The 72,089-nt window shown below is 39.2% G+C and overlaps 1 protein-coding gene across 6 annotated transcripts; it reads left to right on the forward strand.

Moving 5' to 3' along the window:
* Positions 1-16,482: 16,482 nt before the first annotated feature.
* Positions 16,483-34,673, forward strand: MLF2 (myeloid leukemia factor 2). 6 transcript variants are annotated; one of them, XM_058171158.1, is made up of 9 exons: positions 16,483-16,843; positions 18,089-18,161; positions 18,591-18,717; positions 23,503-23,538; positions 30,972-31,025; positions 31,991-32,116; positions 32,430-32,589; positions 32,681-32,921; positions 34,086-34,673. In XM_058171158.1, the coding sequence occupies exons 2-8, from the start codon at positions 18,112-18,114 to the stop codon at positions 32,857-32,859; spliced, it is 732 nt and encodes a 243-aa protein (XP_058027141.1). In that variant the 5' UTR covers positions 16,483-16,843; positions 18,089-18,111; the 3' UTR covers positions 32,860-32,921; positions 34,086-34,673. The 6 variants fall into 6 exon arrangements, with proteins under 6 accessions (XP_058027141.1, XP_058027142.1, XP_058027144.1 ...); XM_058171159.1 differs by lacking the exon at positions 16,483-16,843 and adding an exon at positions 16,996-17,034; XM_058171161.1 differs by lacking the exon at positions 16,483-16,843 and adding an exon at positions 17,058-17,082.
* Positions 34,674-72,089: the final 37,416 nt, after the last annotated feature.

The raw sequence follows: 72,089 nt of genomic DNA on the forward strand, positions 1-72,089 counted from the left end.
GAAGAGTACTGGCCCTAAAACAGAATCTTGTGGTACCCTACTGCTTACTTCCCTCCATGAAGACATAGACCCATTAAGGACTACTCACTAGGTAGTTTGTCAGCCAGTTACGAATCCATCTGGTGGTGATGCTATCTATCCCATTTTTTTTCTAGCTTACAAAAAAGTAGATTGTCGAATACCTTGCTGAGGTCTAGGTATATTATGTCCACAGTATTTCGCTGGTCTACTAATTTAATCACTATGTTGAAGAATGAAATAAGATTGGTTTGGCATAATCTGTTTTAACAAACCCATGCTGAATGCTAGTTGTTACTCGTTTCTAGATGTTGGCAGATGTTTTTTAATTATCCTTTCCAATATTTTCCTGGGTATTGATGTTAGGCTGATCGGTGTAGTTTCCTGGGTCTTTTCTTCCCCCCTTTTTTAAGATGGGAACCACATCAGCTCTTTTCTACTCCTCTGGTAGTTCCCCAGTGTTCCAGTATTTTTGAAATATATGGTGCAGTGGTCCTGAGATGACATCTGCCAGCTCCTTTAGAACTCTAAAGGAGATCAGACAGGTGTTCTCTTTTTTTTTTGTTGTTGTTGCTTATTTTAACTTTTAACTTTTATTTCTAGTCTGTCTTTTGCAGGGCTGTTTTTTTTTTTGGTAGGTTGGGCTACTTTCTTTTTGTGTGAAGACCAATGCAAAGAATGAGTTAAGCAGCTTTGGTTTTTCTCTGTTGCCTGTTACTTCCTTGCCATCTTGACTTTTTAGTGGACCAACTGTTTCCTTGATTTTTTTTCTTGTTTTTTATATGTTGGAAGAAACTTTTTAAAAATTATCTTTGAATTTTGTTGCAAGTCTTTGTTCTTTCTTACATTAAGTGCCACAAATCAAACCTTTATTGTCAATGCACAACATGCGTACAATGAAATTGAATAAACTTCAATGGTTCAGCAGCTAGGTGTTACAGTACACTATACCTTTGTAGGAACTCTTGCTATCCTTAGGCCTCCAAAAATTAAATTCATTCAGTAATAGACAAGATTAAATGTTGGGATTACTTGAAGTTACAATAAATATGATTAATACAGACTTAAAGGAGCATATTTCAATGAACTAGTGAATGGCACTGTGGAAATACTATAGAGGGAGGGGAGTGCTACGGTTTTACATACTTGCTCCAGTAGAATGCATATAGTCTTTCTTGTATTCATTCTTTCACTTGAATTTTCCACCATTTACATTCCAGCTAACTATTCACTTGTTTTACCATGGTTAATTCTCATGAAAATTTACTTTGGTCATTTAACAATCCTTTAAATTAAGCCTTTGTCTTTTCATCACAATGATTGACACTACAAGATCTCCAAGGATTCAATTGGTGGGCTTATTCTGGAATTTTTGAAATACGTTGGTGGTGGTCTTACAATATAGTTTCCTGGAATAGTTTATTTCTTATCACGATGCCCTAAGAAACAATAAGAAAGCACTAATTTATCAAAAAGTCACCCTCTAGCTTTTGGGAAAGATGAGGGTACTTGAAATAAGGCACTGGGCTTCAGCACCGTCCATTTTTAATTGCTAACTTTGTATATTGGGCCCACAACCATTCTTCAAAATAAAGATTGTACAGGAGGATACTGCTTTGCTTTGCAGCAAGCTAGGCTCCCCCTTTTAACACTAAGTTATTTTAAAATCTTAGAAGACAGGGCAAGTAATTTGTCACTGAATGAGAAAAGTCTCTGCAGGCACAATGGCACCTTCAGACATCTTATGAAGCCCTAGCCAAACCACAAACTCCTCAGGGACTCACAGCATTCCCTCCAATTCCATTTCCTTCTGCAGTTAAAAATGTTCTTAATAAGCAAGTCCTGCAGAAAAGAAATAGTTGACAGTCTAAATCTCATCACGATTTTGGGAAAGGGGGGGGGAGGTTCTCCACAACAGCATTCAGACCTTGAATCGACCCAGATTGTCCATGCTCAAAATGATCTTGAACTGTGATGTCACACATTGAGATACCGTAAGGAAAAAAAATCTTATTTATCGCGAACGTTTAAAAGAATCAGATCAGCGTTTGCTTAGCGTTATTTTTTCCCATCCTCACTTCGTTTGCTAGAGTGTTCTGGAAAACTTGATAGCCTTGCATACTTCGTGGTCCCCGTAAGTTGCATGAAAGAAAATAACAATATGCATCTTGGGACGTTTTTATGGTTGTCGAACGAACAAAGAAGGCATCGTCGAAATCTCAAGTGCTTGTTTGAGAGGTAAACCAGTTATACACCCAGCGAACAACATGGCGCCACGAGCTGCGTAGAAAAGGTTACAAGCCCGAGAACACAAAGCCTCCATCTTGCGCCTTCTCATCCTTGTAATTTTCCACTCCAGCTGCCTGTCACTCTCTCTCTCGCTCTCTCCGCGCTGCAACGCGCCTCCCTCCACGTTCCGCCCGCTCTCAACGAATTCCCGGCCTCACAGAACCTTCTTCCCAGGGTCCTCCTCTAGCCAAGAAGGCGGAGCTTACTCACTTGGGCGCGCGAGAGTACTGAGTTGGGGGGGAGGGGAAGGGAACACTTTTTCCCGCGCTCTTAACGGGAATCCACGTGGTGTTAGAAGGACGCGCCGCGTTTCATTCCCCTTATAAGGAGAAAGCAGGGACGACATATGATTGGGTTATTTAAATGAGCAGGAGGCTTAGTAACAGGCTTTTTATTGGCCGTTGGGAAAGGAGCTTTACTGTGGAAGAAATGGAGGGAATGGGAATGAGGCCATGGGGGAGGGGAGGGAAAGGAATATTGGGCGACGGTTTCCGTGGTAACCGGGAAGTGGGTTTCCCCTCTCGAAAACGATGGGGTGAGGTATTTCAGGACGGATGTTTAGGGTGGGGAAATTGTTTCAGAATATCTGTTTAAAGCTAGCTGGCCCACGTGTCCACACAATAGGAAAAATAAAGCTTCAAAAAGCATAACAACTAGATGTATTATTTCGTGTATATACAAGATTTATTCTCTTTATTAAACAGCATTTAAAAATACAGTAAGCTGACCCATCAAATTCTGTGCAGGTTAACCCTGTTAAAACCTCTTTATCCTTTGCTAGGTGAAAGTGTCCTATATGTTATTTTTCATGATTTAAACAAAAAAAAATGTGGCAAACATTTGCTCCTATTTAGGCTAGGAAGCTGAACAAGGAAATCCAAATCTCTGGAAAAAAGCAGTGGCAAATCGTGTATGCATTGCACTAGGCATCCATATTCATTCCAAGGAAACTTCATTCTGAAATAGAAGTAGCTTAGCAAGAGTTCCTAGCCCTATACAAAGAGTTTCTGGGATTGTTTGTAAATGTTGACTCCATGTAAATCAGAAGATTTAAGATACTGTAGCACTTCCTTCAAACTAGCAATTTGCGTTGGATACCTCAAAATTATATCAAAGGGCTGGGCAATCAGACCACAAATGGCCTTGAAGGCACAATTTGCCCATCCTTACCACAATCCAGGGTTTACACATCTATGTTAAGCCTGAACAAACAAGCCACATTATGACTTAATGTATGTGAATCCAGTTTTCTATAGTTGGTGAATTGAATTGCAAGAGGTAGGTAACGTGTAGCCATCCAAGCTATTTCTGCATGAAGTTGCCTCCTTGGTATAATTCTTGGTTTATAAGCCACAGTTTGCCCAGCCTTACTACAACCAACGGCTTATTAATCAGTTTATTGAATGTCTCAGTGACTGGGCTCTCACAAAAATTAAGCCAACACATCAGGCCTAGTTCACAGAGTAGCTGAACCATGTTAACGATGTACTTTATTTATTTATTCCATTTCTATAGCCACAGATCTCAAACATGTAACAGTAACAGAATAACAAGAGTTAGAAGGGATCTTAGAGGTCTTCTACACTCCTGGCAGTAAAAAGTATGTCATCTGAATCCAAACCGTGACTAGGTCATGGCAATTAAGTGCTTTCACCAAGCTTGTATCCCTGGTTTGCTTTATGCAAAGCCCAATTCATATCCAAACCATATAATAATAATAATTAATAATATTAATAATTGCATCTGCCTGTAGCAAAGAACTGGTGGGATCATAAGCCTGAAAAAGTGATTGAAAATGAGCATGCAAAACTACTGTGGGATTTCTGAATACAATCTGATAAAGTTTTGGAACACAATACCCCGGATATCACGATTGTGGAAAAGAAAAAAGTGTAGATAGTTGACATTGCTATACCTGGTGGCAGCAGAATCGATGAGAAACAACTTGAAAAAGTCACCAGATATCAAGATTTGAGAATCGAATTGCAGAGACTCTGGTGGTTCCAGTGGTACTCGGCACACTGGGAGCTGTGCTAGGCAAGCACTTAAAAGCAATTGGCGCTGACAAGATCACCATTGGGCAACTGCAGAAGGCCACGTTACTGGGATCTGCTCGCATAATTCGCCGATACCTCAAGCAGTCCTAAACGCTTAGGAAGTGTTCGACAAGTGATCTGTGATACAAAATCCAGCATAGTTATCTCATTTGCTGTGTATACTGTCATTTTGTGTAAATAAAATAATAATAATAATTATAACAACAACAACAACAACAACACCTGCATGGATACTGGCTAAACACCTGACCAGCCTCCATCATCGCATGGCCACTCAATTTGATCAAATGCTTCAAAATGCAACAAGCGAAGAATGGTTAACAACTGGTCAAACATACTTGATAATAAAAGATCCAGAAAAGGGCACAGAGCCAAGCAACTATCGCCCAATTACTTGTCTGCCAACAACATTCAAACTTTTTACAAGAATACTGGCAAATTCAATATTCAATCATCTGATGGAAAACAGTTTGTATCTAGTAGAACAAAAAGAAAATTATAAAAAAATCAAGAGGAACAAAAGATCATCTGCTCATTGACAAAATGGTACTAAAAATGCAAAACAAAAAACAGATTTAAATATGGCATGGATTGATTACAAGAAAGCATTTGACTCATTACCTCACAGCTGGATTAATACCTGTCTGGAAAACTTTGGAATCAGCAAAAATATTTGTACATTTTTGAAAGCAAATATGCAAAAATGGAAAACAGTTCTAACAGCAAATGGGGAGAACATTGGTGAAGTCAACATCAGACAAGGAATCTTCCAGGGGGACTCACTTTCACCACTACATCACCACATTAATTTCATTGACAATAATCCTATGAAACACAAAACTGGGATACCAAATCTCAAGCCAACATTGCAAGATAAACCATCTACTATACGTGGATGACTTAAAAATGTATGCGAAAAGCCCCACTGAACTTAAATCAATACTAAACACAGTTCAACAGTGACATCAAAATGAACTTTGGACTTGAAAAATGTGCTATATTATCCATGCAGCAAGGACAAATGGAAAAAATAGAAGGAATAGAGCTGGGAAATGGAAACATAGTAAAAGCATTAGCAAAGGATGATGGTTACAAATACCTAGGCATATTGGAAGCAGATAACATCTTAAATGGAAAAGTCAAAGAGTCAACGCAAAAGGAATACATCAGGAGGGTCCGCAAAATATTAAAATCAAAGCTGAATGCTGGAAACATAATTAAAGGCATTAATACATGGCCAGCTCCAGTGATACGCTACTCAGCTGGAATAATCAACTGGACTTTGGCTGAACTAGAAAATTTGGACCAGAAAATGCTCAAACTTTTGAATATGTACCACGCTTTACAGCCACAAAGTGACATCGACAGGTTGTACCTGCCAAGAAAAATAGGGGCCAGAGGGCTATTGCAAATCCATCAAACTGTGGAAGAAGAAAAATGAAGTTTGAATGATTATGTGAACCAAAGTACAGAAAAATTGCTGCAGGCTGTAAAAATGGAGAACATTATAAAAACAATAGAAGCAAAAGGCAGAATATAAGGAAAAACAGGTGGATGACAGATTAAATAGATCAAAAACGAAAGCTTTGCATGGACAGCACTTGAAAAACATTGAAGGAAAATGTGATGACAACTTGACACAGGCATGGCTTAAGATGGGAACCATCAAAAAAGAAATGGAAGGTTTAATACTCGCTGCTCAAGAACAAGCACTACAAACTAATGCCATGAAAGCAAAGATACAAAAATACACCGACAATCCAAACTGCTGACTTTGCAACAACAAAATTGAAACTGTTTCACATTTAATATGCGAATGCAGCAAAATCGCGCAAATTGATTACAAAGCTAGACACACCGAGTTGCTAAATTAATCCAGTGGTCATTATGTAAAAAATACGACTTGCCTGTATCCAAAAAGTCATGGGAACATAAAGTGGAAAAAGTTATAGAAAATGAGAAGGTGAAGATCTTGTGGGACTTTCGAATACGGAACGTCACTTGGAACACAACACACCAGATATCACAGTTGTAGAAAACCGAAACGTACAATTTATTGACATTGCGGTACCAGGAGATGCCAGAGTCGAAGAAAAAGAACTGGAAAAAATCATGCAATATCGTGACCTGGCCATTGAAACTACACGGCTATGGAGGAAACATGTAACAGTGATACCCATTGTTATCGGGGCACTTGGTACCATGTTCAAGAATTTTATAAGATACACCAACAAATTGCAGCTTCCTGCAAAAAACTGCACTACTTGGAACATCGTACATCTTAAGAAGGTACTTGGTTGATACCTAGGACACTGACAGCAACCCGTATCAACCATTAACACCAGTGAATGGTATTTGTGATGCCTTTTTGAATGTTCAGTTGAGTGAGATTCATGTTTAATGAATGAATGAATGAATGAATGAATAAATAAATAAATAAATAAATAACAACAACAACAACAACCACCACCACCACCACCACTTTTATTGTCATTGTACATCATGTATACAACAAAATTGATTTAGTCTCTACTGGTGCAATCCATAACAGTTTTATGGCTTTATATCAAGATTAAAGAACTAGATTTGGTCAAAGTTGGCCCCCCACTGACCCGTCAGGCAAATGTCATCAAAGGACCTTCATTTACATCAATCTGTGATATTATTTAACTCAGAAAAATCATTTTTTTCAAGGAGAAGGGCAAGAGAAACATTTTTTCTCAGGATCTTTTCCGTTCAGAACTCTTCATCAAGCTTATAACTTTGAATGGCAGATATGAAAAAGGGAAACCAGCTCAGTCAGGACCGCCTTGATGTCATTCCTGAGCATGGAATGCACTAGACCAGGGGTCTCCAACCTCGGCAACTTTAAGCCTGGCGGACTTAAACTCCCAGAATTCCCCAGCCAGCTTTGCTGGCTGGGGAATTCTGGGAGTTGACATCCGCCAGGCTTAAAGTTGCCAAGGTTGGAGACCCCTGTACTGGACAACTCCTGTCAATTTGGTTTGGTTATTTCCTTTCCCAAATTGTTAAGATATGCACTGAGGGAAATGGTCTAGCCACTTGCTACCTAATATGATATCCAGTTGGAGAATTTATTATGATTGGACTGTGAATCGTTGTGTGTCTTGATGGTTGTTGACTATCTTCTGAATCAAAAGCAACATACTTAAATACCAACTGCTAAGTGGTGGGTAAGAGTAGGCTATTGTTTTCCTGGTAGGGTTTATGACCTTTCTTAATAGCTTTGGTCAGAAACTTGTGACATTGTATGCTGGTCTTTTTGCCTGATCCAGCCAGGTCTTATGTAGATCAGTTTTACTACGTATGTCTTGTATTTCATCTGCTGAGAATGCTGAGGCAAGATAAAGAATAGGTAAAGTAGACTCAATCTTCCTGGCAATCCTGGAAGGACATTAGCAGGGTTGGTGAAATAGGGAACTCTTTGGGCAAAGTGTAGGTCTTGTTGAAGGACCCCAAAATTGAAAAAGCCAGAGGGCTGAGCTGACGGGAAAGAAACTCTCCTTTTCTTCATTTAAAATAGCAGTACATCAATAATACTGAATTCTTCCAATTTGTCCCAAATAATCTGGCAACCATATGTTAAATGTTCTACTATAGTATAGTAGCTACTTCTAAAATATTTTTGAAGAAAATCCAGTAGACTTCGATTAGCATTATCCCAATCAATCAGGTCAAACTCCAGTTAGAGTCTGGAGTTTGGATAGAAAAGAAAGCTTCTAATATCAGAAAATATATTGCATTGAAAAGTTTTTGTAGCAATAGAAATTTATGAAAGTTCAGACAGAATAATAAACTGTTAAAGTACAGAGTTTCAAGTCTGTATCTCAAAAAAAGATAAAGTTGTCCTAGAGTTAAACTCAATTTCACACAGTTAACACTCATGTCTGCCTACTCCATGGAGTTGTCAATTAGGGGGAAAACTGACTGCAAAGGCAGGTAAAAGGATACAGACAGCACAATGTATCTCTTTGACATGAAAGTCCATTAATAGCAGCACTTTTTCTATATGTGCAGAATACTGAAATGATGATGAATTAATACGTTCAATAGAAATGTTTAGAAATTATTTTGGGATAAATAGCTATAATCAATATGGTCATATGGTATGTTTTTAAACAAGAGCAGTACAAACCTATGATGAGAGTTTAAAATATCTTCCTATTAAATTATTTTTGCACCCAGCTTCTTGCTCCCATATTAACCAAAACATTGACAAATGACGAATAAAATAGACAAATTTAGTTCTATATCTGAAAAATAGTATTATTTTCTAAAAAGAAAAAGAAAACTACATGAAGTTAGCAATTCAGTGAGCTTTTTAAATATACCAGGGAGCTGTATTCTACATTTCTGTTATCTAAGCTCTGGATGTTTGAGAGCGAGTATTTATGAAAGAACAGTCTGGATTCATAGCTTAAAGCAGTGGTAGTCAACCTGGTCCCTACTGCCCACTAGTGGGCATTCCAGCTTTCATGGTGGGCGGTAGGGGTTTTGTCTGATACTGAAGCGTTTTTTTTAATTTAATTGACTTTCAACACTGTCAGACTATTTACTGAATCTGCACTACTATTAATCGTTTCATAGTTCCCATCACCAATCTCTTTCCACTTATGACTGTATGACTATAACTTGTTGCTGGCAATCCTTATGATTTATATTGATATATTGATCATCAATTGTGTTGTAAATGTTGTACCTTGATGAACGTATCTTTTCTTTTATGTACACTGAGAGCATATGCACCAAGACAAATTCCTTGTGTGTCCAATCACACTTGGCCAATAAAATCCTATTCTATTCTATTCTTAAAAAAAAAAATTCATAGCATTATTTAAAAACATTTTCATTAGGTTTTCATAAAATTCCCCGTGACAATTTAAATTTCTGAAAATATACTATTTGTATCGCCCACGCATAAGTTTAGTTCACGTTACGTAAGTGAAACTAAACGGCGCTATAGTGCGATAGCAAACAAAACAGCCTCGTCCCAGAATAGCTCGCACATCTCCCCCCACACCACCCAGCTGTAACAAAGAAGCAGAGCTGGTAGCCGGCGCCCCCCCCAAACCCAATCCACGATGTGCGAGAGGCATGCACAGACAACGATACACGGTGCATTACTGTGGAACCGGTGGGCGGTTAGAAAATTTTACTACTAATAGAGATACAAAAGTGGGCGGTAGGTATAAAAAGGTTGACTACCCCTGGCTTAAAGGGATAATGTACTCAACCTTCTCATCTTACCTCACCTCATTCCAAATGAGATAGTCATACGTAAAAGAGAATAGGAAACTTACACTTCTAATAACTATATCATACAAGTTATACCTGCTAAAATTCTGGTTTTTATGAGACTACAGAAGAAACTTAAATTCTTATATCTGGCCACTCGTTCCTTTTGTTCTTATTACTTTTCTTTTTATTTTGTCACTTTAAATTCCATCCCAGAAGTAAGAATCTCAGGTAATTTAGGTGCATGCCATTCTATTTTGGAGAGAGTAAATTTCCTTAAATTTAGTGGCATTTACTCCTGAGTAAAGATGGATTATGCAGTCCATATACTGCTACAGCTAATAAATAATGCATAATCCATTAAATGCACTAAAGTATATTGTTCAGCTAGGATATTTTTAAAAAAAATCTACTGTAAACAGTACTAATGTTAAAATTGAGGCTGTTTCATCCTGCCATATACCGTAAAAAGGAAATTATTAAACATACAGATACTCATCAACTTACAATAGTTCATTTAGTGACTGTTTGAACTGACAATGGCACTGAAAAAAGTGACTTATGACCATATTTCACACTTATGACCCTTGTAGCATCCCTATGATCACAGGATTTAGATTTGGATGCTTGACAACTGACTCACATTTATGACAGTTGCAGTGTCCCAGAGTCATGTGATCCCCCTTTGCGATCTTCTGACAAGCAAAGTCAATGGGGAAACCAGATTCATTTAACAACCATGTTACTAATTTAACAACTGCAGTGATTCACTTAACAAATGTGTCAAAAAGTCATAAAATAGGGCAAAATTCACTTAACAAATTTATCACTTAACAACATAAATTTTGGGCTCAATTGTAGTCGTAAATTGAGGACTACCTGTATTTTAGATGGACTAGAATTATTGTTTCATGAGCCAATATATGTTCCCAGTTATTTCTGGGGATTTCATGAAAGTATTGTTTAGAAATTAGGTTATATGATTACCATAAATTGTACAGACATGGGCAGGGTTTTAACCAGGGGTGAAATGCTCCTGGTTCAGACCGGATCACCCGATCCAGTAGCGATGGCGGGTGGTTTGGAGAACTGGTAGCAAAAAACCCTGCCCCCCCGCCCATGCCCAGCTGAGCCGCGCAATCATCAGAGGTGGTTTTTTTTTACTTTTAAAAACATTTTTTCTTCGGCTGAAAAAATGCTTTTAAAAGTAAAAAAAAAAGCCTCTGATGATCGTGCGGCTCAGCTGGGATCATCAGAATCTTTTAAAAGCAGTTTTTTTACAACCTCTTCTGCTGAAAAGGTTGTAAAAAAATGCTTTTAAAAGGTTCTGGTGATCAGGCAACTCAGCTGGGATTGTCAGAACCCTTTAAAAGCATTTTTTTGGTCGAAGAGGTTGTAGAAAAAATGCTTTTAACAACAAAAAAAAAGTTGGTCAGGCCCACCCAGTCACATTACCCACCACCACCACCACCAAGCCACGCCCACAGAACCGGTAGTAACAAATTTTACATTTCACCCCTGGTTTTAACTGTTTTAGAGTTGTAAGCCACCAGAGTCATTTGGCTGAGATGGGCAGCTATGAAAATGAATGAATATATGAGATTATATCTTAATACTATACAGTACTTTTTTCAAGATAGTTTGGATAATAGTTTGCTTCTGATAAAGCAGCAATAAATTTATTTTTAACATAATGGCTTCTGTTTCATTTTTAGATAAAGTATTGGTATAAGGTATAAAATCTTTAAAGTTTTAAAGCTTAGAACTACATTATGAAGGAATTCTGTTCTATAAGCTACCTTTTTTTGCTCCTCATCCCACTTTTCACACTACTTTTTATTATATACTTTTATTTAAAACGAAAAATGAAGATAAAAATTAATATAACTAATATAGAATAAGAAAAAGAAACAAACAAAAAAATCAAAGAGAAGGCTAAAAGTGCAAGAAAGAAAAAAGAAAAAGGGGGAAAAAAAGTAAATAAAGGCAAGAAAATGCAAAGTGGCTTCCAAACTTCTTTGCAGCAGTTAAAAGCACAATTATAAATTTATTTCCATCCCTTATTTCTGTAATCTATTATATCTAATCCTCAAAATCATAACTCACAAGATTTTTGTTTTCTGTTTTACATAAAAAGTCTATATAGGGGTTTTTCCAGCAATACACATAGATATTGTCTTTTCTTTCATCAAAGAAGTCAATTTAGTGATCTTGCAATTTCCAACATCTTCACCAACCATTCCTCCATTGTGTGTAATGCTAAATCTTTGCATCTTTGTGCATACAATACTCTTGTTGCAATCATCATGTATAAAGTCAAAGTTCCATTATTGTTTTTCTAACTGTCCATCAATCCCAAAAGAAAAACCTCTGGTTTCAATTGTGTATTTATCTTTAAAATCTTCTGAATCACCTTTCTCATATACTCACACTCTGTTCATCATTAGAAACAATGAACTTCATTGATTTTATTGATTGAGGCACCTCCCAGTGCCTTTTCAGCAAAGGCCCCAAAATTATGAATATTCTTCCTTGAAAAAAATCTTTATTTTGGCTTTCAAACAAGTAATGTTCCTATTTCATCAGACATCTGGATTGTCTTAATAAACCTGTTATGGTTTACTTATGACAAAGATGATGGCTGGGGAGAATTTCTTTCAGTATACCCAGCCAAACAGAAAGCTTCCACAAAATGAGCTTTCTAGAAGTGAAATATCATTGGCTTTGTGCAAATATGTTGATTTAATTAATTAAAACTCACTTAATTGATTGAGCACAATGTTTTAATTAGCTGAAGCCCTGAGAAGCTTTTATGATTAGATATGCTACACTGAACGTTTGAGAAGCACTTTCATAATATATTTATTTACAAAGCAGCTGTAGAATCAAATTCAGCTTAGTGTTTAATAGTTGATAGGGAATCACTTCGGTTTATTTTAAATAACAGTTATTGGTATTACTGTTATTTAAATTGAGAAAAAATATGATAATAAATTATCCCAAATAATTTCAATGTACCATTTTTTATATATAGGCTTTAGGGCAGGGATGAAATCCAGCAGGTTCTGACAGGTTCTGGAGAACCGGTAGCCGAAATTTTGAGCAGTTTAGAGAACCGCCGAATATGGGAAATGGAAACGTGGGAATGGAGATTTTGTAGTATCCTTCCTCTGCCGTGCCCACCAAGCCACGCCCACAGAACCGATAATAAAAAAATTGGATTTCACCACTGCTTTAGGCCTATCACTATAATCTCCTTTCTGTGTTCTAATAAACACATTTGGGATTCTGAGAGCAAATTAGAGAAACTATTACAAAATAGCTGCCATAATCCTGCCCATTTACAAAATGATTAGCAGTGAGTATAGCTACCCATTTTCCAAAATATACATTAGTGTGATCGAAAGAAAAGTAATTTTCTTAAGAAAATGGGAAGAGGGAAGAAGACATAATTCTATTACAGACAAAACATTCAAGTACCCTATGTATCTGCTTGAGATAAACATAAAATTAGGCAAAACCATGCAGGTCACCCCAAAATATGTAGCAGATGCAAAGTACCTTCTTCACACTTTCAAGTCCTACCTACAAAGTCAGATTACTCGGTCATCCATCTAGAATCTCAAGGTGATCCTTTTTGTGGCAAGATAAGAATATTTCAGAGCAAAGTTCTGAGTTGCAACCAAGAAGCAAGTATTAACTGAAATGGAGGGTATAAACATATTATGAAATGAATAATAAATGCTTTTACTTGGCTATTTGAGATTACTGATGTTACAATTAGGTATGTGAACTTTACATTAGCTAAAAGGTACATCTTATTTAAAAATCCATGTCTTCCACTTCGTAGCAGTTTTCTCAACATTCAGATACCTCTTCCATTCCAAAGCAGGAGAGAGCTTTCAGCTAACTGGCTGAAATGTTTGGCATCCCCTTATATTCTGTGATCACAGGATGTGCTGCTACCATTTCATAAGCATGCAGAGACCTCTGCTGTTCATATAAGTGTTTTGCAGGTTCAGTGAGTACTGGCAAGTATCCTACCATAATCAGGAACAGGGCATTTTCTGCCCATTTGTGAGAATGAAGGTGAAGCTGGACTGCTGGCAACCATTTCCTTGGAACAAATCTTATGTTCTTTTATTCTGTCTTGCAATATGGTCAGCCTAAAGGGATGGAAACCCCCAGTCTGCAGTCTCAGGATATCTATTAGGCTAGTCCCAATTTTCAGCTTTCAAATGGAAGGGAATTGAGTATCATACAATTTCTATCACCATTAGAATATAAAACACAGCATTGCCACATTGCCAATGTTGTGTTTTATGTTCTAAAGTGATATAAATGTCTAGTGATAGAAATTGTCTAGTCAGAACCTAGTATTATCTTCCAGGGTATTTAAATAATGAAGTTAAGTGATTATTGACATATTAGGTCTACTGCTAACCATAGCAATGTATAGAGTGACCGACAATATTTTATATATGTAGGTATGTGTGTGTGTGTGTGTGTGTGTGTATGCATATGTATATGTATATATGTGTACTTATGTATATATATTACATACATTGTAATATATTAGTATTTGGTATATACACCAATAGTGGTATTCACTTACCTTCACTACCAGTTTGGAAATGTGAGTATGCGCACCACCTCTGTGCATGCGCAGAGCCTTCTGAACATGCGCAGAGCGTCTGTGATTATGTCCGGGTGGGTGGGCGGAGCCTCCTGCGGCTGCTACCGGTTCACCTGAATCGGGTACAACCAGTAGAATCCCACCACTGATATACACTATTCTTGAGAATAGATATCTGAGTTTATTTTGATCAACCTTCCTTTTTTTTTTCTTTCCTGTTTTTAGGCCTATCCTCCAAGAGCAACTATCGCTTCCCACACAATCTGGAAATTTTAGCAGAATTACTATTGTGTAGCCCAAAATAGCTAACAGCATTAACATGACTTAATCTTTCTAAGTAGAATTTAATTCCTGTAGTACTGAACAGTAGCATACAAATTTTTACAGTAAAATTTAAAACTATATCCAAGGAATTTGTAACACTTTTAACACACACATATTTCCTTGGCAATACTTTGTGTTAACAACTGTGGCTGAAGAGTGGTGTTATGTTAGTCCTGACCTCAAGTCTGTTGCTACTGCTGACTGGAAGCTAAAACATATGAAGAACGATTGCAGGAACTGGGTATGTCTAGTTTAATAAAAAGAAGGACTAGGAGAGACATGATAGCAGTGTTCCAATATCTCAGGGGTTGCCACAAAGAAGAGGGAGTCGGGCTATTCTCCAAAGCACCTCAGGGTAGGACAAGAAGCAATGGGTGAAAACTAATCAAGGAGAGAAGCAACTTAGAACTAAGGAGAAATTTCCTGACAGTTAGAACAATTAATAAGTGGAACAACTTGCCTGCAGAAGTTGTGAATGCCCCAACACTGGAAATTTTTAAGAAGATGTTGGATAACCATCTGTCTGAGATGGTATAGGGTTTCCTGCCTGGGCAGGGGGTTGGACTAGAAGGCCTCCAAGGTCCCTTCCAACTCTGTTGTTATTATTATTATATTATTGCTGGAATATGAAGCCGACAAACTGCATCTCTTTTTCTATTTATAAAATATCTGTCAAGCCTTTCCTACAAGAGCTCAAAGTCACGGGTTATATTTCCATTTTTTCCTAAAAAATGAATCAAGGAAGGCTGGTCTGAAAGTGAGTGCCTGGCTGAAAGTCATTCAGTAACTTTCCACAGCTGTATCTAATCTAGTCCAAGACCATAACTACTACACAGGACCGGCTCTATTCAATGTTCGCCTAACCTATATAAACTGGGACTTCTGGCAGGTGAATCCTTCTTTTCCTAGAGATGCTGCTTCCTTCTTTGCCTTTCCCCCTGGAAGTGAATGAACTGCTCTGGAGCCAGTAAAGCAGCATCAGCAAAGAACAGGCAGGCAATTCCAAGGCAGCCATGACTTCAGAGGAGTAGATGCACCTTGAAGAAATCCATCCTGGGCCTGTGCTTCCCTTTCATGCACATACTTCTTGTTTAGCAACCACAATTGGGATCAGCAACTTGGTCATTAAGTGAAGCAGTTGCTAAGTGAAACCATGTCTGTGCTTATATTACTTTAGCTTTCCTTTTCTTTCAAGGTTTGCAAAGGTCATAAATGCAAGGATGGGTAGTTTTTCATCATTGTTCTAGCTGAAAATGGTCACTAAACAAGGCAGTCACTAAGTAAGGACTCTATTTTTCAGTGCAAAAGAGTAGAAAAAGGCAAAGCTACAAGCCTAGCTGTAGTAAGGTAGATTTTCAAGAGTGGCATATTATCAAGCAAAGTTTCAGGAGATAGCTATATTGGGCTCCTCCAGACTTGCAGTTTAGTTCTGGGGAACAATCCTAATTTTGGATTAAGTTCTGTTCCACAGCTTGAATTACTGTAGAAAGTGTTGCAGAGTAATCTAGCATAGGTGCCCTACTGAAGATTTTGATGTAAAATCTTATCTTTGTTGCACAAGCACATAAATGTGTGAAAAGTGTGATTATCCTATCATTGTATAACTGGATGTTTTGGGTGCTTAGAAGACTTATTTGGAGCTGTAAGATAATTGTTTTTCCATTCAATCGTTTACTAAATGTTATATTCCTGTTTGTCTTCCATCCCATGTTTACAAAAACTCTCCCTCTCCTTCCCCACCTCTCTCTACACATACAGAGAGCGAGGGAGAGATGCCACCACTCGACACGGTAAAAATTATTACTGCGTTGCTTTTCAACAAGCAATTTGGCTAGTAAGTCTATTTATGGAAGGCGGAGCTTATACATGGGGGTGGTGTTTCTGACCTCACATCCTGTTTAGGCCTTGTGGGTTTCTTTGAAAACGAAAAATATCCTTTTACTGCAAACGGGATTTGCAACAGCATTTATATTTTTGTAAAGGAAGGGGAGACAAAGTGGAACAATCTGACCTGCTTTCCCAGCTGCCGTGAGAGGCTGCGCTGTGGCAGCCTAGACCTGGCCAAGGGACCATCTCCTCTCTTCTCCACCCCCGCCCTCCCTCCCGCACGCAGCATAGTTACAACAAAGAACATACTGTGGGGTGGGGAAGGGGGCAGGAAGGGATGCAGCATTAATCTTCTCCTTTAGGGCTCGAGGCTGGAACAAAATTCCGTGAGAACAAGAGACGGGAGACGGCAGTAAGAAAGGATTTGGCCAGAGAGGTGAGTAGCTGCGCTGGAGAATTTCGTGTGGCTTTTGGAAGAGGTTTGCTTAAGTATAGAAGAAGCTGGGGATGCGCTCACAAAGGCCCAGGCTTCTCATCCCTGCTCCCGGGTCATTCTTCCTGGAGGCGGGCGCTTATACCGGAATTTGGAAAGGCAGGTTTGGAGAGAGAAGGAAGTCGGAAGATGCGGTAGGCCGGCCTATAAAGGATATAGGGCAGGCTAGTGTTCTTGATGCGGTACTTTGTAATAAATGGTTGCTGAGATTATTGTGTTCTACCAGCGGCGGGTTTTTGTTTTGTTTTACCTTGTTATTGTCACCAGTAATCTCTAATATTAATGTCACGTCTTAATAATCGTATTTGCTAGATGTGGTGTTAGGTGAGCTAGTGTCAACTTTGGGAGTGATGGGACGCATGGAGAGGAGGCTTTCTAATTTGGGGAGAGGAATGTTGAGGAACGCGGAGCATCCTCTGTGCTGAGAAAAGAGCCAGATGATTTGAATACATGTGGGAGATTAGGGTTTAAGGACCGCGTTTGGCCAATGCTCCTGGAAAGAGAGAGTGGGTTGATGCATTGCTTGATGTGTGTGTGTTGTCACTTATTATAAAATCCTGCAGAATTCCTGATACATTGCTATTGTGTCTTTGGTTAAAAAGATTCTGTTACATAGATTGAATGATTACTTCTGTAAACACTATATTAAAGCAGTCAGATTAAGAGGGGAACAAAACTTTTATCATTTTTAGCAGTTGAGTAAGAGATTTTTGGAAATAGCTTGTTGTGCAGCAGTGAGAAAAAGAATCTACATCATTGTCACAGTTATTAAAGGTGCAAGGATTTTCTCCTTAACATTTGATGGCCTTAACATTTGCATGAATGTGGGAGAGAGGACTGGATGGCTTACTTAGCATGAAGATAATTTGTGTTGGATGACCCAACTTGAGTGGCTCTTGGCAACAGTTTCAACTGTTTTTGAAGTCTATTTCTTAGTTTGTTTCTCTACACGGAAAGCAAGTAGCAGCTGGGTTCCAGGTGTTGTAGTTATTGGAGTTTATTTATGAAGTGTTTAATATTGTTTAGGGACTAGTATTTATAACTATCTAATGTGTTGCTGTTGCATGTAAAAGATGTGTTTTAGTCTGGAAAAGAATGAGTAGAGTAAGACTGCTGGAAAGGAGAGATTTAAGAAGATTTAAGAAGTTAAGAAAATTCATATTTGTTTCCCGTTTCCCTTTTGCACAGCCCATCCTGCATTTGAGGGAATTATGTTCCGGTTCATGAGAGATGGAGAGCCAGAGGATCCAATGTTTATGATGTGAGTCAAGCATCCTAGCCTTTCTATATAGGAGAAAAGGATTAGAATAATTTTCCTAATGATTATACACAAGGATTTTGCAAATATCAGTGTTAGAATCACAAAAACAAAATTTAAAACTCAGGGAATGCGTAATGTCACAAGATTTTGATACTTTGCCTGAAATATCTTGAGATTCCGGAAGTCTTGAAAGGTTTTTTATTTTTATTTTTAAAAATTAACAATTGTGGTTTCTCAGACACTACCTGGAATGGTCTTTTTATTTGTATGATATATTAAGTCATTGGTGATTTTCTTCAGAAGCTTTTGCCTAATGACATATGAAGTAAAAGCTTGTGAACCACTGCTTTAGGAGAAGGAAACAAGACTGTGGGATTGTTTTGGATTATTTAGCAGTTTAACTCCCTTGTGAAACTTCCTTTCCCATAGGGATCCTCTTGCCATCCATCAGCAGCATGTGAATCGTGTGCTTTCAGGTGGATTTGGATATAGCCCTTTCCTCAGTATTGGCAATGGGACAGTACCTGGAACACGCCAAGTTAGTCGAAGAATGCAGGTAATTCAAAAGTCAGTGAATTGTGGCTAGATCTGTTTATTTTTCTATCAAACTTAATTTTTAGCTTAGTTCTTTGCTTGGGGCAGTGGTAGTCAACCTGGTCCCTATCGCCCACTAGTGGGCATTCCTGCTTTCATAGTGGGCAGTAGGGGTTTTGTCCAATACTGAAGCACTTTCCTTTTTTTTTATTTTAATTGACTTTTAAAAGAAATTTCATAGCATTATTTAAAAACATTTTCATTAGGTTTTCATAAAATTCCCCATGACAATTTAAATTTCTGAAAATATACTATTTGTATCTCCTGCGCATAAGTTTAGTTCACATTACATAAGTGAAACTAAATGGCGCTATAGTGTGACCGCAAACAAAAGAGCCTCGTCCCAGAATAGCTCGCGCATCTCCCCCCACACCACCCAGCTGTAATAGACAAGCAGAGCTGGTAGCTGGGGTCACCCCCCCAAACCCAATCCACGATGCACGAGAGGCATGCGCAGATGACAATACATGGCACATTACTGTGGAACCGGTGGGCTTTTAGAAAATTTTACTGCTAACAGAGATACAAAAGTGGGTGGTAAGTATAAAAAGGTTGACTACCTCTGCCTTGGGGAGAAAAATCTGGATTCTGTTTTGGTTATGTATCTATACCAGAGAAAGACAGATGCTGCACTCCCCAACATCAAAACAGGATGATGCAATTAATTTTTAATTTATATTCTACTTTGTCACTTGGTGAGACTCCAGCCATGTAAATGATTAATATAAGCACATAATTACACCAAAATGAAATAGAAAAAGAGCAGTTGAAAATAGCTATAGTTAAATTCCAGCAACACAATTTTAATTTAGAGCCTGTAACTTTGTAAATATTTCAGTGTGTCTTGAGAACAGGATTGTGCAAATATGAAGTCCCGTGGAAATGACTGATTAAAATATCAGTGACTTACCAAGGTTTTCCCCCAAATTGCTATTCTTTAACTTGAGGGCAAAGGCCCAACCATTCCTTAGCAAAACACATGGCTACCTCTTCCTTGAGCAAAACTAATGAGTTGCTGTTTCATTGGCTGCCCACTATGAAACTTGGAAGGTTCATCGTTGTCTACTTGGTCTACTTCCTGATACATTGTGTTTGCTTATATATGGTACTCTTGTTATATATACTACTCCTACCCATTCTAATTTAGGAAGATCAATCTTAGTAACTCACAGACTGAAATTATCCTCAGGATTGGTTTTATCTAAAACTCATTTTTGTTATCAAAGATAACCAATGGAGAAATTAAACAATATCAATCACAGAACAGAGTGCTTACGATGTGGGAACATTTCATCTTTTCTTCCCCCCCCCCCACACCCCCGAATTAGATCTGTATTTTCTGGTTCCTTCTTTATCCAGTTGCAAAGCAGAAAAACCTCTGTCTTTTATTCAATTACCCTTTGGAGAATCTATGACCAGGGATTTTACAATTTTCTTGTTTATTAAAACTTTACACCACTCCCAGTGATTGCAGTGAATATGGTTATGCCTATATTTATATACAGTCTCAAAATAGTTTATTTAGCAAGAAGCTGAAGCAAGGCTTATTTATTTTATTTTATTAAATCAAATTTTTACCCTGCCACACTCAGATGATAATTTAGCAGCTTATGGAAGACAAAAATTAAAACATTGAAAGTCAGATTAAAATGTAGTCACACTAACAATCACAATTATAGAATAAATGTGTTAGATAAAAACAAAAGATAACAGTAAAAATAAATATAAATAAAAAGAACAGTTAAAGAGAAAAAAGAACAAGAAAAAGCCAATTTCTTTGCAGATAAAATACAAAATTTCATTTATTAATGTTTCTATAGTTGTAATCTTAGTCTTGGATTTCTATTACTTAATTTGCCTCTTCTTTACCTATCAAGATATTCAGCCAATGACTTTCATTGTATTTAAGTTAACACAACTTTGTTAGATTGGAGGTTTTGTGGGTATATTTTAACTTCATCTGGGCAAAATTTCTATTGTTAAATGAAGTAGTCTTGTGTTTTGGAGATTTCTTGTCAAGTATTGTCATCTTTTTTGTATTTATTTATGACCTTTATAATTTCTCTTCCATGATCTTAAATAACCTTCAGGCTTCTGCAAGGAATGTGACCTTAAAGTTTTCTGGCTAAAGATAACACTTATCAACATCCTTCTTATTTCAATTCCTAGAAACCAAATAAAGGGTTATTTAGGTTTGTCTCTTATCTCGTAGTTTCATGGCCAAGACAGCATTTTATATTGAATTAGTTGAGAATATATTCTATATACACAGAAATCAGATGGACTATGTGCTCTGCAGCCAAAGATGGAGAAGCTCTATACAGTCAGTAAAAAGAAGACCAGGAGCTGACTGTGGCTCAGATCATGAGCTGCTTCTTGCAAAATTTAGGCTTAAACTAAAAAAAGTAGGGAAAAGCACCAGGTCACTCAGGTATGAACTAAATCATATCCCTGATGAATATACGTAGAGGTGACAAATAGATTTAAAGAATTAGATCTGATAGACAGAGTGCCTGATGAACTATGGATGGAGGTTCGCAACATTGTACAAGAGGTAGCAACTAAAACCATTCCAAAGAAAAAGAAATGCAAGAAAGCAAAATGGCTGTCTGAGGAAGCTCTACAAATAGATGAGAAAAGAAGGGAAGTGAAAGGCAAGGGAGAAAGAGAAAGATACACCCAGTTGAATGCAGCATTCCAGAGAATAGCTAGAAGAGATAAGAATGCATTCTTAAATGAACAGTGCAAAGAAATAGAAGAAAACAATAGAATAGGGAGGACCAGAGAGCTATTCAAGAAAATTGAAGATATGAAGGGAACGTTTAATGCAAAGATGGGCATGATAAAGGACCAAAATGGCAGGGACCTAACAGAGGCAGAAGAGATTAAGAAGAGGTGGCAAAATTACACAGAAGAACTATACAAGAATGAGCTTAACATCCCTGATAACCACGATGGGGTGGTCACTAACCTTGAGCCAGACATCCTAGAATGTGAAGTCAAATGGGCCTTAGGAAATCTGAGTAACAACAAAGCTAGTAGATGAGACAGTATTCCAGCTGAGCTATTCAAAAACTGAAAAGACGACACAGTAAAAGTTCTACACCCAATTTGCCAGCAAATTTGGAAAACTCAACAATGGCCACAGGATTGGAAAAGGTCAGTTTACATTCCAATTCCAAAGAAAGGCAATGCCAAAGAATGTTCAAACTATCACACCATTGCACTCATTTCACATGCTAGTAAGGTTAAGCTTAAAATCCTACAAGCTAGGTTCCAGCAATATGTGGATCGAGAACTACCAGAAGTACAGGCAGGATTTTGTAGAGGCAGAGGAATTAGAGATTAAATTGCCAACATACGCTGGATCATGGAGAAAGCTAGGGAGTTCCAGAAAAACATCTACTTCTGCTTCATTGACTATGCTAATGCCTTTGATTGTGTGGATCACAACAAATTGTGGCAAGTTCTTAACGAGATGGGAGTACCAGACCATCTTATTTGTCTCTTGAGAAACCTGTATGTGGGTCAAGAAGCAACAATGAGAACTGGACACGGAACCACTAATTGGTTCAAAATTGGGAAAGGAGTCCGGCAAGGCTGTATACTATATCACCCTGCCTATTTAACTTATATGCAGAACACATCATGAGAAAGGTGGGGCTAGATGAATCAAAAATTGGAATTAAGATTGCTGGAAGAAATATCAACAACCTCAGATATGCAGATGATACCACTCTAATGGCAGAAAGCAAAGAGGAACTAAAGAGCCTCTTGATGTGGGTGAAGGAGGAGAATGCAAAAGTTGGCTTGAAACTCAACATTAAGAAAACTAAAATCATGGCATCCGGCCCTCTCAATTCCTGGCAGATAGATGGAGAAGAAATGGAGGTAGTGACAGATTTTATTTTCCTGGGCTCCAAGTTCACCGCAGATGGGGACTGCAGCCAAGAAATTAAAAGACGCTTGCTCCTGGGGAGGAAAGCTATGGCAAATCTAGACAGCGTACTAAAAAGCAGAGACATTACCCTGCCAACAAAAGTGTGTATAGTCAAGGCTATGGTTTTCCCAGTTGCAATGTATGGTTGTGAAGGTTGGACCATAAGAAAGGCTGAGCGCCAAAGAATTGAGGCCTTTGAACTCTGGTGCTGGAGAAGACTCCTGCGAGTCCCTTGGACTGCAAGGCGAACAAACAAGTCAGTCCTAGAGGAGATCAACCCTGACTGCTCTTTAGAAGGCCAGATCCTGAAGATGAAACTGAAATACTTTGGCCATCTAATGAGAAAGAAGGACTCACTGGAGAAGAGCCTAATGCTGGGAAAGATTGAGGGCAAAAGAAGAAAGGGACGACAGAGAACGAGGTGGCTGGATGGAGTCACTGAAGCAGTAGGCATGAATTTAAATGGTCTCCAGAGGATGGTAGAAGACAGGAAGGCCTGGAGGAACATTGTCCATGGGGTCACGATGGGTCGACTTCGCAACTAACAACAACATATTCTATATATTCTCAGTTCTGTTTATATCAACGTAAATTCATCAGCACTGACAAGCATGTAGTAAACTCTATAGATTGTGGTTCTCTAACACAAATTTGGGTAATAATCAATTTGAGAATAGATGAAGTTCTAGAATATACTAATTTAAATTAAGGTACTGAGTTCCTTTGTCCTTCTCTATGCTAGATAAAACAAGATTACTCTAGAGAGGTAAAATCTAATTACTTTGTGTCCCTTTCTTGTTTTTATAGCCTGGAACTGTTTCGCCCTTTGGGATGCTAGGAATGGTAAGCCATAATTTTCTTCTTTTGACAACTACTTGTTCTAGCCTGGTTTTTGTGATGATCTTTTCTGGGAAATACATCAGTTTGTGGTAGTTTAAATATATAACTAAAAGTAATGAGGACAGGAACATTTCTCAAATGGCAACAATGAGTATGATTTTTATATAATAGCTCTCAGTTATTACAAATGATGCTGGCTGGAAAGGAGTTGAATTCCCCTCTTTCTAGACAGAAAGCTGGGGTTTCACTTTTGCATCTGGTGGGTGGAACAGCTTGCCCTGCCTGCCTTAGCTCTGCCTTCCAAATAAGAACAGCTATTCCTTTTGCCTCCATTGTAGGCTGACAATCACTGTTGTTATGTAACATTATTACATACATCATCATCATCATTATCACTACTATTACTACTATCTGGTGCATCCAAAGAAAGAAGGGGAAGGAGAATGATGCAGTATTTGGGGAATCTTGCAATCTGTCCAGATACTGCTTGAGAAGATGATGAAGCTGCCAGGAATGGGTGATGGCATTGAAAGAGGGTCCACAGGAAGACCTTGTTTGTGTGGTCTAAATGCAATCAGGTTCCATGGTCACCTAGGGAAGCATAATCTATAAACCATGATCTAGGCTGACATATAAAAAGAACCCAATTCTTTCTTTCCCATCTTTTCTCCTGCTGTTATTCCTCCAAGAAGCACCAGCCAAACAAAGAGGCCAGCCATTTTTTTTCTTCAATAGCAACAAGTGCAGTAGAGGAGGCACTGAAGGTTAAGGGGGGTACCATCTCAGCGGCTTCTCTTCACCTGCCATCAAAGGAAGGTGGACAAGCCATAAACCTTTAGGAAAAGAGGTGCCAGGGAGTCAAAAAACACTCCTCTGAACTTTGAGGAACAACAAAATGGACTTTTTGTCAGAGGAAATGGGAATGAGCCCGATTAGGTCAGGAGAATCTTCTATCACCTTAGTAAAGGAGCACAGGATCTAGAGAAATCAGATCTGCAATGGTTTCTCAAGCAGATGGGCATAGCACTGTTGGAACATGTCCCCCTGGGAGTGGAAGGGATGAGTTTACTTTGCCAGATCATGGCAGAACTGAAGGCTTCAGGGTGCAAAGGCCTTAGAATTTCCAGTACTACTCTCCTGCTGCATCTTCTTAGAATACTCGCAATCACACTCAGAAGGCATCAAATGAAAATACTTATTCAGAGAATGTGAGAGAGGGTTATGAGGGAGTTTTTTACCATCTACATTCTTGGTTTTCATTGCATTAAGTGGGAACGATGAAGTCACATTCAAAATCATAAAATAGAGGGGAGGCTTTGTGAAGCAGTCAGGTTTCATAATGAGAAGTTTAAGGAGGCTAAGAATGGCTTCCAGAAAATATTTCATGCTGATCTGTTTTCAGTACTGATGAGGAAGTAGGCAAAAGTATTTAATTGAAAGTTGTTACCCTGTTTCCCGAAAATAAGACCTCCCCAGATATTAAGCCCAATCGGGCTTTTGATCACATGCACTAAAATAAGCCCTCCCTGAAAATATTTAAGTGCATGCTCATCCGGTCCCTGCCATTTCCTTTGGTTAGGGTTAGCGAGACAGAGCTAGAAATCAGGTAAAACGACAAGATGAGCACTGTCTTGCTCCATGCACCCCAAAATAATAAGACCTCCCTGAAAATAAGGCCAAGCACTTATTTCGGGGTTCAAAAAAATATAAGACAGGGTCTTATTTTCGGGGATACATGATATTGGCACCAGCACAATCTATAAAGCTTTAGTAACGCAACATGTGGCCAAGGGGTCTCATCTTCTTGAAGTTCAGACTTAAAGGCCCTGCTTCCAGTTCTTTTCACAGAACTTATAAAAAAGGAAATGGGCGAAGCTGACTAAGCACACATAGACCCCGAGGCCATGAAATGACAAAGCATTGCCCTTGATTGACAAACGGCTGTCTTGTCTTCAATACTACACAAAGAAAAAGAGATGAAATGCTCATGGATCTATAAAATGTAGAGCAGATGGAATGCTAAAGCATAAATAAAGCATGGGGCATTTTGGTGACAGGCTATGTCTTCTATATCTACCAGATGAATAATAATTTACAATGATAACAAATATTGTTCAAGGACGTAATTCAAAAATTTCAGGGAAGCAATCAGCAAGTTTGCAAAAGCATTCAGACTGATTGCAGATACAATCTTGGGTGGATTAGAGTTTGCAGCCACCTCCCTTGAAATATTGGCATATTGGAACCCTATGACTTGCATATTGGCCAGTAGACTACCATGTAAGAGTCAATCTTGCAGCCAAAACTTTTTTGTAAAAAAAATTGTTTCGAGAAACCATTGACCCATTGGTTGATGTGGAAAAAAAATTCTGTCCTTGATGCAAAGTAAGGAAATATAAAATACTCTACAAGCCATGCAAGTTGTTTTAATGTCGGAAATGGGCATGGGAGATATCAAGAGAAGTATCATAGCAATAGATGCGCTACAAAAGGAAAACCTCAGACAAAATGAGTCTGAAATTAATAATACCACCTCCTAAATGAGTGGTTTTACTGCCAAGATTTTGGCATATTGGGAGCAGACTTGCTGAGACAAAATTTGGAAAAGAAAATTTAAAAGGGATAGGTAATCTTTGATCTATAACTTTTCATTCAGTGACCAAAGTTATGATTATGTGATTATGGCTGGTCCTCGAAATTCTGACCATCCCAGTATCCATGGTTACATGATCATAATCGGAACTCTAGACAACCAGTTCGTGCTTACAATTGGTTGTAGCACCCTTGTGATCACGTGATTGCCATTTGTAACCTTCCTTGCCAGCTTCCTCAGAAAATTAGTGGGGAAGCTAGCAGGGAAGATTGCAATTCACTAGGGTAACTTTCCCCCACCAGTGCACTCTCTTCCAGCCCCTCTATGGCAGCCACTCATGCATCCCTACGTACATTCCCCCATCCAGCAGTAGCCACTTACCTGTCTGCCAGCCTGGGATTTACAACTTCCTACCAACTTCTCCACTGATTTTGGTTGTGGGAAACTGGCAGGAAGTTGCCTCAACAAATGACTATAGGATTTGATTAGCAGTGGCAACCAAGACTGCTGGGATTGCCATCGCTAAGTCATGTGATTGTGCTTTATGACTGCACCACTTAGCAATGAAAATTCCAGTCTGAATTGCTCTTGTAATTGCGGACTACCTGTACTGTCATAAATTTCCAAAAATTTAGAGAACATCACAGGATATTAAAGTCATAGGCTAATTTCTGACATTGAGGTTTAGAACAGGATTTACAGCCAGACTTGAGAGCATTTTGCTTGGTGTTAAAAGCATTGACCCATCCAATAAATGTTATGACAAAACTATACAACCGCTTATAAGCACAGGAAAATTCATCATTAAATGATGTGGTCATTAAGTGAAATATCACATGATCACAACTTGTAACCTTCTATCAGCCTTTCCTAGTGACTTTGTTCGTTGGAAGCAGATTGGGAAAATCACAAGTAGTGATCACGTGACTGCAGCACATTGCAGCTGGAATTGGTTGCAGAGTGCCTGGATCATAATCACATCACAGGGATGCCACAGTCGTAAGTGCGAGGACTCTATAAGTCACTTTTTTTAGTGCCATCATTACTTCAAGACTTGGTAAATGAATGATCGTAAGTCAAGGACTATCTGTACATCAAGAAGAGTGAAATGAGAATATAGATGGAAGAGTCACATAGTTGGGTAAAAACATCTCCGGCTTCCTGTCAGTAGAGCATGTAAAAGATGCATAGGGTAAAATTGTGGACTAGGAGAACCAAGAGCCTGTCTTGGATGGGTGAGTGGATCCTTGCTAGATCCACAGTTCCCTGTTTGCAGCAGGGGATAACAGGAAAGCAAAAAGATTCATCTGGTTTCAAATTACAGGGCAAAAGGAACTAATGCCCTCCTGGCACTATGGTCAAAGAGACTGATATATAAACACTAATCCTGTCTAAGATGATACACAAAGTGAGGATATTCAGGGCATGTATAATCTTAATTCCCCCTTCTTGCCCTGCAGAAGTTGGTGCTGAACAGTATGGAGATAAGTAGGAAGCTTCCCAGATATCTGTCAGTACAGCCAGACATATTGAACCTAGATCTTGGAATGATCTTAATTTCTATGCCTGGAACTTAAAAGGGACATCTTCTGAGTGCCAGCTTGCCAGACTTCAGCAGTGACACCATCTTGGCATCCAGGTTGTCTAAATACCATCAGAAAATTGCCATGCCTTTGAACACTGGTGCAGAAGATAGAGATGAAAAGTAATAGGTTTCTAGAGATAGGTCTGGATAATACCCTTGAAAACCAGTACCTTCCAAAATCAGGTCACTCATCTGAGGTTCAACTATAGGACAGCTAACAATTTCATTTTGCAACATCCCTAAGTTCAGTATTTTCACAGGGGGACTAATCAACTATTTCCCCCAGTTATGTGCCATTTTCCTTTATGGGATCTGATACTAGTTCTGGGACTAATTAGCCCTGTCCCCTTTAACACATTAGAGTGAACCCCATGAGCACTCTTGCACAGAAATAAACTTTTCTAATGAAAATCTTCTTCGCCTGTGAGATCTGAGAAAGTAGAGAGTCTCTCAAAGGAGACTTGTATGCGCTCCACCAACCCAAGGTAGTTTTGAGACTTTACTCAGGGTTTTATGCCAAAGATTAAATTCTAACTTTCTCAGGGGATACGAGATACTGCTACCAGATTTCTTCCCAAATCTGAATAAAATATTAGACATATACAGAACTTTAAGAGTTTGCCTTAAGTCCATTCTAGGGAGCAGAAGGCTGATAGCTTATTCCTCCTCTTTGAGAGATGAAATGATACAGATGGATCAGTGACTATATTATTCTGACCTAGTCACACAAATTCTGATCGACATCACAGCCTATTTAATCAACCTCAGGAGATCTAGAAGGGAGGATTCTGCTAGTAGACTCTACAGGGTGAGAACTTGGGCAAATGCAACTAGCTTCCAAGGCAGACAAATTCGACTTGGAAGAGGCAGCATCCTGATACTCTGCTCTACAGACAATGCTTTAACTCAGGGGTCTCCAACCTTGGTTACTTTAAGACTTGTGGACTTCAGTTCCCAGAATTCCTCAGCCAGCTTTGCTAGCTGAGGAACTCTGGGAGTTGAAGTCCACAAGTCTTAAAGTAACCAAGGTTGGAGACCCCTGCTAACTCATACTGATCAACCTGGCACACTGCTACAAGTATAGACTTTCTGGTTGGCTCCATCTTTGGTGACTTCAGAAATTGCATTTGGACTTGTCACACACTATTGTGGTATCCAAAAGATGGACCAACAATCCCACCCAAATGTAAGGATCTGTAGAAGTAATTAGGAGGAATTCGTTAAACTTGTTCTTTATACTTGGCTTTTACGTGACTGGTTTTGTTTTCCTTCTTTACCATGCTGAAAACATGTTTTTTGTTTCTAAATCATTTTCTCAGCTGAAATCATTATGGGGGATATTCCTTCCACCAGATGCAAAATGCTAACCTGTGCTTTCTGACTAAAAGAGGGAAAGTCTTTTTCAAAACAATTAAAAGAAATAAAAAACCAGGAATTTCTGGTAAAAATATCAATAAATTTACTGAATTTGAATTAAGCTTTTCTCGATTACCTTTTATGATTTGATATTAGGATAGTTTGGTAGCTTATAAATCCAGTAAATAAAAAAACTCTAGTTGTCAGTACCTTTAGGCAAAACAGGGCAACATTTTTGAACCAAGGTAACTCAGATGGGCTAACTTATAGAATGGGTCCAAATTTGGGATTCATAAATCCCAATGGAATGAAATTTGGAAAAATGGTGATTGCTTCATGGCTACTGGCTGCTGCTGTACTGCTGCAGTCACATGATCTTCATTTTCAGTGACAGTTTCTCAGCCACCTCACTCCTTCCCACACACCCAACAGCAGCCACTTACCTGCCTGCTGAGAAGGGAAGGAAAGGGATATTTCCAATGTTCTCTCCCAGATTCCCACAAGGAAATTTAGCGGGGAAGCTGGAAGGAATCTCTTCTTCTGCTTTTTGCCCACTCTTGGTTATTCTGTTTTTTTGTTTAGTAAAAGAAATGTCTCTGAAATGATGACATGACAAGTTGTTTAGTATGTCCTAAAACCGTATTGTAATGTGTATGTTCTTAAATGCACATTTATTCTAAATGTATCATGTGGTACTTAGCAGATTGCAGATAAGGAGGAAAAGATAATTCAGGGTTCTAGAGAAATTTAGATACATGTTCACCAGAAAGTTAACTGATTATGATAAAAACAATTTTCAAATCACATATAGTCTACTTCAAGTAAATAAACAGATCTAAGGTGTTGCCCCTACACATCAAACCTAAGATCACCTAAGTAGAGCCTAGATATTAAATTTCCCTAACACGAAAGTCCAGGACACTCCAGCACTAGCTGGACCTCAGGAAACATGTGCAAGTCTACTGTTAGAAACAGGATAATCATAACATCAACCCAAACATTACTTTCTGGCCCAGCTTCACTTAAAGGGCATTCATATCTGGTAACCTATGAAGTAGCATATACAGTCAGTGCCAAGGTCTATTGAAGAATGGTTGCCAGGATCCTTTCTAGAGCTGGTTATTATGAGTGCTGCCTGAAATTCAGGAGGTCAAATGTTAAGGCTACATTCCTGTCCTCACTTACAAGGTTTGTGTGATGCAAGCCCCAGCTCGACTTTGAATGGTGGCATTCCCAGCAAATCCTTTTGTAGAACTCCCATCAATTTCAGTAGTCTCTCTTCTCCAGTTGCCATTTCCAATTACACTCAATGAACGGGCTCTTCCTTGCTGCTGCCATTCTGATCCACCTTCTTTCATGGCCCGTCTTTTTCCAAGTTAATTGGTCTTCCTGGTGGTTTGGCTATAGTGGCCACAACAATGCATGGCATAGTAGTCTCCTTGAATTTTTTTTTTTAATTGCTACAGATATTCATAGAGGCAACACCATATATCTGTTTTTTTTAACTTGGAGTAGAGTATATGTGATTTGAAAATGGAAGACACTGTAAACGGTGTTTATCATAATCTGATAACTTTCTGATGAATATGTATCTAAATTTCTCTAGAACTCTGAATTATCTTTTCCTCCCTAGCTGCAATCTGCTAAGTACCACATGATAGTGGCCATAACAATGCGTGGCATAGTGGTCTCCTTGAATTCTTTTTTAAAAAATATTGCTACAGATACGTTTAGTAAGCTAGGAAGTGTTTTCGGAATCTGTGCCCTTGAGTTTGGAGCATTCATATCATTAAGGGTATAGAATGTACTTATGAACAATTACTAGAAACGGCAACAGCTCCCAATTTCACTGTGTGGCTTCCCTGTGTGGTCATTCTCTACAAAGCTCTTTTTCTCTTTCAGGCAGGTGGCTTTATGGACATGTTTGGAATGATGAATGACATGATTGGGAACATGGTGAGCTCATTTTGTCTGCCTCTCTTTTCCAATATTGTTCTAGTTGATATTATAGACAGTGTAAAAATCCCTTTAAATGAACAGAGAAACTGGAAAAATTCTGGCTTCACGGATACATTATGATTGTGTTATCAACTTTATGATAACATTGCAAAAGCACAGTTTTTGATCAGCTGAGCTTCAATTATTATTTGTTTTAATTAGTATTCCAGAGTGCCACAATATATAGAGAATAGAGTAGCGATGACTGTAGTGTGACTGTCCTGGAATTTGTGCTTTTTTCCAAACTGTTCCCGGTATGGAGATGCAAACGCCCAGAGTTATGTACATGTATATGAGTTCAAAGAAAGAAACCAAGTCAAATTATCCAACACTATCAATATTTCAAAATAAGATTTGTAAAATTGCTGCATACCTCAGCTAAAATGAAGGAGTTTTCTTAATGCAGAATTTGAATTAACTTATGGAAGATTTAAAATTAATAAAACTATTTACCACTTCTAGGAGGTATACAGCCGTACTAATTTATATACTCTTCATGTGGGCGGAAACAGAATATCTTTTTCCCATCTCCATATTTTGTTATTTTCCCCATTCTTTTTTGAAAAATACTGCAGAGACAGAGAGATAAATCAAATCTTGCTTGAGAGTTATCAAGAAATCATCAGGAAAGGAACTGAACAACTCAGCTTGCAGGCTTAGTACAGAATTAGAGCTGCATAAGAGCTTTTTCCAAAACTGCTGCAAAATTGTACTTTGTAGTATTTCAGAAGAAGAAAATTATGAATTAACATGAAATCATATGAAATGAATAGCTTTCATCCAAATTATATTTGATCAGGCAATTTTTTGAAGTGTGCTTCAGGAGACCCATTGAGACCTAATGCTGCTCCTCTTCAGAAGGTTTATTCATATTTTAATACAGTGGAAAGATTTTTCTTACTTTATTTTTTGTTTTACTTTAGGAGCACATGACAAGTGGTTCCAATTGCCAGACATTTACTTCTTCCACCGTCATATCCTACTCAAATCTGGGTGAGGGCCCTAAAGTGTATCAGGAGACCTCAGAGACACGTTCTGCACCTGGTGGGGTAAGAAATTGGCTGTTTACTTTGGCAAAATGTTTAAAGAAGCACCGAGATTGGTTAGTTTCCTGGGTATTCATCGGCATGAGTACAAATTTAAGAGAAAACAAGAGGTTTTCTTGTTTTCAGGTATGGGACGAATCCTTTTGTGTGACAATTAACAGTGCTAGCGAAGCACGGCTAACCAAGCAACCCTATTTGAGCATTTGAAACAAGTTGGTGCCTGCTGAGGCAGAATTGAAGAATTTCAAGGGGAACTTCAAGGAGGCTACCAGCAATATTACATTGTTCTAATTATGACTTGTTCTGCTACCCTCAGATCCGGGAGACGCGGCGGACGGTTCGAGATTCCAACAGTGGACTGGAGCAGATGTCAATTGGCCACCACATCAGAGACCGTGCACACATTATGCAGCGCTCACGCAACCATCGCACAGGCGACCAGGAGGAGAGGCAAGACTACATCAATCTGGATGAGAGTGAGTGTTCCTTGGCATCGCCTTCTTTTCCTGCAGCAGACTGCACAGCATGACCACACTCAGTTGCTGCCTGTCCTATTTTAATTTTCAGGTGATGCGGCTGCATTTGATGATGAATGGAGGAGAGAGACTTCCCGCTATCGGACACAGAGGGGGCTGGATTATCGACGTCATGATGGAAATACTGGCCGAAGAATTGAGGGGGGTCGTCTTGCTATTCAGGGACCTGAGGATTCTCCCAGCAGACAGTCGCGTCGGTACGACTGGTGAATCCACAGCAGATTTAAGGGGGGGTGCAGTGCAGTCACCCCCAAAACTACATTCATGCTCTTGTAAGTCTTAATTGTTGTTCCTCACTTGCACTGTGCGTGCCTTCAAGCTTCTGAGATAAGAGAGTATGGGACCTTGTGAGCCAAACCACCTTTTTCAACATGAGTTGAGTCAGTGGTTTATTTTACAGCCCAGCAGAGTTTGCTTTCTTGTAATCTTTCTGGCACACAAATAAAATGGTAAACTGGTACAGCAACATTGGTAAGCTGGAAGACAAAGTTGCTGCTTGCAGAGCATGAGGAAATATTAAGATCTGGTAGACTTCCAAAAAAGCATGAATGAGCTTATATTTATTGACATTTACCATATTAAAAACTAAAATGGATGTATTTGAGGAATATTTACTGAACTATGTAAACATAATATTAAATCTGGATATTAATAAAATAAAATTATTTCTTATTAAAAAAACCCAATTTTTAACAAATAAAAATACTGAGAACAGTTTCTTTAAATGTTTGCAAATAGCTTCAATATTTAGCAAATTTTGATTTTCAGATCCTTGACAAGGTTTTGGGGGATCCCCAGGGGTTCTCAGGTCACACTTTAAGAAATGCTACTTTGGAGTGATTTGGAATGGCTTCTTTCTCTTACATAGCCTTATAATTTTAATTTTGTTTAACTGCTGAGGCTTTTCTGTGAACAGATTCTATACTTGAAGTGCCATGATTCTGATTCTTATAATGGCATATAAAAATGTAAATTGTTACAAAATAATTTATATTCTGAATAGGAATTAGGTATCTCAGGTGCGAATATTGTTTACTCAGATTGAATTGGATAAGAACAAATTGTTATTTCTTTTTGGTAGCAGAAAATTATAACTATTACTCAAAACTATGTTCAATAAAGAATAAGATCTATTTCTCATTAAGGTGTTAAGTCTGTTTGTGAATTGTACTTCAGGCTGTGTCTGAAAGATTACTTGTTCCATTAAAAAAAAATATCTCTCCACAAAGAAAATCGGTGGGAAGAAGTAAAATTTTCTTTCTGTATTCAGAAAACTTCATCTCAGTTTTCTAAGTGCAATACATTTATTTTGATTTTAAAAATCCAGTATTTCAGTTCCAACCAGGGCATGTGTGTTTCTCGTTGCTCACTGACTCTGCTTTCTGTGTCCTTTCTGACTTCTGTTGTTTTTCTTTTCTTTCCATCCTTTTACTTAGGTAGACAGTGAAACTCTGATGGTGAAGCCCCTACAAAAACAACACTTGGATCTTCTGCAAGATGAATTCTAGCTTCCTGCCCTCCTAAGATTTAAATTGACTAACTCTGCATAGTTATATTTCTTGCATAGAACAGTTGGCCAAGGAGAATGCGAGGGACTTTTGTCTATAAATGAGTAACATATAAATTACTGTTTTCCTCTAACTCCTTTCTGTCTCCTACACAAGCGCCCCAATTTTCTATTTGGATGCTTTGGGGAGTTTCAGGAGTTTTTGTTCATCCCCATACCTCATTTCTACTTACCCATCTCAAACAGCAGCCACATAACGATTGATCTGCTATTAGTGTCAAGTAGTTGGAAAACAACCTTTAGTTGCCTCTGCTCTTGATCAGCCTGCCTTCCCTGGAACTTGGGGTATGTATGAAGTGCAAGAGATCAAGTAAAGTGTGGACAAACCAAGCAGGTCCAGCCTCTATTCTCCGGTTGTCAGCTCCCAATCTTATAAAATTTGATTTTGTGAAACTTGTACCTAAATGTTTATTGAGTTGAATAAAGAAATGGAACCTGTAAAGTAAATGAAATTGCCTCTATTTCAATGTTTAGTGTCTTAAGTTCTCAAAAGACAGAGGAAGACTTATTGGATGTATATGACACTCTGAAACTCCTGACTTCATAGCTTGTACTTAATCAGCATATCAGCTGAAGTTATTTATTTATTTTAAAAAGCCTATATTGTATGTGAAAGAGTTAGGGAATTCTTAATGCAGCAAGGATAAGCATTAAACCCTGTGGACCTACTATTCCAACTTTGATTAGGATGAACATAGGGTTTTTTCCATTCTCTCTCCAAATAAAAGCTTTGAGGTTTAGTTCCAGGGGTGAAATGCTCCCGGTTCGGACCGGATCCCCTGATCCGGTAGCGATGGGTGGTTTGGAGAACCGGTAGCAAAAATCCCTGCCTTCCCCCTTCCCCTGCATGCCCAGCTGAGCCGCGTGATCATCAGAGGGTTTTTTTACTTTTAAAAGCATTTTTTCTTCAGTCAAAGAAGCTGTAAAAAAAAAGCTTTTGAAAGGTTCTGGCAATCAGGCAACTTAGCTCTTCGGACAAAGATGATGTAGAAAAAAATGCTTTTAAAAGTTAAAAAAAAAAGTTGGACATGCCCACCCAGTCACATTCTCCCCCCCCAAGCCCCACCCACAGAATGGGTAGTAACAAATTTTACATTTCACCCCTGTTTAGCTCTTGTTTTTGCTTAAAGTAGACATTGCTGGACAGTTTTTTAAGCCATTGCTTAAAGATAATATTCAAAATACTGAATACAAATACTGAATATCACAAATATCAAGTGGGAATGCATTTATAGCACGCTTATAAAATGGGGAAATAGTTTTGGCTATTAAATGCATAGTGAATGTATTAATGCCATATACTGATGGGACAATATTAAGTAGGCAATTAATTAAAGGCTCTTTCCAAGTAAGGACCAGATTGTTTTTCCCCAGTAGGCAGTTTATTGGACTGTTAAACTTCTCTGTACAAAAAAATGCTTTTCATATAATATGCTTTAAATCAGGGGTCTCCAACCTTGGTCCCTTTAAGACTTGTGGACTTCAACTTCCGGAGTCCCTCAGCCAGCAAAGGTGGCTGAGGAACTCCGGGAGTTGAAGTCCAGAAGTCTTAAAGGACCAAAGTTGGAGACCCCTGATTTAAAATTGTTACAGCTAATTGATCCAAGTTTCAAAGCACTATCCAAAACATAGATGAATATGTAAGAATCAATTTGATGGAAACATTTTGTTTCTGAATGACCATTTGGTTGTCTGTTGGTTCTGTCCTGCTTGGCTATCCAGAGTGAAGTCAAGGCTCTTAATTTCAAAATGTATTTTACTATGGCTTCCATATGCAGGTAGGTAAGGAGGACAGACTAAGATATCATGGGTAATACTAATAAGATGAAGGAGAATATGATCAGGATTCATCAATGAAAATAGGTAAATCTGGAAAGGAAATAAGCCTTGCAGGCATTAGGAGGCACAAGTGGACCCTGCACCTGCAGCAATATGCTAAGAAGAAGAGGGAGGAGGAAGAGGCACAATGAGAAGCCTTCAGAATGGAAGACAGGTAAGAGAAATGAATTTGGTTTGACAGGGCACCATCATTGGAAAGAAGCTGCTACAGTAAAGGTGTGAATTGTACAATCTGTTTTTAAAGTGTTACAGAATCTGAAGCAACAGATTATAGTCCTGACTCAGAAAAGAGCCAACTGTGTTTAGGAAGTATTGGTGCAGTAGAAGTAACCGGCAGCAAAATCTTAGTTGTCTCAGAGAAGTGCTCACAACAGCACCTGTAAAAGCAAGCAAGGTCAGACATGACAGTCTTTTTGATGCAGTAAATAAGCAATGTTCCGAATGCTAGCACGTAGCATGTTTTCTATGGGCTTTGGCTTTGTGCCACAAGAGAAAGGATACAGGGAAAATAGCTCTTAGTTTCTTGAGCTGCGGCAGCTGTCGATCAGTCATTTCCAGAAATTTGTTTTCTCCAAATTTGACAATGCTCTAGTATGTTAGTGATTTTTTTTTCTTTTAAAAAAATTAATATTTGCGTATCTACTCAGAAAGTGGTGACAAAGATTTTATTGTACAATCATACTGTCTAAATTTCCAGATTTCCTTAGATCAGGATCTTCAATAGCCCAAACTCCCACAGTTTCCAACTTTCAATGCAAAAATCAGTAAGGAAGAAAAGACAGAACGGTTCTGCAAAGTATTTTATTGGCTAATAGTAGAAGGCTTCTTATGCTTTAAAGTTCAATATTGAACTATTGATCTTCCAAAGTCAGTGTATGTACAAAACTACTTTCACTTGATGGGATGCCTTCCTGTTCTTGGCAGGACCCCTTGTACAAGTGAGATTAATGCCAATTATGTAGCGCTTTCTTATTTCAGAGTGGTAATTCTTGTGTATATTAGGGGCTGAAAATGCATACAGTTATTTTAATATTGAACCTGGCTAGACTAAATTCTGCAATAATGCATTTACACAAATCTATATTTTTCTTCATAATTTTTTATTTAACTTATTTTTTTTATCGTGAAAAGCAAGAGAAATAAAGTAGAGCCATGGGCAATCACAATTTGCCCCACTGTTTCAATTACGAGAATGTTGGGAGAGAATATGATAGCTCTGCTTTTTCTAGAAGGGGTTAGTCTCTGCTTTCATTGTTTTTACTATGGCACTAATATTTTAATAATACTGATACGATATTAGGAGGTTCAGTTACAGCTTATTTAGCCATACGTTTTAAAAGCATAGAGTGTCGTAAGCCACTAGTTAAACCTTTAGCTCTGTAGGGCAATAGCAATACATGCATTATTCAAATGAATGATTACCGTAATTTTTTGATTCCTTAGATAATTATAAACAAATTCAAATCTAGGTCTGGCCAGTCTAAAGAAAAGAAGAATTAGGGGTGACATGATAGCAGTATTTCAGTATTTGAGAGGCTGCCACAAAGAAGAGGGAGTCAAATTATTCTCCAAAGCTCCAGAGGGCAGGACAAGAAATAATGGCTGGAAACTAATCAAAGAGAGAAGCAACCTAGAATTAAGGAGAAACTTCCTAACAGTGAGGACAATTAACCAGTGGAACAGCTTGCCTTCAGAAATAGTGGATGCTCCATCACTAGAGGTTTTTAAGAAGGGACTGGACAGTCACTGGCTGGACTAGAAGACCCCAAGGTCCCTTCCAAATTCTATGCTATGCTATGCTACGCTACACTACTCTATTCTATTATGAGCCATGGTGGTGCAGTGGTTAGAGTGCAGTACTGCAAGCTACTTCTGCTGCCTGCCGGCTGCCTGCAATTTGGCAGTTCAAATCTCACCAGGAAGGTTGACTCAGCCTTCCATCCTTCTGAGATAGGTAAAATGAGGACCCAGATTGTTGGGGGCAATATACTGACTCTGTAAACCGCTTAGAGAGGGCTGTAAAGCACTGTAAAGCGGTATATAAGTCTTAAGTGCTAGTGCTATTCCATTCAGATATTGTAATGCTGCTATTGGGAGCAGTAGAACCTCTCTGAATCAAAGAAATAACACATTTTGACTTCAGGAGTAAATTGTTCTTCAACATTGTTCTTCCTGTGAACTACTGCATTCACCTGTTGTTCTGGGGCTGATAGCTTCATCAACTTTTCTACACTTGCACTGATATGGGACCTTCAACATCTCTCAATCAATGGCTGGATGGACTGCCAAAAAAGAGCATGAATAGTATCAGTAAGGAATGAAACTTGGGGCTTGTATACAATAGATAATGTTAAAAAAATTATATACAAAATTAGTTTAATTGCCATCTCAAATACTTCTTAATTTATGAAAGGGAAGAAACCTTTCTTGGTTTTTGCTGGAGCATGACCATGAAACCTATTTTTAATGCAAGAATTCATAAAAGAGAACATGAACTAACAAAGAATGGAATGGAATAGAATAGAATAGAATAGAATAGAATAGAATAGAATAGAATAGAATAGAATAGAATAGAATAGAATAGAATAGAATAGAATAGAATTCTTTTATTGGCCAAGTGTGATTGGACATACAAGGAATTTGTTTTGGTGCATATGCTCTCAGTGTACATAAAGAAAAGATACGTATACGGTATCCAGTACCTGCCTTTCTATAATATTTTGGAGAGACTAGAAAGGTCTCAAAGTTTGAGACCTTGCAACTGGACACCATCCCACTGATCTTCTCATTAAAACATTTGGAAAGAGACTGCTTCTGATGCCTGTATATATAATGAAGTCAGTTATTATCTGCAATGACAGCAATGTCTTTTTGATTTCTGTTTTCTACTTTTCAGCTAGTGGTTGATGCACAAAAATGCATGTGTATAAAACAGCCGGATAAGCTGGGCATTAAGCAAGAGATTCAAAAGAATTCTATCAATGAAGGTAGTAATGTTATTAGGCTTATCCAAAATAGCACAGAAGGGTGCAAACTTTCAGGTTCTGAAGACTTGTCTTGTTCATCAGGCCAGATGTTACAAAAACCAGGAGTTAAAGAAAAAGAATTTAATATCAGTCTCGAAATGAAGGTTGTGGACTGTGTAGAAATGTAAGCATTTCAAGTTAAAATTGAAATCTTTTGAGCCATTTTGGATCTATTTAACTATTTAGGTAATGTCATCTTTTTATGGACCAACAAGAGCTATTGCTGCTTTTTATCTAGGAAAAAAAAATGACTAAAAAAAGCTCTTGGAATAAAATTGTGAAATACTCCCACTCTAAATGAAAGTATAAAGGGAAAATTGCTTTTTCTGATTGGGAGTTCACTGTAAAGCCCATTATTTCCTGTGTAAAAGCCCTGCTAACTAGGTCTCTCCTCTTTCCCTCTTCTATTTTTATGACTTTGCCAAAGTCCTAGTTAGATATTCCAGATAATTTTCTGGGGAGAAATGTATGCAGTTGAATTGATGGTGTTGTTTGGGATGAAATAAATTTAAATCAGTCAACAGTAATGATGGAAAAACCTGGTTTATAGAAGTAATTACATATTCTTGCAGTCCACAGTTTCATATTGGTCTCTGCCTTACTCCTGTAATCTATGGAATGTGCTCTCTCAATTACTTTGGTTTAGACTTTACTATACCCATCTTGAAAACACAGAACATAGAATCATAGGGTTTGAAGGGGGCTCTGAAGTTTTCTAATTCAACCTACTGCTTAAGGAAGGAGACCTTATACCATTCTGGTCAAATGGTTGTCCAGGCTATTTTTTTATATTGTGGTGACCAGAATTGTATTTCAAGCATAGCCTCCCAACAGTGGTGGGATTCAAGTAATTTAACAACAGGTTCTCTGCCCTAATAAGTTCTCCCAACAACCAGTTTGCCAAACTGCTCAGAAAGTTAACAATCGGTTCTCCCGAAGTGGTGCAAACTGGCTGAATCCCACCACTGCCACCCAAGCTGTATTATCATTTCTTGTAATCTTGATGTTATTCCTCTGTTGATGCGGATCAGGACTGCGATTGGCTTTTTGGGCAGGTTAAAGTATCCGGTTTATGAATCTTTATCAATGGAGTTAATATAAATTAGATGAAAGCTTAGAAACACGGGAAGACAGCTTTTTTTAATTATCAGTTACAATGGCTATTGATACTTACTTTTGCTCAAATAATATTTAGCTCTTATGAAACCTGAGATATCTAGATCTTAAAATAGATTTCCTCAGCCTTGTGTCCTTAATTGTGATGGGACTACAACTCCTGGAATTCTTAACCAATAGCACATTGACTGGAAATTTAGCTGGAGGTATGGTATCAATATATTTGAGGGCCACCAAACAGCAGAAGGTTTTTCTTAAGAGAGACTATCCTTCTTTGTCTGATAAATCCTGGATTAATTTAATCAGTGGTATGTATATTTGCTCTAGAAAGAAAGCAAAGCCTGGGAATGATTCTTCTTTGCATTTAAAAAAAGAGCTTGTCTTTCTATCTGATGGAAATATATAGGATCACACATTATAATTTTATATGATTGTTTTTATTTTTACTCATCATGTTCTTGGAATATGCATTGTAAAACAACATATAAATGATGAAAATAATCTTCAGAAGAATGCTTGATTTTCCCTTTCCATCTGATACATACAATGCTGAACTGCAAGAACAGTTTTGGCTGCCGGGCTATGAAAAACTCTTGTGGGCACAATAGTTTTGTACGATTTTAAAGAAGCCAAAAAAGAGCCAGAATGACAACTGTGGAAATGGAGCCTGGGATTCTGCTTTCTATAGCATTTGATGAAATAATTAATTAGAATGTGACTGATAGCAGTATCTGAATATAGAGACGCATGGCCAAAATTAGCATACTTAATCTTCCTTTAATGAGGATCATGTCTGGATACAAAAGGATGGCCCAAGAGATAATGGATAAGTAGTATAGGCACTTGCTCAGGCTGGGAATTTAATTTCAGTACCAAAACTGTTCTCAGCCCTCCATCCACCAACCAATCTGACATTTTAGTCTCTGTGTGTGTGTGTGTGCAACCGCTCTAAAATAGCTGTGGCCCAGAAGGTGGAGGAGAGCTGTAATTGCTTGTTGGGGAATGGGGGTGGGGGAACAAAGTTCACATATGCCGGGGCAAATCCTTCCCTTTTAAATCACACACTTGAAGCTTTGACATGGAGGAAAGTTCTGGACACAGCTACAGGAAACCAGGTTCAGCCTCGTTTGTTTCAATGCTACCTCTTCACTCCAGGATAGCCCTTTAAAAAAAAGGTCTAAACTATTGTTTTTCCTTAGAGGCTTGGAGTGCACATCGAAAATGTTCAACACTAGTCTCTGCTGCTAAATAAACCCTGCCGTGTTTAATGTGGAAAAGGTTGACTGGAGTCCTCTAGCAAAGCTGGCTGGGGCATTCTGGGAGTTGAAGTCCTCCAGGCTTAAAGTTGCCAAGGTTGGAGACCCCTGCTGTAGAGGCACCCATCTTGTCCAAACCTTTCAGTATTGCCTGGCCTGGATTGTTTCCTGAATCAATTCTTAATGAATCAATTCTCTCTCTTCCAACTTTCCCTCCATGTACATGTCAAGGCCTGACATCCCTGTGCCTGAAAAAGTGCCAGTGGGTTACTTGGAAGACAGCAGGACGTAGAAATGCGAACAAGTATAAAAACAATGTGTCCCTTTTCCATTGTGTTTGCATTTGTCCCCCAAGAAATAAATCAGAATCAGATAAAGCAGGCAAACCAGTGGCTGTGTGTGTGTTTCCAACAGATGGCTGCTTTGGTATCAGTCCTTTTAACAACACACCTGTAAAGCTGTAGTGACTATGGTTCACAAAGGACACCTGGTGACTTATGTATGGTACACTAAGGTTTAATTCAGAGCCTTTATGCCTGATATATATATATAGATATGTTTTCTGAGGTTTTCACGGGTGTTTGTATGTAGGTCTTTGGTTGTTCGGGTTTTCTCCCGTGTAAAATTGGAAGTGTCTTGGGGACGTTTCAACGAAGTCTCATTCGTCATCTTCAAGCTTCAGCTTCGTGCTTCTGGGAGCAATGTGTGATCACAGCTGTTTCTTCCTTTTAACTTTTAAAGTTAAAAGGAAGAAACAGCTGCGATCACACATTGCTCCCAGAAGCACGAAGCTGAAGCCTGAAGATGACAAATGAGACTTCGGGTTATTCGGGATTTCTCCCGCGTAAAATTGGACTTCTGGTCCTTGGTCGTGCTTCCTGATCAGTGTGGGTTTGGGTCTGCTTTCTGGACCAGGGAAGAAGTTGGTTCCTCTTTTTTGACTGAGTTCTTGTGTTCTTCAATGCGTGCACTTATTCTTCTGTTGGTTTGTCCGATGTATGTGGTGGGGCAGGCGGTTACCAAAGATTACCAAACTAATCCAAAAAGAACCCCCCACTAAAATCCAAGACAGAGAACAAGAAAAGCGGCACAGCCCTCCTCCCATATATAAAAGGCACCACAGACAGAATCAGCAAGATCCTCCACAAACATAACATCAAGACAGCATTCTGCACAAACCAAAAATATCCACCATCCTAAGAAACCCCAAAGACAAAATTGAGTTAGAAAATCAAGGAGTATATGAAATCCCATGCACCGCCTGCCCCACCACATACATTGGACAAACCAACAGAAGAATAAGTGCACGCATTGAAGAACACAAGAACTCAGTCAAAAGAGGAACCAACTTCTTCCCTGGTCCAGCACCTTAAAGCCACAGGACACGATATTGACTTTAAAAGACCAGAACTATCGCCAAAACTGAACACTTTAACAACAGAATAATCAGAGAAGCCATCGAGATAGAAAACGCCCACACAGCATGAACAAGCGAGATGATACCTCCCGCCTACCAGCCATTTGAAACCCGCCCTTATTGACAAACGAGTCCCTAACACGAGGAATGACATCAGACCCACACTCACGAGGTCCACACAGGATGTCACCACCACACATCCACCCAGAAAGCAGACCCAAACCCACACTGATCAGGAAGCACGACCAAGCACCAGAAGCCAGACCGCAGCTGCAACATTAGCCATTTCAAACCCCTCCAATCCATACATGCAGCAGACGGACACCCACTATGAAGATGTAGCACGACCACGACCACGAAGCCAAACAACAGCAATGCAGCTCACCAGCTCAAATCCCCCTGCAAGTCAGACTAATCTGAGCACAACCAAGCCCCCACCCAAACAGGACACACCCCCATCCAATCAGAGCACAAAAAAAAACCCCCATCCAATCAGAGCACAGCCAAGCTCCCACCCAATCAGTTCAAACCCCCACTAGCAGTTAAAAGGAAGAAACAGCTGCGATCACACATTGCTCCCAGAAGCTGAAGCCTGAAGATGACGAATGAGACTTCGGGTTATTCGGGTTTTCTCCGTGTAAAATTGGACTTCTGGTCCTTGGTCGTGCTTCTGGGAGCAATGTGTGATTGCAGCTGTTTCTTCCTTTTAACAACAGAATAATCAGAGAAGCCATCGAGATAGAAAACGCCCACACAGCATGAACAAACGAGATGATACCTCCCGCCTACCAGCCATTTGAAACCCGCCCTTATTGACAAACGAGTCCCTAACACGAGGAATGACACCAGACCCACACTCACGAGGTCCACACAGGATGTCACCACCACATCCACCCAGAAAGCAGACCCAAACCCACACTGATCAGGAAGCACGACCAAGGACCAGAAGCCAGACCGCAGCTGCAACATTAGCCATTTCAAACCCCTCCAATCCATACATGCAGCAGACTGACACCCACTATGAAGATGACAAATGAGACTTCGGGTTATTCGGGTTTTCTCCACGTAAAATTGGACTTCTGGTCCTTGGTCGTGCTTCCTGATCAGTGTGGGTTTGGGTCTGCTTTCTGGACCAGGGAAGAAGTTGGTTCCTCTTTTTTGACTGAGTTCTTGTGTTCTTCAATGCGTGCACTTATTCTTCTGTTGGTTTGTCCGATGTATGTGGTGGGGCAGGCGGTTACCAAAGATTACCAAACTAATCCAAAAAGAACCCCCCACTAAAATCCAAGACAGAGAACAAGAAAACGGCACAGCCCTCCTCCCATATATAAAAGGCACCACAGACAGAATCAGCAAGATCCTCCACAAACATAACATTAAGACAGCATTCTGCACAAACCAAAAAATATCCACCATCCTAAGAAACCCCAAAGACAAAATTGAGTTAGAAAATCAAGGAGTATATGAAATCCCATGCACCGCCTGCCCCACCACATACATTGGACAAACCAACAGAAGAATAAGTGCACGCATTGAAGAACACAAGAACTCAGTCAAAAGAGGAACCAACTTCTTCCTGGTCCAGCACCTTAAAGCCACAGGACACGATATTGACTTTAAAAGACCAGAACTATCGCCAAAACTGAATACTTTAACAACAGAATAATCAGAGAAGCCATCGAGATAGAAAACGCCCACACAGCATGAACAAACGAGATGATACCTCCCGCCTACCAGCCATTTGAAAACCCACCCTTATTGACAAACGAGTCCCTAACACGAGGAATGACACAAGACCCACACTCACGAGGTCCACACAGGATGTCACCCCACATCCACCCAGAAACCAGACCCAAACCCACACTGATCAGGAAGCACGACCAAGGACCAGAAGCCAGACCGCAGCTGCAACATTAGCCACTTCAAACCCCTCCAATCCATACATACAGCAGACAGACACCCACTATGAAGATGTAGCGACCACAAACACGAAGCCAAACAACAGCAATGCAACTCACCAGCTCAAATCCCCTGCAACTCACATTAATCTGAGCACAACCAAGCCCCACCCAAACAGGACACACCCCAGCCAATCAGAGCACAAAAACCCCATCCAATCAGAGCACAAAAACCCCATCCAATCAGAGCACAAAAACCCCATCCAATCAGAGCACAAAAACCCCATCCAATCAGAGCACAACCAAGCTCCCACCCAATCAGTTCAAACCCCACTAGCAGTTAAAAGGAAGAAACAGCTGCAATCACATTGCTCCCAGAAGCTGAAGCCTGAAGATGACAAATGAGACTTCGGGTTATTCGGGATTTCTCCCGCGTAAAATTGGACTTCTGGTCCTTGGTCGTGCTTCCTGATCAGTGTGGGTTTGGGTCTGCTTTCTGGACCAGGGAAGAAGTTGGTTCCTCTTTTTTGACTGAGTTCTTGTGTTCTTCAATGCGTGCACTTATTCTTCTGTTGGTTTGTCCGATGTATGTGGTGGGGCAGGCGGTTACCAAAGATTACCAAACTAATCCAAAAAGAACCCCCCACTAAAATCCAAGACAGAGAACAAGAAAACGGCACAGCCCTCCTCCCATATATAAAAGGCACCACAGACACAATCAGCAAGATCCTCCACAAACATAACATTAAGACAGCATTCTGCACAAACCAAAAAATATCCACCATCCTAAGAAACCCCAAAGACAAAATTGAGTTAGAAAATCAAGGAGTATATGAAATCCCATGCACCGCCTGCCCCACCACATACATCGGACAAACCAACAGAAGAATAAGTGCACGCATTGAAGAACACAAGAACTCAGTCAAAAAAGAGGAACCAACTTCTTCCCTGGTCCAGCACCTTAAAGCCACAGGACACGATATTGACTTTAAAAAGACCAGAACTATCGCCAAAACTGAACACTTTAACAACAGAATAATCAGAGAAGCCATCGAGATAGAAAAACGCCCACACAGCATGAACAAACGAGATGATACCTCCCGCCTACCAGCCATTTGGAAACCCGCCCTTATTGACAAACGAGTCCCTAACACGAGGAATGACACCAGACCCACACTCACGAGGTCCACACAGGATGTCACCACCACATCCACCCAGAAAGCAGACCCAAACCCACACTGATCAGGAAGCACGACCAAGGACCAGAAGCCAGACCGCAGCTGCAACATTAGCCATTTCAAACCCCTCCAATCCATACATACAGCAGACAGACACCCACTATGAAGATGTAGCACGACCACAAACACGAAGCCAAACAACAGCAATGCAGCTCACCAGCTCAAATCCCCCTGCAACTCAGACTAATCTGAGCACAACCAAGCCCCCACCCAAACAGGACACATCCCCAGCCAATCAGAGCACAAAACCCCCCCCCCCATCCAATCAGAGCACAGCCAAGCACCCACCCAATCAGTTCAAACGGGCACTAGCAGTTAAAAAGGAAGAAACAGCGGCAATCACACATTGCTCCCAGAAGCTGAAGCCTGAAGATGACGAATGAGACTTCGTCGAAATGACGCCAAGACACTTCCAATTTTACGTGGGAGTAAACCCGAATAATCAAAGACATACATACATATATATATATATATATATATATATATATAAATATATATATATATATATATATATATATATATATTTGCCATAGCATCATGTCAAATGTATCCCCTTCCTATAACCTTTTTTTTTTTCATTTTTGGTTATTTCTATTGCTCTTATGGCAACCCCCTAACTGAAATTTGCCTACATCGGCAACTCAGAATGTATAGCTTCAGAATGCACGGCAAGGTAAGAGAAGACTTAGCAAGCGTGCAGTAGTGAAATGGCTGACTTGGAATAGGCCCATACAAAACTGACATGTCTGCAATGTTTGAATAATGGGGCAAATAAGGCTGGAGTTGACAAGCTTGAAATGGACTAGCAAGCAGTGGAGGAAACAGCTAAGAGGCTGAAGCTAGCATGCCAAAGCTGATTATAATTGATGTTCACTGTGGCGATTACTTATTTGCCAGAACATTCTATAGCTGGGGGGAGCCCTGTCGGGGTGAAGTACATAGTTAAAGTTGCTCATTTTATTATGTTATTTTTCTATATGATTCAACAGGACAGAAAATATTCAGCCCATCAATATTGATAAACATTCCCAAACTTTTTGGAGCTGGTTTCTAATAAACTCTGAAGTCCCACCCCCCCCATTTCTTCTTCTTTTTTGAGAAAATAGGTTGAAAAATGATAATTTCTGTTTGAAAGCAAAAGTTTTTCTAGAGCTAGAGAATGCAACACAAAATATAACGTGCACTTTCAAGAATGCTAATCGAGACTTTGATGTTTATAAATGGAAAGCACTCCAATTATAAAGAAGCAATACTGCCATGTTTTTAAGCAGATGTTTCTGAGCTGATGATTTCCTCCCCTCACATGTACATTTATACCCCAGCCGCAGCTGCTTTTCCTATCCCCTGCAGCGACCGGCTGAACGTTCACAGGGCTTCTGTAATGACTTCTAATGGCCCCACTCATAGTCAGGATATAGCTAATTGTAGCAGCAGCCAACTCAGAAATGTAATTATGGGGACTGTTACCAAACACCTTCACTCTAAAGATACTGAAGGCTTGTCAAAGGCTAATCAATCATATTCTGACAAGAACACCGTTGCCTTGGTGGCAGCTCCTGTTTTCAAGATTATTTTCACAGCCCATTAAAACTATCCCAGAACATCACCATCACCAAGTTTCAAAATTATCAGTGAATGCATGAACCTTCACAGGGAGATGGGAGAATATGCTCCTTGAGGGTTCCCCCCACCCTTAGAGTCTTGTACTCGGGGCCATTCTACAATGTATTAAAATCAAAGCAGCTTAGTGGATTATTCCAGAATCTTCAACATAGTAAGCAGAGGTCTATATAATGCTGTGACAGAGCACATACCAGTCCCAGGTTCAATCCAAACACAGTCGCCTGAATGATTTTATTTGAAATTCTGGAAAGGGAAGGACCAACAGTCATAATGAGCTGGAAGAAATGATAAGAAAAGCAGTGCAAGGAGGCCTAATGCAGTGTTTGTCAACCTTGGCAGCTTGAAGATATGTGGATTTCGACTCCCAGAATTCTGGTTGGGGCTGATTGGGAAATTCTGGAAGTTGAAGTCCACACGTCTTTGGGTAGCAAAAAGCAGAAACTTTAGGCAGTTGGTTTGAAGTAAAATGAAGTAGTAAACATATCATTCTTTTTTAAAAAAACCCTACACTTCAAACATTTTTTTTCTCCAAAATAATTTTATCAATTTCGGCGACAGCACTATGTATCTTTGAATGAAGCAGGCAGAATGCAATATAATTCCTTGCTCTTCTCATTTAAGGGCATGGATCAAGTGAGAGACATTCTGGAGCCCATAAAATAGAGCATTATATTCCAAATATGATGCTATCTTGGTTGCGAGAAACCCAGTTTTGATGATGCTTGGCAACCTGGTTGTTATTTTGGGCTAGAGCAAGATTTCTCTTTCCCTTCACTGTTTCTGTTTGTTGTTCCAGTAACAAATGGGTTATAATATCAATCAAAATAACCCTACACAAAAATCAATGCAAACTCACCACTGATCCCTATTATTTTAAAACAGAAAAATAAAAGTGCTTCCTGGGGAAATGATCTAGCAATTTCCATAGAGAAATTATTAACACTGGAAGAGACAGGTTCAGAGACAGAAAATGTGTAAAAACACAGATGAAATGCTGACTCATAGCTTGCCTAGGCTCAGGAATCTTGAGTCTAATATTTAGTATTATTTTTATTTTATTGTACTACACTAATTAACAAAACATGCCCACATGATATTGTTATAAATCAACACAACTTCACAAATTATAAGCATAACAATAAAAAAGTAAATTGTCTCAGAATTATTGACAGAAAGACCCAGAAGCTTTGGCTACAAAGTCATCCTCCTTCCAATATCTTTATTTTGCCCAGAGAGAGTTGGGCAAAACTCTAGAATATTGGAGGGAGGTCCCCCAGATGCCTTAAAAACCACGCAGAAGCAGAACAACCAGGACCAGGCTCATCCTAGGAACTGGCAACAACTGTTTGCACCACACAAGTACCTGAGTAGAGTTATCATATCTGCTAAAATTGTATATACATAATAAACCTTACATTCTTTCAAGCTTGTAAATATCTCCTTGTGAGATGGGAAAAGAGATCTTCTAATGAAGAAGGCAAAGCGTCTTCATTACAGAGAAGCTATTCCATACATTAATTTCTACCTTTTGATTTGATTTGATTTGATTTTTGTAATTGTGATGGACACTGACCTGAGATTAATGGAAAAGTTAGGCATTAATAAATATGTATATTTATACCAATTAACATGTGCTGGATCTTTTTCTTGGCAATCTGGTTACTCTAGCTTCACCATTTTGTCAAAATTTAGGTCAAAGACTGGCAAATAAAAAACTACTCTAAGGCTAGGTACAGATTTTTTTTTTTTTTGTTTACATTTATACCCCACCCTTCTCCGAAGACTCAGGGCGGCTTACAATGTATAAGGCAATAGTCTCATTCTATTTGTATATATATATATATATATATATTTTACAAAGTCAACTTATTGCCCCCCCAACAATCTGGGTCCTCATTTTACCTACCTTATAAAGGGTGGAAGGCTGAGTCAACCTTGGGCCGGGCTTGAACCTGCAGTAATTGCAGGCTCTGTGTTCTAATAACAGGCTTCTCTACTGCCTGAGCTATCCCGGCCCCTTTTAACTTCCTAGAAATCTTCTCTGTCTCTCTCTCTCTCTGTCTCTCTCTCTCTCTCTCTCTCTCTCTCTCACACACACACACACACAAACACACACCAGTTCTGAGCATTAGCTGTGAAAAAATGTGCCTGAAAGCAATGCCTTTGGGAATATCTAATATCAGACAGATGGCTTAATGATGATCTGTCTTCTGTCTGCAACTTTTTGCTCAACAGCTATTAAAATAGGATTCAGGCAAATACAAGAATTTAGCTTGACCATTTTCTATTATTTCAGCTGTAGACTTGCTGAGGCCTACCTTTTGTACTTCATAACTGCTTTTGGCTTTGGACTCGCCCATGATGGAAAGCAAGATGCTTTTTTCCTCAGGGAAGGGGGAGTTGTTTATCGTTGTTAACAGAACATGCACATCAGTGATTAAGTTTTCCATAAATGGGCTATTTCAGAAGCACAATGATAAATAATTGCACACTCCTCCCATGATATGGCACTGAGATAGTTGTTAAAATGGCAGCAGGCTTGTAGATATCGTTCTCTGGAACTGCAAAATAACTTCGGGGCCTTGGAGGTTTGGGTAAGATTTATGAGCAGCCATAGCTTACAAATGCCTTATAAAAAAAAACAGCAAACACCTAACACCTAACTAAGCAGAGGCAAGAAAAACTGCAAGGTAAGTGTACCCTTGAGAGTGTGGAAGACCACAATTCTTGTCTAAGAATGCCTCTGTCAGCTCCACATTTTGGCCTGTTTCTCCTGGCAAGAAGAAGAGAACAAACAAAAATTCTAAAGGCAACAAGTTAATGTAACCCTTTAAAAATATTAATTCAATGAATTTCCAAGTCTGGAAGGCTCAACATCACATTTGGCCCAACAAGAAATATATTACCTGGAAGTATGAGCGAGAAAGTAATCCATAAACCTGGCAAGAAATGATAGTTGGGCAATAAAGTATCAATGGCCCAGGTTGGAACAGTTTCTAACAGTCAAAGCTCTTAATAAAAGGACATTTTTCCAGGAAAGAAGTCTGCTCTTGCAGCAGCTGAGCATGCTTGCTGGTGGCTGTTCATCACTACTCTCAAAAAATATAAGCAATATTAATGATTAACACTTAGATGGTTAATACAGTGTTAATGGTTAATATGGGTGGGAGACCACAAGGAAATCCCTTTGTTGCCAGTAAGAGCAGGGCATTGAAAGAGTATTTTGGAACAAGGCAGTGTCAATCTTCTTCCAGTTTCGAAGAAGAGAGCCAGTTTGGTGCAGTGGTAAAGGCCTAGAAACCATAACCCTGTCAGTTCTACTATAGGCCATTTTTAGCCATGAAAGCTAGCTTGGGCCAATCATTTTGCACGAATCAAGAAGAGGGCCGTGAAAATATTTGCAGATCCCTCGCATCCTGGACATAAACTGTTTCAACTCCTACCCTCAAAACGACGCTATAGAGCACTACACACCAGAACAACTAGACACAAGAACAGTTTTTTCCCGAAGGCCATCACTCTGCTAAACAAATAATTCCATCAACACTGTCAGACTATTTACTGAATCTGCACTACTATTAATCGTCTCATAGTTCCCATCACCAATCTCTTTCCACTTATGACTGTATGACTATAACTTGTTGCTGGCAATCCTTATGATTTATATTGATATATTGACCATCAATTGTGTTGTAAATGTAATTGTAAACCTTGATGAACGTATCTTTTCTTTTATGTACACTGAGAGCATATGCACCAAGACAAATTCCTTGTGTGTCCAATCATACTTGGCCAATAAAATTCTATTCTATTCTATTCTATTCTATTTTGTCTCGGCCTAACCTATCTCATAGGGAGGTTGTTGTGGGGAAAATTATGTTCGCTGTTTTGAGTGTGTGTGTGTGTGTGTGTGTGTGTGTGTGTGTGTGTGTGTGTGTGTAAATAAAAGGTATTATAAAAATATAGTAATAATAATAGTAGGTAATTAGCCACTATACAGACATGTTCAAGTCACCAGAAATGAAGCTCAGCTCAAAGATTTTGCTTTTACTATGTTTATATGTCTATTGTTCAGGAGTACAAGCTTAAGTACAAAAACATATTCTAAGCATCATAGCTCTCTTCATAAATCATAATTCATCTGCTGATCTGAAAATGACTATATTTTTTTCAGTGCAACTAGCCTTTCCTATGCCAACCATTAAAAGTGCAGGAGATCAAACATAGATCAGAATTCTTTATAGGCGCTATAAATCTTGACCTAGCCTAGCACAAGAATGCAAGAGTTCAGGATTTCAAATGGAGAGAAAAATCCAAGATTCAAGAATCAGAACACAAGGAGCACAATTTCAGGGAGTCAGCTCCAATGTAGGAATGTTGCTTTTTTTAAAAAAATCTGACTCCCAAAAGACTTACTTTTATAGCATTGATTCAGACCTTCCAGATTTTTTTTTTCAAGAAGCCTCATCTCTGATTGTTCTACTCACTTGACCTTTCTGGGTAAGCAAGGGCTTAGGATCCTTTCCAGATCAAGGGATTATCTCCGTGATGGAGAACCTATGGCATGCATGCCGGAAGTGGAATGCAGAGCCATCTCACTGGGCATGCAAGCTGTCGCCTTTTGCTCTTCCATGTTCCAGTGCGCTGGCTAGTTGGTCACGTGTGCAGGAGCACCGGAAACTGGAAGAGCAGCCACCCGGTGTGCATGCATGCACTGGGAAGATGATATTCTAGTTTCCGGCACGTGCATGCGCACTGGCCACCTGCTCCTCTGGTTTCTGGCACGCATGCATGCGCAAAGACCAGCTGGCTGTTGTGCATGCACATGCTGGAAATCCAGAAAATCATCTTTCTGGCACGCGCATGCACACCGGCCACCTGGTCTTCCAGTTTCTGGCACTCGTGCACACGAAGACCAACTGGCCTAGTGCGCATGCATGCACCGGAAATCAGAAGATCATCTTCCTGGCACGCACATGACGGCTGTTTTGGTTTCCGGCATGTATGGCCGTGTATGCTCCCATTTCAGCACTTGGTGCTAAAAAGGTTCGCTAACCCTGGATTATCTCATTGCTCCAGATCTACAGCCTTATCTTTCAACAGATCCCTCTCTTTCTTAGGCTCTTTGACTGACTTTTGAGGACCTGCTGGTTTCTGAGTTGCAAGTTGGAACATGTCAGGTTGTGCTCCTCCAAACTGAAGTCTGATGAATATACTTGGCTGGAACTTGGTTGAGGCCAGAAAAGCTTGCATTATAAATGAGATGTGCTGCTAACCTCACAATTTGCTGATGCATGATTGTTGGACTTAATTAATTTCAGAGAGGGAAATTACTTTCTGAATTTCTCCTCTGCAAATGGGCAATGTTACTAGTAGGAAACTCTACAGGATCAGTTTCCTATCTACCAAAGGAATGTTTAATTTGCCCAATCCCAATTCTTCCTACATTATGAGTTTCTTTCTAGGGAAGATGATGGAAGCTGTGATCTATCTAAGGCATCAAATTAATTGGTTCTTGCTGCAAATATATGATTTCTAAGATGATGTGTCAGGCTTTGTCTTTTCTTCATCCTATAGCTCCTCATGATCATTTCTTTGGAAATATTATAAGAGAAGAACATCCTCTTAGAATATATTTTAACCAAAAGAACAAGCATCTTCACTTTTACATTCATGTAGGTTTGCTGCTGGAGTATAAGAGAAATTTAGTACATAGTGAAAGAATCTCCAGAGGAAGCAGAAGGCCTTCAAGAAGTATAGCATGGAATGAAAAAAAGAGATGACAAGAATGTAACTCAGTTCATATTTTCTCCTCCTATTTTTTTCTGTTAGGAATTGTGGGGGGGAGGAAATATCAGTTACAGGTAGTCCTCGACTTACAACCACAATGGAGCCTAAAATTTCTGTTGCTAAGTGAGACATTTGTTAAGTGAGTTTTCTCCCATTTTACAACTTTTCTTGCCCAGTTGTTAAGTGAATCACTGCGGTTTTTAAGTTAGTAACATGGTTGTTAAATGAATCTGACTTTCCCACTGACTTTGCTTATCGGAGGGTCATAAAAGGTGATCACATGACCCTGGGACACTGCAACCATCAATAAATATGAGTCAATTGCCAGATGTGTGAATTTTGATCACATGACATGGGGATGCTGCAGGGGTTGTAAGTGTGAAAATAATTATAAGTCACTTTTTTTTTAGTGCTATTGCAACTTCGAATTGTTACTAAATGAACTGTTGTAAGTCAAGTGTCAGTTTTGGAAGGCAATATTCTGTTTTGCTTCTTAACTGCCACATATTTTAGCTGGGGAAGTTGGGAGGGGGTTGTTGTTCGAGCGGTAGAAAGTTAGTCATAACAACATTCCGTATTCAAAGACTTTTGCCTGTGTGTGATGTAAACTGCCTGAATATTATATCCAGTTGAGTGTGAAGAGTTGATTGGACAATGTGATGAACTTGTGGGTGTGGGGCAGGGCTGTGAACTGTCAACTGGGTGTGGAAAACCTGGAAGCTTTCAGTTTCGGGTTTTCCCAGCTGTGTCAACATGACATCTCTAATAAATTGGAACTTTGAGGAACCTCAAGCCTCAGAGCTTTATTTCATTGGGGATGTTTCTTGGAACCCTGACATCAAGAATTATCTGTACATAGATAATTGAACAAAGATAACCTTTGAATGGGGGAACTTTCTGGTCCTCAGGTTCTGGGTATAAAAAGCAAATGGTCATTTTTCTCCTGCTAGTGCAGTCTCTGCAAAGACCATAGAGATTTACCTGCTCCTGTCACTTCCTACAAGTACATATTTGCAAGGCCATGTTGATGGAACCATTGGGAAAGAATGAGTGTCTTAGTTTTGAATGTCTAACTTTGATTTTAAAAAAAAAGTCAAAGAATATCTATAAACCTTGTAGAAAGTAAAAGTTTAGATAGCATTCTGGTGATTATTCCATAAATAATAAATCTTCCAGCCTTCTGACATTTTGTCCAACGAGGGCAAAAATCGTAGAATGACTGAAATGCATTAGAACACTAATCTGTAATTATGGAAATGTAATGAATTAAACTTTTGCCATTTAACATTATTAGCTTTTGTAACTAATTTAATAGCAAAATGTCATGCAGAAAGAGTGTGTATGTTTGTGAATATGTGCACACACATGCTTAAGGCAAATCAATTAGAGGGACAATTGAGAGGGAGATCAGTACAAGAGGCAGAAAGGTTTTTAACCTTTCTTCTATCATATGTTTTCTGAGAATATCATTGCCAAACTGCCTATTTACTCTAAATAAGGGACAAATAAGACTCCAAGAGAAACCATTTAAATTAGAGGCTGTTTTAAGCTGAGAACATAGTTGGAATTTTGCAAGCATGAAATAGGTCTCCTCACAAAATGGCTACCAGGGTGGGTTCTCTATTTTCAAAATGGTTTCTTTTATGGTCCTGGCCAGAATTCAGGGGCGGGTTTCAAAACCTGTTGCTACCTGTTTGTTCGTGGGTGCGCACATCCGGGCAGGTGGGTGGAGCCTCTAGCCGCCGCTATCGGTTCACCCAATCCAAGGCAAACCGGTAGCAACCCACCACTGCCAGAATTCATTTACCAGAAGTCAAATTGGTCTTGGGTCACTGTGCACCATCTGAAAGAGATGGTGACTCTTAAAGGTATTGTTGCAAATGCTAGAAATTAGTTCTTTACTTAGCTTTACTATATGTCAATGTCCTGTTTAATTTATTTCATTAAAATAACTTGAAAAATCAGATGAGACATAAAGTCTAAGAAAATCAATAAGTTATTTTGAAACATATTGGTCCCTCTGGGCACTCCTTGACCAATCCCTAATTTAAATGGAGAAAAACAGGTCAGAATGAAGAAACTTTTCCCCCATAGCTTTTTTAAATTTCAAAAGCAGAGTTTGGGCCTTTTGGCTCGATGTTTCGTTTTTGAATTGGTTTCTCCATCACATCTGCAGCCATGCAGTTGTAACACTGTCAAACTATTTACTGAATCTGCACTACTATTAATCGTTTCATAGTTCCCATCACCAATCTCTTTCCACTTATGACTGTATGACTGTAACTTTGTTGCTGGCAATCCTTATGATTTATATTGATATATTGACCATCAATTGTGTTGTAAATGTTGTACCTTGATGAGCGTATCTTTTCTTCTATGTACACTGAGAGCATATGCACCAAGACAAATTCCTTGTGTGTCCAATCATACTTGGCCAATAAAATTCTATTCTATTCTATTCTATCTTAATAGCTCGTATGAGTGCTGGACTACTCCAATCACCAAGCCTACACGGTCTATTCTGGTTCTAGCTAGTTCTATGCAGAATTGACAAGATTTGTAGTTCAACGTGTATGTTGAGTGCCACTTTGGGAAATGACATTATAGTGTGTGGTATTTAAACTGAATTTAATGAGCTTAAATGTTTGCAGACATACATTTTGAATGTGGATTCTATATTATTTAAGAATGGATGGGTTTAAATAATTTTCAGCTTTTAGGTTTTTTTCCCGTTCCTTTTTATTGAACTGCAAAAAGCAAAATAGCTTAAAAAATTAAAACAGAAGTCTAAAACAGAATAAAAATAACAGGTAGAGCCTCAGCAATGCCACCAGAAAGATAATTTAATGCAAATAAAAATAACTCAATCATCAAATGCCTTCCAGAATTTTTTTAAAAAATCATTACACATACCAATGTCGGCAAGATAAGCTTCTGGGTAATTTCCCAAAGGGGACAACAATTCCACATTCTGGTGTTACTATTAAAAGGGCACATTTCTGGTATCTGCCAATTTGATTTGTGTAAATAATGGACCATTAAGCAGAATCTGCCCTATCGTTCTTCAGTTTCAAGTAGGTTCATATTAACACGGTCTTTCAGATAATCTAATTCTAGGTCATTTAGGTTTTCAAAAGTTAATAAAAATCAGCACTTTAAACTGAGCTTCCATCACTATTCTACTTAGTCACCTTTCATCAAGCTTAGTTTCTGATCTCTCTTTCAAGACAGTTCATATAATAGTCAGAAGATCAGAAGTTAATGAAAAAATACTGTCAGATGTTTCCAAAGCTTTTTACCCATCCATTTCCTTTACAGATTGTGAAAGGTAATGTCTGGGTTAATATCATTTAGTTACAGTTGCTGAGTTCCATGTCTTATACCTCCTGATTTTTCTCTTTCTCTCCTTCTCTCTTGGAATTCTCATATGAGAAGGTTGGAGTAGCTGTGAAGTGGCCTCCATCTTTCCCTTTGTAGATATGCCCCAGTGGAACTCCATCCTGCTTCTTCCCTGCTTGGCTTGGATTGGAAATGCCATCACCCATCATTATCCAGATCCATAATGGTTTCCCCATGCTGGCTCTGCCTTTCAAAGGAATAAGGTGACAAACTTTTGGGAGATCCTTAGGGATTGTGTAGTCTCAGACCACTATTAACTCTTTTTTTGTTTTACTTTATATTTATCCTGCGACTGCACACACCCCACCCGCTAACAACTTGACCAAAACAAAATGGAAGAACTGGATTCATACTCTTTTAAAAACAGAATGATATTTGAAAGAGGATTTCTGGATGCTGTAAATCTTGACTATTATAAGCCTTGCATTGGCAAGCAATTGATACACATGGGGTGAGATGGCTTATTGTTTATGGAAAACATAGTTATTTTATCGTGTCATTCAAATAGTGCCTTGTGGTATTTCAAAGATTATATCAGGATGAATAAATAACCAAAAGGTCTTATGAAAAACATAAAAGGAAACATTACCAAAAAACAGATTCAAACAAGATAGACCAATTTTTGTTCAGTGATTCATACAATTTGTCAGCCAAAAGCTTGAGACAATACCAGCCCACAGAATTTCTATTAAGCATTGGAATATGACGAAAAAGAAGAAAAAGAACAGTATTCCTCCCACTGACCTAGCAGTCTGCAGTGCCAGAATTGTTAAATATTCTAATTTTAGAGATGTTATATCCTAGCATTATGTAATCTCCATAGGAGTGATGCAAGAAGGCCATTGTACAGTGGTGGTTTCAACAAGTGTTACAGTTCCAGTGGATAAAGTAATAAGGTCAAGTGAGATTCAGAGTCTGATAGTGACAACCTCGTCTAGCCTAATGTTCTCACATTGTTTCTAGCATACCTTGGAAAAAAGATATCCATGTTAAGATCCTTAATAGGAATCACTAATTAGATCATAATTCTATTGGTAAGAATTTTTAAAATTTTATTGTTCTACATTGGACCATTTTAATTTGTTTTATTTGCTTTTGTCTGTATCTTCCTCAAAGAGACTACAATAAATTTTCTGTCTCTGACAAGCAAACAAGAAGATTCTTATCATAATACTGCTTCTACTCTTCTGTCCTTGAAAACCTGACCTCATTCCTATTTCAGAATGGAATATGATATAAAGACAAAAGGGGTCTACAAAGAGGTGAGCGTCACATACTGTAACAACCGGTTTGTCCGGAACCGAAAATGTGAGTGTGTGCACACGCACGCTTGCTTCACTCACGTACATGCCTTCCGCACATACACGTGGCATTGAAAAACTGGGGATTATATAGGACTGATAGCACCAGTGGCAGGCCCAGCCACTGGTCGGAACTACTGGTTCACCCGAACTGGTCTAAACCAACAGCAGCCCACCAATGGGCCTACAGTATATGCAGTTTACTTAGAACTGGATGCTCAAGGCAGGGATAGGATCTGCATAGATATCCTTGCTTACTGTCAATCCAATAATTGATCCAGAATTTTCCAAAGTGTGGAATTTGTCAGTGGGCCAATCATGCTCACACGGCCCTAGGCAGCAGGCAATGGCAACCATTTCCAAAATCTTGCTAAGAAAATTGCAGAGATTAGTACAGACAGTTGTCAGGAGTTAAAAAAAAAAAAAGACTTGAAGGCACACAAATATGGTTTGTGAAAAAAAGCTTTCCCCAACTCTCTACTCCACATTCACCAAAGATGTCCTAACGTATTGCTTTTTCTTTTCTATGAAAATAGGGAAAACATTACTTCTTAAACAGTGGGGAGTTAAGGGCACTTTTTGGAGAATAAATTTCCTGGGAAAGAAATGCTTCCAGATATTTTCAACTTCTCATTACTAGCCTTGGATAATTCACATTACACGAAGTAAAATGTTCATGAGTCCCTTTTTCATGAACTTTGGCTGCGTTTTCCAGTGCATAGTTATTCTTTCAGGACCTTCCTCTTCAGCAGTTTTTCTTACCCTTAACAACATTAAGATGTGTGGGCTTCAATTCACAGTATGGCTGCCTGTGGTATTCTGGGAATTGAAGTCCACGCATCTTAAACTTGCCAAGGTGAGATACACCTGCTCTATAGCATCAACAGAGAATTTGACAATTTCTATCTATATCACCAGCTGCTGACTCGTCTAGATTAGCTAGTGCCACAATTATACTGAGGGTATTTCTTTACATCAACAAGTACCCTTCCCATTGTCAGAAAAGTATGCTGACATAATTTATGCCCCCATCTCCGCACAGCTGAGTTTGAGGTGCCTCAGCAAGGAAGCCAGAGAGAGGTACTGCCTGTAAAGATTTAAGGGCAGGATGGATGGGTGCCTTGGTTTCCTTTTCCCTCCCACTCTGCATTATCTTCCAAATGAAACTGTAAGCTATACTCTATAATATAAGGCCAGGCAGGGTTAAGAAGATTCTGGGCATTCCCTTCTATATCATCCTGCCTAGATGGGTAGATGGACATTTACTTGTTTGTTTTTCCAGGAGCAATGATCCTGTATTAAATAAACAAACCCCATAAGCCATCATTTAAGACATTGCTCACATGCACATTAAAACTATCTTCCACTTAAACCTAGTCAAGTCCTATGCCCCAATGACCAGTCAATCACAGCTTTTGGGGTGGAGGGGTTGTACATTTCCCCCACATCACTTTATAGGACTATTGATCTTCTGAGAAATTGAAAATCTACTGGCAAAATAAAAAGGGAAAAAAATATCTTACTTTGCACAAGCATCACATCCAGCTTCTTTTGCAGCCCAAGCCAAAATAGATGGACATTGCTCAGTGATGTCAGATTTTGGCTGACTCTCATGGGTGAGAGGATAAAAAATCAATATGCAACTGAGTTGTGATGTCACAACATTTTTCATTATTTGAAAAAAGCTTCTGCATATGTTGATGTTCCGAAGGTCAAAGAATTCTGGGTTTGTGACCCAACCATTAAGTGGGTGGCAAGTCCCTAGATCAGGGGTGTCAAACTGAAGGCCCAAGGGCTGGATACGGCCTGTGGGGTGCTTAGATCTGGCCCGTAGGGCTGCCCTAAAAACAACAAAGGACCAGTCTGCAGTACCTCTGCCAGCAAAAACGGAGCTCGGGAGGGCCACGTGCAGCCCTCCTGAGCTCCATTTTTGCTGGCAGAAGGTTGCAGGAGGGCTTCACAGCCAAAAACAGAGCTCGCAAGGGCCATGGGTGTATCTCCCAAGCTCTGTTTTCTCTGGCACAGGCTTGCAGGAAGCCGTCGCAGCCGAAAATGGAGCTTGGGAGCCCGTTTTCAATGGCAGAGCACTCGGGCCGCCATAGGCACCCCCAACACAAGTGATATCGAGCTGGCCACACCCACCCCGGCCATTCCCTCCCCCCCAAGGTCAAACACAACCCTAATGTAGCCCTCAGTTAAATCAAGTTTGATACCCCTGCCCTAGATGGACCTAGGTCTGTGCCAGGGTTCTCGGTCTAGCTTCTCATCAGGAAATGGTCTCAAATTATATTGGAAGCTACTGGTTGAAGCCAAAGACACTTTTATACCAATTGGAAAAATTTTTTCCAAGATGATGAAATATCAACAAAAAAATCCTCCTCAATATTTTGTAATCACAAATTGTGTTGACTGCAACTCACTACTTTTATTGTACTTTGTTTTTCTATGTTTCTTCTTACCTTGCATCTACTGTAGGTAATATCTCCTGTTATATCTGTAGGAATTTAGCCCCCCTCCTAGAAGAATGAAATATTTTAGAAAATATTTAAAAGGCAGAATATATTTCCCTGGATGAGAAATGGAGAAACATGTTTTAAAGACAAAGCAGCTTCCTGACCCCCCCCCACCTTTGTCAATGGGCCATTAAAGCCTCAGCCAAGCTCACTCATTTCCCCCCACCTTTGTCAATGGGTCAGAGGTAGAAACTCATTCTCCCCACCTTTGTCAATGGGATCATCATCTGCAACATAATAGGACCCATCTAGCAACTGAAACTCACCACATGAACCTGGGAAGATTACATCAGCCAGCAAGGTTAGCTAAGACCCCCACCCCCGGGAGTCTGACAGCCAATCAGGATACTCTTCCTGTGCCCCAGAAAATTCAAAGCTCAGAAAAAGCATAAAGCTAGGGAGTGCACAGGATCTCGCCCTTTTTCTGTTCAGGAACTCAAGCCATGTGATCCTGACCACCATTAAACCATCTTTCCAAGCAGCCTCCATGTTTCCAGTGTCTTTGTCCCCACTTGGAACTGAACCCAGATGGATATTTCTTCCAACATATCTTTCTTGTCACTGACTAATAAAAGATTTTACTTATACACATTTACATACATATAAACTTATGTCACTATGTGAACTTTGAAGAAGCAGGATAGGAAGTGGCAATGGGAATGCCTGTAAAAGACCTACAAAATGCAGGTTAGGGATAGATCATCATTGGGAAAAATCTATGTGGTTGCTAGGAGTCAAAATCAGTCAATCATGTCCCTAGGTATTCACTAAATGGTATAATAATTCAACAGATACAATTCTAGTATTTTTTAATTTTTTTTATTAATTAACTTAGTCATTTTGAACTTAGCACTTGGATTCTATTTTTAATATCCTGTTATTCATATTTATTGTACTTCAACAAATATATTCATTCTTACTGAATTGAAATAAATGTTTCAGATTTTAAGGCATTTTATTGCTTTTCTAGGGAGCCATTTTGGTGCAGTGGTTAAAGCTAGAAACTAGGAGACTGAGAGTTCTAGCCCTCCCTCAGGCACAAAGCCAGTTGGTGTCCTTGTGTAGGAAGTTAGCACCCACCCTTCTCCTAGAATAATGAAATATTCTAGGTAATATTAAAAAGGCAGAATATTATACCACCCTGGATGAGAAAAGGAGAAAAATGCTCTTGGAAAGCAGCCCCCACCTTTGTTAATAGCCCCAGAAAGACTGCTGCCAACCTATCTATAGGACAAAAGACTGGGCCATCTTATCAGCAAAAGACCTTCAGCTCCAGGGTGATAGGATTAGCCCTCATTAAACCAATCCAAACCAGGACAAAGCCATTAAGCCATAATAGGAATTGCCCAAAGTCCCTTCATTTCATCACCCAGCAAGATTCAATCAAGCCTGGGACTCAAGACAACCTACAAAGTTACCCCTGCATGGCCCCATGGGCGTCTGACAACCAATCAGAATACATTTCTTACACAGAGACAGGAAGCTCTAAGGCGGGACCCAAGAGAGGGTATAAATCAATCTCTCTCTCTCTCTCTCTCTCTCTCTCTCCCATGTGCTCGATTGCCCAGGACTTCAAACCATGTGGTCCTGTCCACCATTAAACCTTCTTTCCAAACAGCTTCCATGTTTCCAGTGTCTTTCTCCCCACTTGGAACTGAACCCAGATGGACAGTTCTTCCAACACTTGGACTGTTTACTCTCCCTCAGAAAGCAGACAATGGCAAACTGCATACTTCTGAAACGCTTGCCAAGAAAATTGCAGGGACTTGTCTGGCAGGTGCCAGAAGTCACAACTGATGCAAAGACACACACATATAAAAAAAATTTCCTAGACAATGTCCATGGTTTCTTCTCTGTGTTATGGGTTCCCACACTTTGTTTTTTATGCTATTATTATGTTGATTTTAGTTTGCTTTTCAGCTGTCATAATAAAGACAAAGCTATTTGCTTTGAGGGAAGAGGTAGGGCTTATACTTCTGTCATATAAATCAGATCATTCTTAAAACATTACTGTGAAGAATATGCTTTTCTTCAGTGTACATTCAAACAGATTTAGGGAACTGAGATCACTATTTAAGACTTTCCCATTGTGCCATTTTAAAAATATTTGTATTAAATAAAACAAATAAAAGAGTAAAAATAATGGAGAAAAAAGAATAATATGGAAAAACTGAAAAGAAATAAATGAATACAGCAAAAAAAGAGAAAATATATATATAAAAACTTCATCTTTGTCACAAGTATAAATAATTTAGTAATTTATCACCTTCTCTTAAAATACAAGAAATTGTTTCTTCATCTCATCTTTTATCTGTAAACAAATCCTTAAAACCTTGTCATCCAGTTCTGGTCAGCAAAAGTCCATTAACTTCAATCAAATAAATCCAATATCTATTTGTTCCTTTTATTTTTAATAATCTTAATCTTTAATCCCTTCAAATAATGTCCTAGAGATTGTTTTCTTTCATTTTTTCTTTGTACCTTCCCATAAAATCCTTCAGAACTTTAACAAGTCTCTTTTGTAAATTCAATATAAGAAAGTTATGCAAATTGTTCTTTTGGTTTGCCATTTTGGAACAAAAATCTGATTCGGTTCCAAGCCAGGAGAAAGACGCAGGAGAAATGAATTTGGAGGGAAGCTACAGGAAAGGAGGTCTCCATTTATTTAGGAATCAAAAGCAAAGAGACACAGCAATCTGTTCTGGAACAGCTGAAAGTCTGATCAGTGGATGGGTTTTTACATGGTTTTAGGACTTTGTGTTTTAAATGCCCAGATTTGTTGTGAAATGTATTTTAATCTGAGTTTGAGTGTGCCCTTTTAGTATTCTAATTATAGTTGCTTGACTCCCATTGTCCTTGAGACTGGGTGGGGAATGTAGATTTTAGGTGTCTTTGTCTCTGTTTTTTTAATCTGATCAGTTCCAACCTTCTGTGGAGGCTATAGCTGAAGGTATTTTGTTTATGAATGGAATAGTTTGTGAAACTAAATATCCATTCACAGTGGCTGGCTGCTTGAGTGATTTTACTTCAGGGAAGCCTTTTCTTGGGGGCACATTTTCTTCAGGGGGGGCATTTCTTTGTTAATATGGGGGCTTTCTTATATTAAAAGGGGAAATTCTCCCTATAGGCATTGTTATATCCCTTTTAATAATTAAGGCATCAGCCAGTTCCAGTCGTATATTCAATGTAATACCTTTTCCATATCAGTTTCTTTGCTATATTAATTTTTAAGTCCATTTTCAGATCAATTGCAATCTTATCCAGTAAATCTTGTTCCTCTTCCAAAACATCTTTTAAAGGCTGTCTGTCTATAAAGACAGACACTTTTAAGAATAACTTCTGAATCCATTGCTCACAAATTATTTTCAGTGATAAAGTATTTTGTTCCATTTTGTGTTAATAAGTCAAATGTAATCTTTTTTTCCTTTAATTGTAATCTTTAGCTCTTGTGGTTCCCTCTAATATCCAACATTCAAACCCTAACCATCTTAACACAAGAATCCAAAACAACAGCATTTTCCCATGGGAAAGTTTCTTACAATTAATTTCAAAATCTTATTTCAAATCCATCTGGACCCTTAGCCTATTTATAACTTTCCAAAATCAATGTTCTAATCCCTGTTTTGCTGTTTATTCCAAAAAAAGAAATGTTTCTATGTCCTTAAATTTATCTTTAAAACTTTTCACTAAGGATTAAAAGAAACTCACCCAGTGTATGTTAGAAAACATTTTGACTGAATTGTTTTAATAATTGAAAAGCAATTAAGAAGCAAAGTGATTAAGACATAAGGCTCAACAGATCTTTTGTGTGCATAAGGCTACATTGTAGCTATGAGCTTTGGTGGAAACCCCTCAACTCTCAGCCACTCAACTCACCAGCCGGCTGCAGAAACCTTAGTTGCTGCAGTTTACTCCTGAGGAGCAGCTGTCAATATAATATAAGTAGGCAATCTTGCAATCTCTCCTTTTTTGGAGAGATTTTGCTCGCCAGAAAATCCCATCTGGCTGCCGCTCTCCCCACAATGCTGCCTCTGCTCCTTGGGAGACATTTAGTTTGCCATGAATCCCCACCAGAAGTCCCACTCAGGTACCATTTTCAAAATAGGGCAGTGAGAATTTGGAGAAGCCATGTTTTAAAAGAAGATATGACACAGTTGATTTTCATGCTTCATATCGGCTATTTGTCAGTGCAAAACAACCTGTTTGTTTTACATGTGACCCATTGAATTTATTTAATAGTTCCACTTCCATTTTATTGCCCACTTCCCACTTCCATTTTATTGCCAAGAAAGCTACATGGATATATCCAAGGTTGCCCCATGATTGTAGTATTTGAACAGCATTATTTGGGCCATGTAACCGAAACATAAATATCTTTATACACTAAAGCACACTTTTCTTAAGAGGACAGTGCAGCTTGTGATCAAGCTGGGATATGAACAGATTACTGAATCAACTCCTAATAGAATTAGATTAAGTTAAACCCCAAATCCCTTGAAATACAACAGCCACCCTAAGCTCAGATATACAATATGCTAAGCAGCACAGGGACCTGTCTTTTAGCTCTGTGTCATTTCCCCAAATCTCCAGATGGCGCTTTGACTGGTCTGGTGTGCAACAGAAGAACGGGAAACAGCACTGATGCAGAGCATTTATGTCCTAAAGGATAGAAATACAAGGGAGCTTAACAAAGAGAAAATGAGAGAGGGGGCAGTGTTAAGATCTGGGAAATTTTACTGCAGCATCTCTGTTGTCATGAAAGTGAACTGTATGAATTGGGAATGTCAAAAAGCAGCTTTCTCTAATGTACTGGGAGTATTAATGATAAAGACAGAAGCAAACACGGCCACGTATTGTTCTTTGAGTCTTCAAAATTTCAAAGGAAGCAAGAGAAACGACAGCTGAGCTTGCTTAGAACCAATGATAATACCATAGTCTTTCAAGCAAATTGATTTAAAACAAATATAATTAATAGCCCGAACCTCAGGCAAGAGGAGGGAACGATGGATATTTTGCATTCATGTTTCTTGATAATCCACCATGTTGGGTCTGTGACCTCTAATAAAGTAACTGGATTGAACTGAAATCCTAGTCATCCACGTGTGCATTCACCAGCAGGCAAGGATTTTCTTCAGAACAAGTCCCATGTACACACGGCACAAAATACCAGAGAAATGGATAGTTGGGGAGCCCCCTATTTCAGTTAACCAAGGGTATAAACATTAGGCCTTTCACACCTGGATTGTGAAAATCTAAATGTCCATTAGGTGATGAAGTTGAACTCTGTCTTTTCTAAATTCCCAGGGCATTTTGACAAAGGCAGTGAGGTCTGCTCCTCCTAGTGGTGTTGCTGAACACTGCTTGCCCGCCCGCCCACCAGGGAGGTACTGAGCTGAACATAGACCAAACTAACATCAGGTCTAGGGTTGTTGGGTTTTTTTTTGTTGCAACCAATGGTTCTATATCCATCAAAATGCAGGAACAACCTGGATCAGTGGTGGGTTTCAAAATTTTTTACTACCGGTTCTGTGGTTATGGCTTGGTGGGCGTGGCATGGGAAAGATACTGTTGTGACTCCGGCTCCCGAGCCTGTCCTCACGGAGGAAGATGACTCTGAAAGTGAAGGGGAGGAGCTGACAAGGCCTCCCTCTCCAGGACCCTCCTTTCTGGCAACGCCTCAGGTTCCAGCTGAAGGCCAGGAGGAGCTGACAAGGCCTTCCTCTCCAGGACCCTCCTTTCTGGCAACGCCTCAGGTTCCAGCTGAAGGCCAGGAGGAGGGGATGTCAGAGCACCCACTTATAGGGAGTGATGAAGATCAATCTTGGATTGATCCCAGGCAGCGTCGGAGGGAGAGGCGTGTGCAGCAAAGGAAGAGGCGTGGAAGGGCCAGAGATTGCTGAGTCAGAGCCATGCCCCACAGGGATAAAAGTGGATGGGGTTGCTCTGCAGGCTCTGTGACAGGCAAAAACTGCATATCATGAGTTTTGGATGGGATATTTTTCAGAATTAAGGCTTGCACTTTGTGAATGACTTCTGACTACTTTTTGAACTCTTGGTTGCTCCAGCAACAGACTACAGATACGCTGACTCCTGTTTCTAGAGGTGATAAGAAACTTGGCAGGCATTCGGAAAGTAGCTGCCAGCACTTTTATCTGCTAAAGGGATTCCGGTCGGCTTGTAAAAATAAATTACTGGTAGATGTCATTTGCTCGTGTGTCTTCCTATGTGAGGTGGGGAGACAGAACAGATACTGTAAAATCTCCATTCCCTCCCCAATCCAGAGGAAGGTTACTGCAAAATCCTCATTTCCTCCCAATCAGTTGGGAGGCAGAGAATAGATGGGAGCAGGGCCAGTGAGAATTTTTACTACCGGTTCTCCGAACTACTCAAAATTTCCACTACCGGTTCTCCAGAACTGATCAGAACCTGCTGAAACCCACCTCTGACCTGGATGCTATGTTTGATCATGCAAGATGGCGTTCGTCGATCCAAAAAGTGGACCCTGAACCTGTGGGAATAATGTTAGGAAGATGAATGACGATTCTGACTTATTTTGTTTATATTAAATACTAGGCAAAGACAATTCTGTGTTTCTTTTGACTAAGAATGTGTATCCTTTGTTGTCAAGAATTCAGCTTGCTGAACTCAGATTCCCCTCCCCGTCTTATTCTACCTCTCTGGCTTTGCAGTCTTCTGCTATCTAATCAGACTGGCCATGAAACTAGATAAACCAATGTCAGCTTGGTCCTGTGTTGTAAAAATGTAATGTGTATTTTTAAAGTAATGGCTTAGGAGATTTTCCAAATTTTCTTGGTATGCTTGCTCATTTACTTTATTAAATAAATAGGCCAGGCATCTTTCTATCTCACTAATGCCATAGAGACTTGCATACTGCCTGGAATTCAAAGTAGCTGTTAATAAGAGGAAGTTTTTAGCAAGAGTGGTTCCCAAAGATAAGACTGTCACTAGAACACATTGCTTTGAATCTTTTACAGCAGAATCCCAGTTGAATAATGGTATGTTTTGTGAATGCTCTCCAATCAGGTACAAGGATCTCCTTTGCTTCTGGAGAAAATTGTATCTCCTGGAGACTCTAAATTCTATGGATATAATAAAACTGCTTGTCTCCTATGTTAAAACTGGATGGATATGACGCTGGTTTTAAAAAATGCTGCTGGATTTCAGTCTATGCTTTAGGATTAGCAATGATACTGGCCAGGTATTCTATCCCGGGTATGAAAGCTTCTAATCAATGGGTTCCTCTGTTTCCGTGCTCCTTCCACTCATGCTGGGAAAACAATCCTTCTAGTTTTTCGCAAACCTTGGGAACTTTAACATACCTGGACTTCAACTCCCAGAATACCCTAACCACCCATGCTGGATGAAGAATTCTGGGAATTGAAGTCCACAAATCTTAAAGTTGCTATGGTTGAGAAACACTGCTCTTCTAAGCAGTTCTTTCAGGACATTGATTTCCATTGATAGATCATTTGTATGATCAACTGCCCCATTGATTCTCGCCTGTACCTTCCCATCCAGTGTATCCACCCATCCACTAGTACATTTATTTTATTTATTAAATGTGTATGTTACCCATCTCACTATCCAAAGTGACTATGGGCTTCTAATGATAAATTCTCCCCAGCTTTTACTTTTCTTCTCATCACTGTAGCTGAAAGATGAAACTGGTAGAACTCTCGTCAATTTCAGGTTTTAAATAAAGCTGGGGGTAGGAATAAAAAGAAAGTTCCACTGTTTCACTGGTGCAGATAGAAGCTGGTGAGCCAATACTTTGGAGACCCATCTGTTAAGAGATATGGAAGCAACTCACCCAGATAGACCTTAAGACCTCTTTTGCAAAGCATTGTGGGATGCAGGCTTTATACAGGTATAATCCTTTCCCCAGTAGCCATAGTGAAAATGAGCACCAGGAAAGGGATATCACAGTAGATCCATAGAGTGACAAATTGGAGCACAGATATTGTCTAGATCTAGATTAAACTTGGCAACTTGTGGACTTTAACTCCCAGAGTTCCTCAGCCAGCTCTAGACCCCTGGTCTAGATCAAATGAAAGCCTCCCAGAGAAACTGCACAGCCAGGCTTGTGCTGACACGATTTGGGGGAGACCCTTTGAAGTGCAGTAAAAAAGGACAACTGCCAATCTTATCCAATGCCAGGATAGGGACAAATTAAGTGGGATGTCCTCTGTTCAAGCTATCTCAATGTGATTGTTGAAACATTGTTCTTCCAGTTAGTGGGTAATCCATGTGGAAGGCCCCTACACCAAAGTCTAGGGGCTTCTCTTTAATCTGTTGGGCTGGAAAGCCATGCATATTACTCAAGGTATACTATGTTAGAAGGTTTCTAATCCATGTTTAAATAGGAGAAAGGTATTTTTAAAGCCAGTTTGACTTAGGATGAGAATGTATTTAAAGACTATCTTCTACCATGTGAGCTTCAGACTACTGGCCCACAGCAGGTAGAATTCCCTTCCCTTCCTCACATGCACCGAGCACCCACATTAGATCTGAAGGAAAGGTCCTCTCCCATGATTTTTAATTGCTTTTAATAGTTGCTCCCTCATTTTTCCTGCAAATTCTCTAGTACTGTTATAACTTTTGTCTCTCTACTGCAAAGCTGCCTTTGGGCAATGGATGATAAAGCAGAGTGAAAAGCTTGTAAGTAAAAATAAATACACTAATGAATAAATAAAACCAGCAAGACACAGAATCATTATTTTGTTTTGCCTTACACCAGTCCTTTGAGAACATTAGGCTAAGAGAGTTATTGAATAGCCGAAGGTCATCTAGAGCCTGGGAGTGAATAGGAATTTGAACTTATTTCTCTTTTAACACACTGCTTTCTTTTGTGCTTTAAGTTGCCTACTAGAAAGAAATACCATCTCTTTTCAGAAAAGCCTAGTTTTCCTTGGCACACTTCATAACAGTTCAAATTCAAGTGACCAAAATGTAAGATTAACGCACCATTTTTACCAAACGACTCATATGGTTGTTGTATCTATCATGGTTGTTGTAACATGAAGACATCTTATTATTTGCCAAAAACATGTCCTCCCAACAGATTAGCCATTTCATTGCTAGCTGGGCCACAACTGAAGTTGTGCAAAAGTGTTTCCATTCTATGCTGGCAGAAAACCTTCCTAGGCTTTGGAATGTTAGCTGGGCCTCAGCCATCCTGCTGCAGGACCATCCCTTTCCTTCTGGTTGCTGGGTACAACCACTTCTCATCCAGTGTATCCACCCATCCACTAGTACAACATTTATTTTATTTATTAAATTTATATGTTACCCATCTCACTATCCGAAGAGACTATGGGCTTCTAATGATAAATTCTCCTCAGCTTTTACTTTTCTTCTCATCACTGCAGGAAGACAATTTCAGGTTTTAAACAATGCAGGGGGTTTGGGGGTGGGAATAAAAAGGAAGTTCCAGTTTTGCCATGGCTTCCAGAGGGATTGGAAACATCACCAGTGCAACTTGTGTATCTGAGCATAGGGCATTTATGGGATATCATATCAACCTAATCTAATCAAGCTAATGGAACATTTACTCTTCATGAGATCAATATTCCCATTGAGAAGAAGGGTGGCAACCCCCATTCTCAGTCATGTACTCCCCCCCCAAATGTTTTAAAGATTATCTGGAGTAGTGCTTTTCCTTTAGGAGAAACCCTTCCATACTTCCACCTCTCACAATACTAGACAACACAGTATCAACAGTAGAAACCTTCAAATTTCTAGGTTCTATCATATCGCAAGATCTAAAATGGACAGCTAACATCAAAAACATCATTAAAAAAGGACAACAAAGAATGTTCTTTCTGCGCCAACTCAGTAAGCTCAAACTGCCCAAGGAGCTGCTGATTCAGTTCTATAGAGGAATTATTGAGTCTGTCATTTGCACCTCTATAACTGTCTGGTTCGGTTCTGCAACCCAACAAGAAAAACACAGACTTCAGAGGATAATTAGAACTGCAGAAAAAATAATTGCTACCAACCTGCCTTCCATTGAGGACCTGTATACTGCACGAATCAAGAAGAGGGCCGTGAAAATATTTACAGACCCCTCGCATCCTGGACATAAACTGTTTCAACTACTACCCTCAAAACGATGCTATAGAGCACTGCACACCAGAACAACTAGACACAAGAACAGTTTTTTCCTGAAGGCCATCACTCTGCTAAACAAATAATTCCATCAACACTGTCAAACTATTTACTGAATCCGCACTACTATTAATTTTCTCATAGTTCCCATCACCAATCTCTTTCCATTTATGACTGTATGACTATAACTTGTTGCTGGCAATCCTTATGATTTATATTGATATATTGACCATCAATTGTGTTGTAAATGTTGTACCTTGATGAACGTATCTTTTCTTTTATGTACACTGAGAGCATATGCACCAAGACAAATTCCTTGTGTGTCCAATCACACTTGGCCAATAAAAATTCTATTCTATTCTATTCTATTCTATTCTATTCTATTCTATTCTATTCTATTCTATTCTATCTTTAAAACATTCCGATCTTTTTACATGCAGTAACTTGCTGTTGGAGAGAGATTGGTTCTCCTTGATTTTTAATGTTGGGGAAAGGGTACTGCCTCACCCATTTGTGGCAAATAACAAGGAAGAATTACCAGTGCTTGAAAGAATTCAAACTACTTTGACTCTTGGGTTGTACAGTTTTTGGTGGGACATTGTTTCTGCCTCCTCTTTGCAAAGCCTTGAAGGCTATAGTTGCAGTCCGGCCAAGAGTTCCTGTTGTTTGAAACTCAAGTCTATCCCAGCATACTACAGAAAAACCTGGGCTAAATTAACCCACCAATTGACTCTTTGTCTTCCCCCCAATAGCTTTAGCATTCCCAAGGGACCACAAAGGTTTAGCTCCTCTTCTGTACATGAGTCAATTTTTCCATGTCTTACCTTCTTAGCAGCTGCCTAGTCTTCTTTAATTTTTCTATCATTGCCTGCCCTGAGCCAAGTCACCAAGTGACCATTCAACCCAGAAAATACAGATTCTGAGCTATTCCCACCCACCCAAAAATATCAGAGGCAGCTCCTGCTGGTAGATGGCTTGATGTGAGGGGTGAGGACTTCAGGGATACCTTAAAGCTTCCCTATGTTCCAATGTGTGCAGGCTAGAACACTGACCAGTCCTGTTTTTGAAGCATAGTAAAGATAGATTCTAGAAACAGTGTTTTTCATAACTACTCCTCCTGAGTCAAAGAAGGGAGGAATACATATTATCACTGATCTGAGGAAGTTAAGCTAGCTTTGGGAATTCTGAAGGTCTGTCTTAGCAGTGGATCAGTAGGCTTAGTCCAACTTTGATATATATGCAAATATTTCTGATCTTCTTCCTGTGCACTTTGTTGGGGCTCTTTTTCATATTTCTTTACGATTTCTAAAATCAAAGATTACAGCTGAA

This window comes from Ahaetulla prasina, chromosome 2 (genome assembly GCF_028640845.1).
Source record: "Ahaetulla prasina isolate Xishuangbanna chromosome 2, ASM2864084v1, whole genome shotgun sequence".
Classification (NCBI taxonomy): domain Eukaryota; kingdom Metazoa; phylum Chordata; class Lepidosauria; order Squamata; family Colubridae; genus Ahaetulla; species Ahaetulla prasina.

Coding starts and splice junctions, on each gene's coding strand:
- MLF2 (XM_058171158.1), top strand. CDS start 18,112: ATGTTCCGGTTCATGAGAGATGGAGAGCCAGAGGATCCAATGTTTATG. Junction 23,539..30,971: donor CCTTTGGGATGCTAGGAATG/GTAAGCCATAAT, acceptor TTTCTCTTTCAG/GCAGGTGGCTTTATGGACAT. Junction 32,590..32,680: donor CTACATCAATCTGGATGAGA/GTGAGTGTTCCT, acceptor TTTAATTTTCAG/GTGATGCGGCTGCATTTGAT.